This window comes from Pseudophryne corroboree, chromosome 6 (genome assembly GCF_028390025.1).
Source record: "Pseudophryne corroboree isolate aPseCor3 chromosome 6, aPseCor3.hap2, whole genome shotgun sequence".
Classification (NCBI taxonomy): Eukaryota; Metazoa; Chordata; class Amphibia; order Anura; family Myobatrachidae; genus Pseudophryne; species Pseudophryne corroboree.
This window is the reverse complement of record NC_086449.1, coordinates 316,751,247-316,823,335: the sequence shown is the minus strand read 5'-3', so window position 1 is coordinate 316,823,335 and position 72,089 is coordinate 316,751,247. Positions and strand designations below refer to the sequence as shown.

Genomic DNA, 72,089 nt, shown 5'->3' with positions numbered 1-72,089 from the left:
AAGAAAAAAGTAAGCCCTTTTCCTGTGATAAACTCAGCTGTGTGTCTTCACAAACACTCGTCCTGAGGTTGTGGGATAATAAAATCAATAAAACATCGGAAACAATTACTTTATTATGCAGGTGAAATGTCGGAGCAAGCCATGCAATACCTAAAGTGTAAGGGGAATCTGGGGCTTGTAGGACCTTCCCCATTTGGAATAACAGTACTGTAGGTGACAAATAAATTGGAAAATAAGGAATGTGTGGAGGCATTTATATTTCAATAAAGGATTTTTTTCTAAGGTTGTCAAAGCCTAATGCTGGTAGTTGTTTTTTTCAGGAGGGACTATGTGTTGTTTGTCTCCACAATTTTGGTACTGCCAATCTTGGCTTTGAGTGCTAGTGCAACTTTTGAAGAGAAACAAGTTTTTCATTCTTTCTCACCAGCTAGAGGCACCTACTGTATATTGGCCCTCATTCCGAGTTGTTCGCTCGCAAGGCGATTTCAGCAGAGTTACACACGCTAAGCCGCCGCCTACTGGGAGTGAATCTAAACTTCTTAAATGTGCGACCGATGTATGCGCAATATTGCGATCAAAAACGAGTTAGCAGTTTTAGAGTAACTCCAGACTTACTCTGCCTGTGCGATCAGTTCAGTGCTTTTCGGTCCCGGCTGACGTCATAAACACACCCAGCGTTCGCCCAAGCACTCCCACCGTTTCTCCGGACACGCCTGCGTTTTTTCCGGAAACGGTAGCGTTTCCAGCCACACGCCCCTAAAACGCCGTACATCCGCCCAGTAACACCCATTTCCTGTCAATCACAATGCGATCGCCGGAGCGATGAAAAAGCCGTGAGTAAAAATACTTTCTTCTTAGTAAAGTTACTTGGCGCATGCGCAGTGCGAACATTACGCATGCGCACTAAGAGAATTCTCACTGCGATGCGATGAAAAATACCGAGCGAACAACTCGGAATGAGGGCCATTGTTTTGCAGTTATTTTTCTGGCTCATTTTCATTTCATTTGAAACATTCACCCTGTTATATCTGGCAATTTATACCTTGAACACTGTAGAAATCAGGATGGTGATGCAGTGATTTATGTATTAAAATGGTAGGTTTCTGGCCATGGTGATTTGGGAATTGCTAGAAAATAACCGGAAATGTGCTAAATGAGAGGCTATTACATCCCTGCCACAAAATTTACAGAAAAGTCATAAAGTGTGAATCATTTTACTATTATATTTCTAAACACCTCCTTTCTAAATTATTATAAATTACATATACAGTACATGTATCATTTCTTGCTTTCCTCAAGCATACAGTATCATGCTTTGTGCAGATATATTTTGTTTCTCCTTTCCATAAAATCCCAAAATTAAATCATTTCATAAGGAATCTAATTGACAAGAGTTCATGCCCTGCAATACATACATTAATGTAACTAATAGGGCTCATATCTGTAAGATCCACTTTTCAGGTCTGTGCACCAAAGATGCACAAACATTAGAAAAGGTCATGTTCATTTCCAATGAAAGTACCTATTTATCACTTCCCTCTAGATAGATAAATAGATACAGACAAAAAATAGGCTCATGTTGTTCTCTTACCTTTAGGATAAGCCAACTCTGACCCCATCCACTAAAAAAAAACCCCATAAGACACTGATAATTACTTATTTATGACTATTAACCATTTGCCTTCAGCAAAAATAAAAACATTTATTAAGCTTAAAAGGCTACAGCAGTCAAGAGGATTGAACAATGGATGGTGCTGGAGATGAGTGTTGGAAGGGATTTTAAACATCATCGTCATCATTTTGAATTGAATGGATGTCAATTATTTCAGCAAAAAAAAAAAAAAAAAATAATATATATATATATATATATATATATATATATGTATACTGCACATGTACACCAAAAATACATATGCATATATCCATACTGTACTGTATGTAGATTTTTATTTATAGTTTATTAGTATCACCTTATAACTGGAAAGGTGGACAGGGGCATTTGAGCACAAATAGAGTACAGAAAGTGCATGCTCATATAATGGTCACTCAATTAGATATGGGTTCTGTAGAGCTGAAGCAACAATACTGTACATGATGTACATGGTGATGACTAATATCAGCACAATCTAGCATCTTTTGTATGGCTAATTGCATATTAACTCCTACCGCTTGTAGGAACTCAGTTTTCCAGCATTTCAACTAAACTTTAAATCTTATATGATATATTATTATGTTGTATACAAATAGGGTATTATGACTAACATCTACTAAAGGCACTGTCAAGGCACATTTCTGCAATATGATAGGTAGTAAGTAGAGATGTGCAGTTAAGTTCTCCAGAAATACAAACCCACCCGAATTTTGTGGATCCAAACTGAACCAAAACCTTGTCTGTTTTTTTCAGAGATGATCTAAATCGAGTCCCGGTTTGGATCTTCCCATGGTTCAGAATTCAGATTTTGAATCCAAATTTTGGGTTTTGGATTCAGTTTGGATTGCAAAAATAACATGAACTTAGCTGGTTTGAGAAATTTTTAAAAACAAACAAACATCTGGATCCAAAACCAAAACCAGTGAGGCAGAACCCCCCAACTACACTAAACTGGTTCCGGTATGAATGGTCGACCATGTTATGGTCGACAGTCATTAGGTCGACCACTATTGGTCGACATTGACATGGTCGACATGGACACATGGTCGACACATGAAAATGGTCGACACATGAAAAGGTCGACATGTGTTTTTTAAACTTTTTTTGGTGTCGTTTTTTGCGTAAAGTGACTGGGAACACCAATTAGTGCACCGCTTCGCTCACCATGCTTCGGGCATGGTGCCTTCGCTCCGCTACCGCTTCGCTTGGCACAGATTACCGTTCCAATCGTAGTCCACATGGATCGTAAAGTATGGAAAAGTTCCCCAAAAGAAAAAAAACGAAAAAAACAACAACTCATGTCGACCTTTTCATGTGTCGACCTTTCATGTGGCGACCATTTTCATGCGTCGACCATGTGTCCATGTCGACCATGTCAATGTCGACCAATAGTGGTCCACCTAATGACTGTCGACCATAACATGGTCGACCATCTGAATGGATACCCACTAAACTACCTAACCCCACCATCCCCATCCCTGGAAAACAAAGACAACTACTTTAAAATAGTGATTTGCGCTGGCCCAAATCTCAAGTTTTGGGTTCTTGTTTTGGATCTGTATTTGTTTTGCCAAAACCTCTCTTGCGAGTTTTGGATCTGTATTTGTTTTGGAACTATTTTTTTATAAATCTTAAAATCAGCTAAACTCACAGAATTTTGGCCTGTTTTATTTCCTGTTGGCAGAGTGTTGCAGTGTTTGATAGTGAATGTCAATCCACACAATTGATAGTTAACCAGAATGCTGGTTTATTAACATACAAAGACAACTCTTGTTAACGCGGAAGATGTTCTGCAGCAGCAGTAACTCCCTCATATATATATAACATGTTGGTACAGTGAAAGCATGGTACTTATTGATATACGTCATGCAGATGTGGTAATGAGCACACCCCGCCCACTGCTCTCCATCCCGCTCAGGCAGTGCGACACACGCTACAGGAGGAACCGTCTCTCTCCACTGCAGGAGGAACTGTCATCTCACTCCACTGCAGGATGAACTGTCATCAGTCTCCGCCTCCCTGATGCTCCAGAACTAGTGGGTAAACACTAGAGGATGTGCACCCAGTGTAATGTATACACAGGAAGACAAGGTACTGAGTGCACTATACTCCAACAGTTCCTACAGTATTATTAACATCAATAACATTAATTTCCACTAATTTCTACTCAATTTTGACCACCTCACAGCTCATAATATTGTTTTCATCCAGTTTAGGCCATAAGGTTGCACTGAGGTAGCTGGATGACTAAACTAAATGATAGCAGTGTGCGGCACAAACATATGGCACTTAAACTTCCAACATGGCACATCTAGGGAACAGAATGGCACTGCAGTGGCAGACAGGGTAGCAGTTTAATAAACTATACAAATGTTTGTCATCTACACAAGTAGAGAGTCCGCAATGCTCCAAACAGCACATAATACAAGGAAAAGAGGTGCAAGATGGAATTGTCCTTGGGCCCTCCCACCTACCTTGAATTGTAATTAAACACTTTGGTTTAATTTCAACAACAGTGTCGCATAATACGTGTATGAGTAAGGAATAAAATATATTACTGTGGTACCACCTTCACCCACAGCATCACACAATACATGTGTATGTCAGAAATAGTAATCAAACATTGCTGTTGACCTTCACCATGAGTGTGGCACAATACATGTATGAGTATGAAATAATAATATACTGCAGTCTGACCCAGTACTTATGAAATGAAGATAAAATTTGTATAGTACACTGGGGTACAGCACAAACACATTTTTTTTTAAAATAATTATATTTTTAGGGTTTTTGTTTTTTGCTTTTTTAAATTTAATTTTCCACTTGTGCAGAGCCCCAGGATGGACGCACAGAGCACCCCTTTTAGATATAGCAGACAAAGCACCCCTTTTTCAGATACAGCAAACAAAGCACCCCTTTCAGATACAGCAGACAGAGCACCCCTTTCAGATACAGCAGACAGAGCACCCCTTTCAGATACAGCAGACAGAGCACCCCTTTCAGATACAGCAGACAGAGCACCCCTTTCAGATACAGCAGACAGAGCACCCCTTTCAGATACAACAGACAGAGCACCCCATCTGGACTGATACAGCAGAGCACCCCTTTCAGATACAGCAGACAGAGCACCCCATCTGGACTGATACAGCAGAGCACCCCTTTCGGATACAGCAGACAGATCTCCCCTTTATCAGATACAGCAGACAGAGCACCCCTTCCAGATACAACAGACAAAGCACAGATACAGCAGAAAGACAGACAGACAGACAGACAGACAGACAGAGCACCCTGCCTGGACTGATACAGTAGAGCACCCCTTTCAGATACAGTAGATAGAGCACCCCATTTTCAGATTCAGAAGACAGAACCCCTTTTTCAGATACAGCAGACACAGAGCACCCCTTTTTCAGATACAGCAGAGTGCACCCCTTTTTCAGATACAGAAGAGAGCGCCCCTTTTTTAGCTATAACAGACAGAGCACCCCTTTTTCAGATACAGCAGACACAGCACCCCTTTCAGATTAAGCAGACAGAGCACCCCGCCTGGACTGATACAGCAGAGCATCCCTTTCAGATACAGCAGACAGAGCACCCCTTTTTCAGATACAGCAGACAGAGCACCTGCCCCACACCAGACTACACAGTACTGAGATGGACACGTCCATCCTGTACACTCTCCACAGCCGGATGAAGATGGCACCAATCACCGGGGACCTTTATAGAATCCAAAACCCGTGAGAATACAAAAGTGGGATGATGACGTTTTGCCTCGCTTTGTGATCGGAGTAAGGCAGGAAGTCTCGAGCCGGACTTGAAATGCAAAGTTTGGGTGCATTCATCTCTACTTTAAAATAGTGTTCCCTAATGTCAAGGTTCAATAGGCCAAAGGAAAGACTACCAGAAATAATAAACAAAATGTTCTAACCATCTATAGAATGTAAAAAGAAAAATATTAAACAGGAAAACATGGAAGATAGTAACAGAGCAAACCCTTAAGGCAACTGAATGTCAACGGAGTAGAAAAATGTATATATGTGATATAATGGTAATAATACAATTAAAAATAACATAATGGGGTATATTTACTAAGGTCCCGATTTTGACAGAGATGCCGTTTTTTCTTCAAAGTGTCATCTCGGTAATTTACTAAGCCAAAAACACGGCAGTGATGAGGCAATTCGTATTTTTTTGGAAGTTCATGTGTAAAATTACTAGAGATGTGCACTTGAAATTTTTCGGGTTTTGTGTTTTGGTTTTGGGTTCGGTTCCGCGGCCGTGTTTTGGGTTCGACCGCGTTTTGGCAAAACCTCACCGAATTTTTTTTGTCGGATTCGGGTGTGTTTTGGATTCGGGTGTTTTTTTCAAAAAACCCTAAAAAACAGCTTAAATCATAGAATTTGGGGGTCATTTTGATCCCAAAGTATTATTAACCTCAAAAACCATCATTTCCACTCATTTTCAGTCTATTCTGAATACCTCACACCTCACAATATTATTTTTAGTCCTAAAATTTGCACCGAGGTAGCTGTGTGAATAAGATAAGCGACCCTAGTGGCCGACACAAACACCGGGACCATCTAGGAGTGGCACTGCAGTGTCACGCAGGATGGCCCTTCCAAAAAACACTCCCCAAACAGCACATGACGCAAAGAAAAAAAGAGGCGCAATGAGGTAGCTGTGTGAGTAAGATAAGCGACCCTAGTGGCCGACACAAACACCTGGCCCATCTAGGAGTGGCACTGCAGTGTCACGCAGGATGGCCCTTCCAAAAAACACTCCCCAAACAGCACATGACGCAAAGAAAAAAAGAGGCGCAATGAGGTAGCTGTGTGAGTAAGATAAGCGACCCTAGTGGCCGACACAAACACCGGGCCCATCTAGGAGTGGCACTGCAGTGTCACGCAGGATGGCCCTTCCAAAAAACACTCCCCAAACAGCACATGACGCAAAGAAAAAAAGAGGCGCAATGAGGTAGCTGTGTGAGTAAGATAAGCGACCCTAGTGGCCGACACAAACACCGGGCCCATCTAGGAGTGTCACTGCAGTGTCACGCAGGATGGCCCTTCCAAAAAACACTCCCCAAACAGCACATGACGCAAAGAAAAAAAGAGGCGCAATGAGGTAGCTGTGTGAGTAAGATAAGCGACCCTAGTGGCCGACACAAACACCTGGCCCATCTAGGAGTGGCACTGCAGTGTCACGCAGGATGGCCCTTCCAAAAAACACCCCCCAAACAGCACATGATGCAAAGAAAAATTTAAGAAAAAAGAGGTGCAAGATGGAATTGTCCTTGGGCCCTCCCACCCACCCTTATGTTGTATAAACAGGACATGCACACTTTAACCAACCCATCATTTCAGTGACAGGGTCTGCCACACGACTGTGACTGAAATGACGGGTTGGTTTGGACCCCCACCGAAAAAGAAGCAATTAATCTCTCCTTGCACAAACTGGCTCTACAGAGGCAAGATGTCCACCTCATCATCATCCTCCGATATATCACCGTGTACATCCCGCTCCTCACAGATTATCAATTCGTCCCCACTGGAATCCACCATCTCAGCTCCCTGTGTACTTTGTGGAGGCTGCTGGTCAATGTCTCCACGGAGGAATTGATTATAATTCATTTTAATGAACATCATCTTCTCCACATTTTCTGGAAGTAACCTCGTACGCCGATTGCTGACAAGGTGAGCGGCGGCACTAAACACTCTTTCGGAGTACACACTTGTGGGAGGGCAACTTAGGTAGAATAAAGCCAGTTTGTGCAAGGGCCTCCAAATTGCCTCTTTTTCCTGCCAGTATAAGTACGGACTGTCTGACGTGCCTACTTGGATGCGGTCACTCATATAATCCTCCACCATTCTTTCAATGGGGAGAGAATCATATGCAGTGACAGTAGACGACATGTCCGTAATCGTTGTCAGGTCCTTCAGTCTGGACCAGATGTCAGCATCAGCAGTCGCTCCAGACTGCCCTGCATCACCGCCAGCGGGTGGGCTCGGAATTCTGAGCCTTTTCCTCGCACCCCCAGTTGCGGGAGAATGTGAAGGAGGAGATGTTGACAGGTCGCGTTCCGCTTGACTTGACAATTTTGTCACCAGCAGGTCTTTGAACCCCAGCAGACTTGTGTCTGCCGGAAAGAGAGATCCAAGGTAGGTTTTAAATCTAGGATCGAGCACGGTGGCCAAAATGTAGTGCTCTGATTTCAACAGATTGACCACCCGTGAATCCTTGTTAAGCGAATTAAGGGCTCCATCCACAAGTCCCACATGCCTAGCGGAATCGCTCCCTTTTAGCTCCTCCTTCAATGCCTACAGCTTCTGCTGCAAAAGCCTGATGAGGGGAATGACCTGACTCAGGCAGGCAGTGTCTGAACTGACTTCACGTGTGGCAAGTTCAAAAGGTTGCAGAACCTTGCACAACGTTGAAATCATTCTCCACTGCGCTTGAGACAGGTACATTCCACCTCCTATATCGTGCTCAATTGTATAGGCTTGAATGGCCTTTTGCTGCTCCTCCAACCTCTGAAGCATATATAGGGTTGAATTCCACCTCGTTACCACTTCTTGCTTCAGATGATGGCAGGGCAGGTTCAGGCGTTTTTGGTGGTGCTCCAGTCTTCTGTACGTGGTGCCTGTCCTCCGAAAGTGTCCCGCAATTCTTCTGGCCACCGACAGCATCTCTTGCACGCCCCTGTCGTTTTTTTAAAAATTCTGCACCACCAAATTCAAGGTATGTGCAAAACATGGGACGTGCTGGAATTTGCCCATATTTAATGCACACACAATATTGCTGGCGTTGTCCGATGCCACAAATCCACAGGAGAGTCCAATTGGGGTAAGCCATTCCGCGATGATCTTCCTCAGTTGCCGTAAGAGGTTTTCAGCTGTGTGCGTATTCTGGAAACCGGTGATACAAAGCGTAGCCTGCCTAGGAAAGAGTTGGCGTTTGCGAGATGCTGCTACTGGTGCCGCCGCTGCTGTTCTTGCGGCGGGCGTCCATACATCTACCCAGTGGGCTGTCACAGTCATATAGTCCTGACCCTGCCCTGCTCCACATGTCCGTGGTTAAGTGGACATTGGGTACAACTGCATTTTTTAGGACACTGGCGAGTCTTTTTCTGACGTCCGTGTACATTCTCGGTATCGCCTGCCTAGAGAAGTGGAACCTAGATGGTATTTGGTAACGGGGGCACACTGCCTCAACAAATTGTCTAGTTCCCTGTGAACTAACGGAGGATACCGGATGCACGTCTAACACCAACATAGTTGTCAAGGCCTCAGTTATCCGCTTTGCAACAGGATGACTGCTGTGATATTTCATCTTCCTCGCAAAGGACTGTTGGACAGTCAATTGCTTGGTGGAAGTAGTAAAAGTGGGCTTACGACTTCCCCTCTGGGATGACCATCGACTCCCAGCAGCAACAACAGCAGCGCCAGCAGCAGTAGGCGTTACACGCAAGGATGCATCGGAGGAATCCCAGGCAGGAGAGGACTCGTCAGAATTGCCAGTGACATGGCCTGCAGGACTATTGGCATTCCTGGGGAAGGAGGAAATTGACACTGAGGGAGTTGGTGGGGTGGTTTGCGTGAGCTTGGTTACAAGAGGAAGGGATTTACTGGTCAGTGGACTGCTTCCGCTGTCGCCCAAAGTTTTTGAACTTGTCACTGACTTATTATGAATGCGCTGCAGGTGACGTATAAGGGAGGATGTTCCGAGGTGGTTAACGTCCTTACCCCTACTTATTACAGCTTGACAAAGGCAACACACGGCTTGACAAATGTTGTCCGCATTTCTGGTGAAATACTTCCACACCGAAGAGCTGATTTTTTTGGTATTTTCACCAGGCATGTCAACGGCCCTATTCCTCCCACGGACAACAGGTGTCTCCCCGGGTGCCTGACTTAAACAAACCACCTCACCATCAGAATCCTCCTTGTCAATTTCCTCCCAAGCGCCAGCAACACCCATATCCTCCTCATCCTGGTGTACTTCAACACTGACATCTTCAATCTGACTATCAGGAACTGGACTGCGGGTGCTCCTTCCAGCACTTGCAGGGGGCGTGCAAATGGTGGAAGGCGCATGCTCTTCACGTCCAGTGTTGGGAAGGTCAGGCATCGCAACCGACACAATTGGACTCTCCTTGTGGATTTGGGATTTCGAAGAACGCACAGTTCTTTGCGGTGCTTTTGCCAGCTTGAGTCTTTTCAGTTTTCTAGCGAGAGGCTGAGTGCTTCCATCCTCATGTGAAGCTGAACCACTAGCCATGAACATAGGCCAGGGCCTCAGCCGTTCCTTGCCACTCCGTGTGGTAAATGGCATATTGGCAAGTTTACGCTTCTCCTCCGACAATTTTATTTTAGATTTTGGAGTCCTTTTTTTACTGATATTTGGTGTTTTGGATTTTACATGCTCTGTACTATGACATTGGGCATCGGCCTTGGCAGACGACGTTGCTGGCATTTCATCGTCTCGGCCATGACTAGTGGCAGCAGCTTCAGCACGAGGTGGAAGTGGATCTTGATCTTTCCCTAATTTTGGAACCTCAACATTTTTGTTCTCCATATTTTAATAGGCACAACTAAAAGGCACCTCAGGTAAACAATGGAGATGGATGGATACTAGTATACTTATGGATGGACGAGCGACTGCCGACACAGAGGTAGCTACAGCCGTGGACTACCGTACTGTGTCTGCTGCTAATATAGACTGGATGATAATGAGATGAAATCAATATATATATATATAATATCACTAGTACTGCAGCCGGACAGGTATATATATTTATTATGTAATGACTGATGACGGAACTGCTGGACACTGTCAGCTCAGCAGCACCGCAGACTGCTACAGTAAGCTACTATAGTAGTATGTATAAAGTAGAAAGAAAAAAAAAACCCACGGGTAGGTGGTATACAATTATGGATGGACCAGCGACTGCCGACACAGAGGTAGCTACAGCCGTGGACTACCATACTGTGTCTGCTGCTAATATAGACTGGATGATAATGAGATGAAATCAATATATATATAATATCACTAGTACTGCAGCCGGACAGGTATATATATTTATTATGTAATGACTGATGACGGACCTGCTAGGACACTGTCAGCTCAGCAGCACCGCAGACTGCTACAGTAAGCTACTATAGTAGTATGTATAAAGAAGAAAGAAAAAAAAAAAAACCACGGGTAGGTGGTATACAATATTATATATATATTATATACAATTATATATATATATATATATTAAACTGGTGGTGACTGGTGGTCAGGTCACTGGTCACACTATCAGCAACTTGCAAGTAGTACTCCTAAGCAGACAATCACAATATATATTATACTGGTGGTCAGTGTGGTCACAATGGCAGTGTGGCACTCTGGCAGCAAAAGTGTGCACTGTACGTTATATGTACTCCTGAGTCCTGCTCTCAGACTCTAACTGCTCCCCACTGTCAGTGTCTCCCCCACAAGTCAGATAATATACAGTCACACTATCTATCACTTCAGCAAGTAACTAGTACTCCTCCTAATGCTCCCCAAAATTACTACTGTGTCTCTCTCTACTGTCTCACTCTCTTCTCTATAAACGGAGAGGACGCCAGCCACGTCCTCTCCCTATGAATCTCAATGCACGTGTGAAAATGGCGGCGACGCGCGGCTCCTTATATAGAATCCGAGTCTCGCGATAGAATCCGAGCCTCGAGAGAATACGACAGCGGGATGATGACGTTCGGGCGCGCTCGGGTTAACCGAGCAAGGCGGGAAGATCCGAGTCGCTCGGACCCGTGTAAAAAAACATTAAGTTCGGGCGGGTTCGGTTTCCGAGGAACCGAACCCGCTCATCTCTAAAAATTACGAATGAATACACCATCGGTCAAAACGCGGCTGTTTAGGTATGAATCACGGTCATTTACTAACCATTCGTATTTGTAATGTCTACCGTGATAATGCATTTGCGGTCGTGAAAAAATACCATTCGTACAAAAGTCCTAAAAAAAAGTAGACCTGCTTTTGAGAAGCGTGTTTACATGTGTATTCAATTATTCATTAGTCACACCTGAATGTTTGGCCCTATAAAAGGCTCCCAGGCACATTTTGAAGATCTCTCACTCTGAAATGGCGGCTGTTGTGTGTGTTTCAGATTTTTTGGTTGCTGGGGGATACCTGAGAGTGCTCCATGACTCTTCAATAAATCAGGGCCAGGTAAGTGCACATGGTCAGCAGGTTGAACAGGTGCCGCGGAGGCTGCGCCAGCCTCGTTTTATTAGGGGACGTTTAAACTTAAACGCATTGTCTGATGATAGGGTCATACAGATGTTTAGGCTAAATCGAAACAACATTTTCCATCTGGGACTAGACCCTGAGACAGCACGCTCTCGCTCTGTCTCAGGCCTGCACAAACTCCTGGCTGTGTTGCACTTTATGGCTACTGGGAGCTTCCAGGCTGTGACAGGCGACGTCATAGGTATCTCCCAGCCCACCTTTTCAAAATATTTGAATCAGGTGAGTTGAAATACAGTATACATACACGTCTATGTCTAAGTGTTGCTTCTATTAGGTCTTAGAACACAGTATTGTATTGAATACAGATCATGACACTCACCTTATATTTATTAATGTCCACTCAGGTTTTGGATGTCTTGGACCCCCATATAAATGCCTCTATCTGCTTCCCTACCCAGGAGTCGCAGTGGCATGCAGTCAGGGTAGCTTTCTATGAGCTTGCTGGCATGCCCAATGTGCTGGGGGCCATAGATTGCACACACGTTGAGCTGAGACCACCTAGGGGCCGACAATATATTTATACTAATAGACATATGGACAAATCCACTAATGTCCAGGTGGTTTGTGATGCAAATCTAAAAATTATGAGTGTGGTTGCAGGTTACCCTGGCGGCTGCCATGACTCCTTCATCCTCAGTCAGTCATCTCTCTTCGATAAATTTGAGGACGGACAAATGCCTGATGGCTGGCTGCTGGGTATGTTCCAAGTGTGTTGTGTGTTAACTTCAAACTCCTTTTTTTGGGGGGGTAATTATTCATCATACACATGTACTAATGTTGCCTATATCTGTTTTTCAGGTGATGGTGGTTATGGCTGCTACTCTTGGCTACTTACTCCATTGTCCTAACCTGATTCTCCTGCTGAACACAGTTACAATCATGCACATAAGTCTACGCGGAACGTGATAGAAAGATGTTTTGGAGTGCTGAAATCTAGGTTTCGGTGTCTGGATAAATCTGCTGGGCTTTTGTTGTATAATCCCTCTAAGGTGACTAGGATTGTGTTCTGCTGCTGTTTTCTCCATAATCTGTGTTTGCAACAACATCTGCCACATGATGAGGAAGAAAACAGTCAGCAAGCAGAGGAGTTAGAAACATCTGGTGACAGTGTGAGTACAGATGTAGGGAGGCAGGTAAGGCAAGAAGTTATTCAGCGATATTTTACCCGTAAGTATTATTTTGATTATAATCACCTTGCCTGACCACTTTTCTTACATGTATTGTAGGGGGGGAATGTTTGTTTTGTTCGTTAGTGTTTGTTCTTTATACTGGTGTGTATGTTTATTTTCCTTTTAATTAAATAAACATTGACAATCATTACCCCATTAAACCATACACACATAGCGTGCTTTAAAATGATTGACACGGACACGGGTTTTTTTAGGGAATACAATAGCCAAACATTTATTATGTTGCACAAATTTCCTGCCTTAATAATTTTTTTTTGGTGTGTGTGCTTGGTGCAGAAGTTTGTCCTGTTTCGCTGGCCCGTGTTCTGCTTGAGCGTCGAACAGGGGAGGTAACTGGGGTCTGGCTAGGGGTCGTGGTTCCAGAGCTGGAGCTGACTTGTTGTGCTGCCAGCACAGTAATGCTTTGGCTCAAGTTGTGAATACTGGCATTCAGCTGATTATTGGTGGCAGTGTGGCTGGCAACAATTCTGGACAAAGTTTCAGTCACTACTTGGTTGTGCTGGATGACTTGTATTAGGGCTTGTTGCTGCCGCTGTTGCTCATCGATTACTCTGGATAAATTTGTCAGCATTTGCATGTTGTCCGCCCTGATTTGCTCCATTGAAGTAGCTATTCTGCCTACCTGAACAATCAGTCTGCCCGAGTTCCTACTAAAGCGAGGTAGATGATGCGGCAGACTGGCAAGGTGTTGTGTGTGTGTGTTCAGGTAGGCAGTGTTTTGGACCTGTTGTGTGGCCCAACTGCTCCAAAAGTCTGCGGACATTTGTTGCTGTGGTGGAGTTGGGATCAATTGGGGACTTACGGAGGCTTGGGGCATATCCTGCTGCTGGGTTGGCTGGGTAGGAGCAACGGGCTGCAGGTGCAGTGTAAAGGTAGTCTGTTGGTCAGGTTCCTGCTGGTCGTCTTCACCCATGATGGTTGGTTCTGTATGGGGGTCACAACAGCCACTGATTAATTTCTAATATATTTATTTGCTTGCCCTAAACATGGCATACTTAATAATACTCATGAAAATGTTAAAGATTGTGTGTTGTCCAAAAAACTGGGAATATTGCCTTAAGAAACACATATGTGCCTTCACAGGCGTGCGCAGACACTGACTGGCGGGTTCACCACCAAACTTACCCCCCTACACAACATTATAGTGTTCTCTATCCTCCCCTGTCCTGGATATAGACTGCTCACCTGGTCGACCCAGAGGAGCGGACCAGGTAAGCAGGGGAGGTGTGAGAACACTATAATGCCGTGGAGGGGTTGGGGGGGGGTGGAAGTCCTGTGCCAAACCCGCAATTCAGTTTCTGTGCACACCTGTGTGTGGCTTCTAATTTTCCCAACACAATTTTATTTTATTTGTTTTGTTCAGAGACTCTAAGACATAATGATATGTGAAACACAAAGATATGTCCCCATTTAACATTAATGCCTGTAAAAATTGAGTATGGCCCTTCCTTTACATAAACACTAACAAGGCAGTAAATGTTGTTTCTAACAAACTCATTAATTTGTAAAGGCAGTCATTTTTAAAACCTTAAAAAAATTTTAATTTTTTTTTGTGTTTTTTTCACAAAACATGCAAATGTGTTAAGTAGGACTATGTTTATAACTGGTGATGTGGGCCATGTGAAACATTTGTATTAACCAATGTTTTTTTCAAAATTATTTAAACAAAATGTTATAACAAAAACAAAATGGATGTTAGGCAAAACATGACATCTGAAAATGGGTGCAGTAATTTATGCAAAAATAAACATGTGCTTGGTAATTGACATTATGGCCATGACTAATAATATGCACAAATATAATTGTCCAGACAATACACAAACAGTGGTGCAGCTGAATTAACCATGAGAAGACCTAAGGATTAGAACAGACAATGATATGTGCAAGGTGATAAAGGCACAAGGAAGACAGATTATTTTGAACATTTATAAACACAAATAAAAACATTTTCACCATATAACACCTTGAACATATCAGTGTTTAGTAGAGATGAGTGGGTTCGGTTCCTCGGAATCCGAACCCCCCCGAACTTCAGCATTTTTACACGGGTCCGAGGCAGACTCGGATCTTCCCGCCTTGCTCGGCTAACCCGAGCGCGCCCGAACGTCATCATCCCGCTGTCAGATTCTCGCGAGGCTCGTATTCTATCGCGAGACTCGGATTCTATATAAGGAGCCGCGCGTCGCCGCCATTTTCACACGTGCATTGAGATTGATAGGGAGAGGACGTGGCTTGCGTCCTCTCCGTTTAGATAGAGAGTGAGACACTTGATTTACTAGTAATTTAATTTTTGTAATTTTGGGGAGCATTAGGAGTACTCAGAGAGTGCAGAGTTTTGCTGATAGTTATACTAGTGACCACCAGTTTTATTTATTACTTAAAATCCGTTCTCTGCCTGAAAAAAAACGATACACAGTCACATACCATATCTGTGCTCAGCCTCAGTGTGCTGCATGATAATATCATCTATGTATATCTGACTGTGCTGAGTGCTCACTGCTCACACAGCTTAATTGTGGGGGAGACTGGGGAGCAGTTATAGCAGGAGTACATAACAGTGCACACTTTTGCTGCCAGTGTGACTGACCAGTGACCACCAGTATATTGTCTGCCTGAAAAAGTTAAATACTCGTGTGGTGTTTTTTTTTTAATTCTATAAACGCATTCTGCTGACAGACAGTGTCCAGCAGGTCCGTCATTCATTATATTATAATATATACCTGCAGTAGTGATATATAATATATATATTTTTTATATCATTATCATCCAGTCTATACTAGCAGACACAGTACGGTAGTCCACGGCTGTAGCTACCTCTGTGTCGGCAGTGCTCGTCCATAATTGTATACCTACCTGTGGTGGTTTTTTTTTTCTATCTTCTTCATACTAGTAGTTTAGGAGTCTGCTGCTGACAGTGTCCAGCAGGTCCGTCATTATATAATATATACCTGTCCTGCAGTAGTGATATATATATATATTTTTTATATCATTATCATCCAGTCTATACTAGCAGACGCAGTACGGTAGTCCACGGCTGTAGCTACCTCTGTGTCGGCAGTACTCGTCCATAATTGTATACCTACCTGTGGTGGGTTTTTTTTTTCTATCTTCTTCATACTAGTAGTTTAGGAGTCTGCTGCTGACAGTGTCCAGCAGGTCCGTCATTATATAATATATACCTGTCCTGCAGTAGTGATATATATATATATTTTTTATATCATTATCATCCAGTCTATACTAGCAGACGCAGTACGGTAGTCCACGGCTGTAGCTACCTCTGTGTCGGCAGTACTCGTCCATAATTGTATACCTACCTGTGGTGGTTTTTTTTTTTTCTATCTTCTTCATACTAGTAGTTTAGGAGTCTGCTGCTGACAGTGTCCAGCAGGTCCATCATTATATAATATATACCTGTCCTGCAGTAGTGATATATATATATTTTTTATATCATTATCATCCAGTCTATACTAGCAGACACAGTAAGGTAGTCCACGGCTGTAGCTACCTCTGTGTCGGCAGTGCTCGTCCATAATTGTATACCTACCTGTGGTGGTTTTTTTTTTCCTATCTTCTTCATACTAGTAGTTTAGGAGTCTGCTGCTGACAGTGTCCAGCAGGTCCGTCATTATATAATTTATACCTGTCCTGCAGTAGAGATATATATATATATTTTATATCATTATCATCCAGTCTATACTAGCAGACGCAGTACGGTAGTCCACGGCTGTAGCTACCTCTGTGTCGGCAGTGCTCGTCCATAATTGTATACCTACCTGTGGTGGGTTTTTTCTTTCTATCTTCTTCATACTAGTAGTTTAGGAGTCTGCTGCTGACAGTGTCCAGCAGGTCCGTCATTATATAATATATACCTGTCCTGCAGTAGTGATATATATATATTTTTTATATCATTATCATCCAGTCTATACTAGCAGATGCAGTACGGTAGTCCACGGCTGTAGCTACCTCTGTGTCGGCAGTCACTCGTCATCCATAAGTATACTAGTATCCATCCATCTCCATTGTTTACCTGAGGTGCCTTTTAGTTGTGCCTATTAAAATACGGAGAACAAAAATGTTGAGGTTCCAAAAATAGGGAAAGATCAAGATCGACTTCCACCTCGTGCTGAAGCTGCTGCCACTAGTCATGGCCGAGACGATGAAATGCCATCAACGTCGTCTGCCAAGGCCGATGCCCAATGTCATAGTACAGAGCATGTAAAATCCAAAACACCAAATATCAGTAAAAAAAGGACTCAAATCTAAAATAAAATCGTCGGAGGAGAAGCGTAAACTTGCCAATATGCCATTTACCACACGGAGTGGCAAGGAACGGCTGAGGCCCTGGCCTATGTTCATGGCTAGTGGTTCAGCTTCACATGAGGATGGAAGCACTCAGCCTCTCGCTAGAAAAATGAAAAGACTTAAGCTGGCAAAAGCACAGCAAAGAACTGTGCGTTCTTCGAAATCACAAATCCACAAGGAGAGTCCAATTGTGTCGGTTGCGATGCCTGACCTTCCCAACACTGGACGTGAAGAGCATGCGCCTTCCACCATTTGCACGCCCCCTGCAAGTGCTGGAAGGAGCACCCGCAGTCCAGTTCCTGATAGTCAGATTGAAGATGTCAGTGTTGAAGTACACCAGGATGAGGAGGATATGGGTGTTGCTGGCGCTGGGGAGGAAATTGACCAGGAGGATTCTGATGGTGAGGTGGTTTGTTTAAGTCAGGCACCCGGGGAGACACCTGTTGTCCGTGGGAGGAATATGGCCATTGACATGCCTTGTGAAAATACCAAAAAAATCAGCTCTTCGGTGTGGAAGTATTTCAACAGAAATGCGGACAACATTTGTCAAGCCGTGTGTTCCCTTTGTCAAGCTGTAATAAGTAGGGGTAAGGACGTTAACCACCTCGGAACATCCTCCCTTATACGTCACCTGCAGCGCATTCATCATAAGTCAGTGACAAGTTCAAAAACTTTGGGCGACAGCGGAAGCAGTCCACTGACCAGTAAATCCCTTCCTCTTGTAACCAAGCTCACGCAAACCACCCCACCAACTCCCTCAGTGTCAATTTCCTCCTTCCCCAGGAATGCCAATAGTCCTGCAGGCCATGTCACTGGCAATTCTGACGAGTCCTCTCCTGCCTGGGACTCCTCCGATGCATCCTTGCGTGTAACGCCTACTGCTGCTGGCGCTGCTGTTGTTGCTGCTGGGAGTCGATGGTCATCCCAGAGGGGAAGTCGTAAGACCACTTTTACTACTTCCACCAAGCAATTGACTGTCCAACAGTCCTTTGCGAGGAAGATGAAATATCACAGCAGTCATCCTGCTGCAAAGCGGATAACTGAGGCTTTGGCATCCTGGGCGGTGAGAACCGTGGTTCCGGTATCCATCATTACTGCAGAGCCAACTATAGACTTGTTTGAGGTACTGTGTCCCCGGTACCAAATACCATCTAGGTTCCATTTCTCTAGGCAGGCGATACCGAAAATGTACACAGACCTCAGAAAAAGACTCACCAGTGTCCTAAAAAATGCAGTTGTACCCAATGTCCACTTAACCACGGACATGTGGACAAGTGGAGCAGGGCAGGCTCAGGACTATATGACTGTGACAGCCCACTGGGTAGATGTATGGACTCCCGCCGCAAGAACAGCAGCGGCGGCACCAGTAGCAGCATCTCGCAAACGCCAACACTTTCCTAGGCAGGCTACGCTTTGTATCACCGCTTTCCAGAATACGCACACAGCTAAAAACCTCTTACGGCAACTGAGGAAGATCATCGCAGAATGGCTTACCCCAATTGGACTCTCCTGTGGATTTGTGGCATCGGACAACGCCAGCAATATTGTGTGTGCATTAAATATGGGCAAATTCCAGCACGTCCCATGTTTTGCACATACCTTGAATTTGGTGGTGCAGAATTATTTAAAAAACGAGAGGGGCGTGCAAGAGATGCTGTCGGTGGCCAGAAGAATTGCGGGACACTTTCGGCGTACAGGCACCACGTACAGAAGACTGGAGCACCACCAAAAACGCCTGAACCTGCCCTGCCATCATCTGAAGCAAGAAGTGGTAACGAGGTGGAATTCAACCCTCTATATGCTTCAGAGGTTGGAGGAGCAGCAAAAGGCCATTCAAGCCTATACAACTGAGCACGATATAGGAGGTGGAATGCACCTGTCTCAAGCGCAGTGGAGAATGATTTCAACGTTGTGCAAGGTTCTGCAACCTTTTGAACTTGCCACACGTGAAGTCAGTTCAGACACTGCCAGCCTGAGTCAGGTCATTCCCCTCATCAGGCTTTTGCAGAAGAAGCTGGAGACATTGAAGGAGGAGCTAAAACAGAGCGATTCCGCTAGGCATGTGGGACTTGTGGATGGAGCCCTTAATTCGCTTAACAAGGATTCACGGGCGGTCAATCTGTTGAAATCAGAGCACTGCATTTTGGCCACCGTGCTCGATCCTAGATTTAAAACCTACCTTGGATCTCTCTTTCCGGCAGACACAAGTCTGCAGGGGTTCAAAGACCTGCTGGTGAGAAAATTGTCAAGTCAAGCGGAACGCGACCAGTCAACATCTCCTCCTTCACATTCTCCCGCAACTGGGGGTGCGAGGAAAAGGCTCAGAATTCCGAGCCCACCCGCTGGCGGTGATGCAGGGCAGTCTGGAGCGACTGCTGATGCTGACATCTGGTCCGGACTGAAGGACCTGCCAACGATTACGGACAAGTCGTCTACTGTCACTGCATATGATTCTCTCCCCATTGAAAGAATGGTGGAGGATTATATGAGTGACCGCATCCAAGTAGGCACGTCAGACAGTCCGTACGTATACTGGCAGGAAAAAGAGGCAATTTGGAGGCCCTTGCACAAACTGGCTTTATTCTACCTAAGTTGCCCTCCCACAAGTGTGTACTCCGAAAGAGTGTTTAGTGCCGCCGCTCACCTTGTCAGCAATCGGCGTACGAGGTTACTTCCAGAAAATGTGGAGAAGATGATGTTCATTAAAATGAATTATAATCAATTCCTCCATGGAGACATTCACCAGCAGCAATTGCCTCCACAAAGTACACAGGGAGCTGTGATGGTGGATTCCAGTGGGGACGAATTGATAATCTGTGAGGAGGGGGATGTACACGGTGATGAATCGGAGGATGATGAGGAGGAGGACATCTTGCCTCTGTAGAGCCAGTTTGTGCAAGGAGAGATTAATTGCTTCTTTTTTGGTGGGAATCCAAACCAACCCGTCATTTCAGTCACAGTCGTGTGGCAGACCCTGTCACTGAAATGATGGGTTGGTTAAAGTGTGCATGTCCTGTTTATACAACATAAGGGTGGGTGGGAGGGCCCAAGGACAATTCCATCTTGCACCTCTTTTTTCTTTCATTTTTCTTTGCGTCATGTGCTGTTTGGGGAGTGTTTTTTGGAAGGGCCAGCCTGCGTGACACTGCAGTGCCACTCCTAGATGGGCCAGGTGTTTGTGTCGGCCACTAGGGTCGCTTAGCTTACTCACACAGCTACCTCATTGCGCCTCTTTTTTTCTTTGCGTCATGTGCTGTTTGGGGAGTATTTTTTGGAAGGGCCAGCCTGCGTGACACTGCAGTGCCACTCCTAGATGGGCCAGGTGTTTGTGTCGGCCACTAGGGTCGCTGAGCTTAGTCATCCAGCGACCTCGGTGCAAATTTTAGGACTAAAAATAATATTGTGAGGTGTGAGGTGTTCAGAATAGACTGAAAATTAGTGGAAATTATGGTTATTGAGGTTAATAATACTTTGGGATCAAAATGACCCCCAAATTCTATGATTTAAGCTGTTTTTTAGGGTTTTTTGAAAAAAACACCCGAATCCAAAACACATCCGAATCCGTCAAAAAAAATTCGGTGAGGTTTTGCCAAAACGCGTTCGAACCCAAAACACGGCCGCGGAACCGAACCCAAAACCAAAACCCGAAAAATTTCCGGTGCACATCTCTAGTGTTTAGTAAAATTAATCTGACTTAGCCATGTTCATTCATAGTCCACACTGTGAAAAACTGTTATTAATTTTTGCCTAACATTTATTACTCACCAGACAGCTGAGGTGATCGTGGCTCATCACTTTGAGGACTTGCCAAAATGTCCAGAGGTGGCTGGGGCAACACTGCGGAGATGCGCCGCCTGGGTGGTGAAGATGGAGCCGCTGACTCAGACTCCACACGACGTGACTTACTGGGCCTCGTAGGCAAACTCACAGAGCCCTGTGATGTCCGCCTTAGAGGAGGGCGGCTTGCAGAAGAAGAACCTATGTGAAGAGAAAAACATTAATATTTGTTGGCTTCTATGTGTTTGCAGAATATGTGAATATAGTAAATTCTTACCTGCATTCCCACCATCATCAGTTGGCTGTGGCCTGTCTGTGGTTCTTCTCTGGCGTACTGTTGATACATTTGAAAAAACATTATGACCATACTTTAAAGACTCCTTGTTATCTGAACTTCCTTATTGTGATGTAAACATCTGGAACCTAATGTTAAGTAAATTTATTTTGGTTTAAGCTATTCAGTATTCATTATTTGGGTGTGTTTTAAAAAAATAAGATGGTGTGGCACGAAATAATCCTTATACAAAGGTTTATTCTGCGCATTTTTTTTAGTAAAAATTACACCTACAAATTGCCACAAACAGCATCAAACAAACAATTTAAAAATAAAACACATCAATAAACACAAAACACCAAAAAAAAAAAAAAAAAATTAGGGACAAGCAAGATCTCTGATTATGTATTAGAACTACACATACCAGCATGCACTGCAACAGATGTAACATTCACTAATAACCAAACTCAGGCAATGCATGCTGGGACTTGTAGTTTGGAAACACCTTTACAGCTACAGGTTGCACAGGCCTGCACTACAATACCAACACAATGATTATAATTTTAAAAACACAGTAACAATTAGCAGCATAATTATTTTACAAAATGCAATATCACAAAATAATTTCAAAATAACTCACCATCCTGCCTTGGACGGTCAGAATCCCTGTCATGAGTCTCAACAACCACTTCTGAAGGAATAAGGGACCGCATAGGCTCCTCCCAATCACGATAAGTCGCACGGAAGGGGTGTCCACCCCCGGTTTGGCGGGCTGATTTTGCCTCCTTGGCCATCTTGGCCTTGACACGGCGCTTGATGTCATAAAAGCGCTTCCGGCACGTGTCCTCAGTCCGCCTCACCACACCCTCACTATTCACTGCCGCTATAACTTTACCCCACAGGACAGCTTTCCTACGTGAGGACACCTTGGCAGCATCCTGCCCAAACAATTGGCGATGATGCCTCATCAGCTCCCGCACCAAAGCCATGTTTTCAGCATAGCTGAACTTAACATTGCACCCAGTCTTGGTAGTGGTGCGTGGCTGCGGAGCCACAGCACCATCACTATCACTGGATAACGCAGCAACAGGCACCCCCTCCTCCTCCTCCTCACTAACCTCCTCCCTCTCACTAACCTCCTCCACCTCACTCACCTCCTCCACCTCACTCACCTCCTCCACCTCACTCACCTCCTCCACCTCACTCACCTCCTCCACCTCACTCACCTCCTCCACCTCACTCACCTCCTCCACCTCACTCACCTCCTCCCTCTCACTCACCTCCTCCCTCTCACCTCCTCCACCACACTGACCTCTGACTGAGACATAATCCCTACAAACTACAAGAAACAAAGAGAAAATAAAACACAAAACACACTCCTCCACTACCACTACACACCACACAACCCACACACACACACACACACACACACACACACACTCACAAACAATGACAATAGACTTTAAAAAAAAAAAAACAAGGACAAAAAAGTAAACAAACTTTGAAAAAACAACACAACAAGTAAGACAATGCTACTTACACACACAGTACAGCACTCAACAAATCGATAAACTCCGCAACAAATCCACCAACAACTCCAACAAACTCACCAACTCCTAATACACCTTCCTCTCTCCTCTCCACTAGCTAAACCCACGAGGTGCGGACGGTTTGGGGCGTTTTTATAGTAATGTGCACAGACACTCCTCCATCACGAATACAACCAATCACGGACGAGTGACAAAATCGAAACTTAGAAAAAAAAACGCGGCCGGGAACGGACAAACACTGCCGGAACAGACATGTGACGCAGTCGTAATAAAAACCTAAAAACACGGCCGAAAAACAACAAAATCGGCCGCATTCTTACAAAAAAAACACGAATGACATCGACATCGGACAACACGAAAAATACAAATACGACAGCTTAGTAAATTAGGCGTAACCAATTCAAAAAGTTGCACAAACACACTTTCGATGTCATTCATGATGATTTTCACACCAAATCGGTAGTAATACGAATCTTAGTAAATTTACCCCAATGTGTACATAACAGAGTATCAATAAAAACAGAGTAAAGAGCAAATAAAGTGCTAATGCAAATACAGTAAAATCAGTCAAGGAAGGTTACTCTGCTTCTTGGTCTGCAGGTCAAGCCACCCCACAACATCTTCGGGAGAATCAGAGCAGTGAGCATGGCCACCCAGCATTGTCTCTGTACTTGGGCACATTTAGAACAAGACTTTTCGGCCTCCTCAGAAACATCTGGAAAGACTACCACTTCCCGGCCACTAAACTCCAATGGGCCTTTGATTTCTGCAAAGTAAGGAACAGTATCAGGATCCTTGTAATATGGAATTTTTTCAATAAATATTCTGAGAGGAGTTCCTGGAAAAAAATACAGCGTAGGCACTTTTTATGGGTATCTGGATGATAGGTCAACAGTCAGAAGGTCGACACCAAATGGTTGACATACATATGGTCGACATGGTCAAAAAGCCAACAGGTTCAAATGGTCAACATGACACTTGTCGACACTGCATATGGTCAGCATGAGTTTTTTGTATTTTTTTTCAACTTTTTCATACTTTACCATCCAAGTGGACTACAACTGGGAATGGTAACCTGTGCTGAGGGAAGCAAGGCACCTTTGAGCCATGTGAGGGGGTGCGGTACACTAAATGGGGTTCCATGAGCTAGCAGGTAAAATTTGACACTAAAAAAACATGAAAACACATGAAATGGCCAACATGAGGTTAACAATGTCCATGTCGTCCTTTTCATTGTGTTGACCTTTTTCACATATCAAACTTGTGCATGTCGACCATTTGGCTGTCTATGTATTATACCGTAACCCTTTTGATGGGTGCACATAGTAGTACAATTAGCACAGAATTTATATACTTGCAGCCAGTTATTAAAACTCAAGATTTCCTAGTCTCCAACCCTCAATAACCTGCATCCAGTCCAAACAGCAAACACTGTGCTAAGCTCTCTTGTTCTCATGGTAAAGGCCCATACACACTGGACGATTTTGAGTTCATAGTAGCTCACTTTTGGCATATCAAGCTACTTTGAGCTCAAACTTGGGCAGTGTGTATGGGCGGGCGATGACCACTGATGCGCGCTCCCGCATCATCGCTGGCCGCCGACATCCTTCGGCTTGTTTTACAAGCTGAGTGAACCACTTTCCACAGTCTCCTACTGTGGAAAGTGGTTCAGCTCCGTGAACATTGCAGGGCTGGGGTGAAAATCTCTCAGTGTGTATGCACTGAGCGATTTTCCACCCAGCGATGTTCACATTATCGCTGTGCATACACGCTGGGCAAAAACAGCCAGTGTGTATGCACCTTTAGTCACTTCATCTGTACTGTCCCTAAAATACCCCAGGTATAACCTTTTTTATACACTCTACTGCATTATTGAGAACTTATATATGCTTTAAACAGAAACTGCTGACTCTTTGGATACCTGCCATATAAGAAAAAGGGCTATACTAATGCCCTCCTTGTGCTTGATCAGTGTTTCCACAATAACTTTGGGCCTGCTATTAGCTGTGTGAACTCATTGGTGTAGTTTAAATGTAAGCACACATTTAGTAAAACAATATCCATTGACCTCAGGTCATATTGCATGCTATTAAGAACCACCCTTTGTGAGTTCCAAGAAGGAGGTCTTATCATGACAGCCCACCCTTGTTTCTAAATAACTTACTGCATGGTCCAAGGCACAATCTGTTTGAAATATGCGTTTACAGGCTTGAGGATGTAGAAGAGTTTCTGTACACACCAGCGGACACCTTACAACTATGAACAGCCCGGTCACTTAACCACTGGAGTGGTTTTATTGAAGTCAAAGTAGGTACAGCTGTACTCACTGTTATACACACTGGTAGATGGAGTGAAGCTTGAGTGGAGTGGGGTGTTGTACAGCTAATCAGCTAGTGAGTGTATGTAGGCATCCAATTTAGGGTTCTGGAACAGCGTCTATACTGCATGTAAACACAGGTCTCACTGGAGCTAAAGAGAGATCTGTATTGTTACCTGTGGCATTCACACGCAGTCCCAAGATGGCTCTGCAGTAGTGTTAAGTAGTAGCCTTGGTACAGGGAATGATGCTTCCCTACAGGAGTAGCAAGACTGAGTCTTTGCAGAAGTGTACTTCATTTTCAACACCATCATCATGCCCCGTCCCACCTTCTTAATAAATTTAATGGATGGGATCCTACAGGATCATCTGGTACCATGAGAGTCATTGGGAGAGAACTCCACTGAATTCAGAACTCTCCCACACATTCTGAGAGATTACTCAAGTACTGTATGCCTAAAGCTGCCCATACGTCTTAAGATTTAGAGGGGGTCATTCCGAGTTGATCGCTCGCTAGCTAGTTTTAGCAGCCGTGCAAACGCTATGCCACTGCCCACTGTGGAGTGTATTTTAGCTTAGTAGAAGTATGAACACATGTGCAGCCGAGCTCTGCAAAAACAGCTTGAGCAGTTTCAGAGTACCTCTGAACCTACTCAGCACTTGCGATCACTTCAGCCTATTCGTGTCCGGATTTGACGTCATACACCCGCCCAGCAAACGCACAGCCATGCCTGCATTTTTTCAGATACGCCTGCATTTTTGCAAACACTCCTTGAAAACGGTCAGTTGACACCCAGAAACGCCCTCTTCCTGTCAATCTTCTTGCGGCCATCAGTGCGACTGAAAACTTCGCTAGAACCTGTTCACAACCACAACGGCCTTTGTACCCGTACGATGCGCGTGAGCATTGCAGTGCATACGCATGCGCAGAAATGCAGATTTTTAGCCTGATCGCTGCGCTGCGAACAACGGCAGCTAGCGATCAACTCGGAATGACCCCCATTGTCCGATCTGGCTGATTGGAAACAAAATCTGGTAATGTATGGGAGCAAATGACAATTGACCATTTGCTCCGAAATGCTGGAAAACTGACAAAAACTGTCCTTCAGACAAATTGGTTAAATCAAATGGGTTTAACCAATCTGTCTGATTGGTAATTTTTGTCCTTTTTTTCAGTGTTTGGGAGCAAATGGGCAATTGTCATTTGCTCCCATACATAACCAGATTTTGGTTCCAACCAGCCAGATCGAACAATACATTTTTAGGTGTATGGACAGATTTAGGTACAAATGGCTAAAACTTTTGTCTTTAACAATATCATTTACTGTATCTGTACTGTAAACACAACTTTGCACTAAGTGCAGGATGCACTTCAGTGATTATGGTGGTGTATACCATATTACTGATCGCTGCAATGGCTGGGTTCCAGCTGTGTTGTCCATGCTTTGGATCACACTAGAAGTCAAGCCTGATTATTATAATAATTATTATTATTTATTAGGCTTACCATAATACCCCTTTAAATTGGGACACAGATTCTGTGCCTAGCTGACTACAAGCTGGCATTTCACCTAATTTTAATCAGCGACAGAACCTGTGTAATGCATGAGTGTCCCGGTTTAAAAGTATAGTATGGTAAGCCAATTATTATTTTAAACCAAGACTTTAGGTGCCTTAAAATTAGTGATGAGCGGGTTCGGTTTCTCGGAAACCGAACCCCCCCGAACTTCACGCTTTTTACACGGGTCCGAGGCAGACTCGGATCTTCCCGCCTTGCTCGGTTAACCCGAGCGCGCCCGAACGTCATCATCCCGCTGACGGATTCTCGCGAGACTCGGATTCTATATAAGGAGCCGCGCGTCGCCGCCATTTTCACACGTGCATTGAGATTGATAGGGAGAGGACGTGGCTGGCGTCCTCTCCGTTTAGAGTAGACTAGAGAGTAGTAGAGACACTTGATTTACTAATTTTGGGGAGCATATTAGGAGTACTACTTGCTGATAGTGTGACCAGTGACCACCAGTTTAATTAATCCGTTCTCTGCCCGAAAAAAAACGATACACAGTGTGACACAGTCACATGCCATATCTGTGCTCAGCATCAGTGTGCTGCATCATCTATGTAATACTGTATATCTGACTGTGCTGAGTGCTCACTGCTCACACAGCTTAATTGTGGGGGAGACTGGGGAGCAGTTATAGCAGGAGTACATATTTTAACAGTGCACACTTTTGCTGCCAGAGTGCCACTGCCAGTGTGACTGACCAGTGACCACTGACCACCAGTATATTGTGATTGTCTGCCTGAAAAAGTTAAACACTCGTCGTGTGGTGTTTTTATTCTATAAACGCATTCTGCTGACAGTGTCCAGCAGGTCCGTCATTATATAATATATACCTGTCCGGCTGCAGTAGTGATATATATATATTTTTTATATCATTATCATCCAGTCTATATTAGCACTGCAGCAGACGCAGTACGGTAGTCCACGGCTGTAGCTACCTCTGTGTCGGCAGTCGCTCGTCCATCCATAATTGTATACCACCTACCCGTGGTGTTTTTTTTTTCTCCTATCTTCTTGATACTAGTAGCTTACTTTAGGAGTCTGCAGTGCTAAGCTGACAGTGTCCAGCAGGTCCGTCATTATATAATATATACCTGTCCGGCTGCAGTAGTGATATATATATATTTTTTATATCATTATCATCCAGTCTATATTAGCAGCAGACGCAGTACGGTAGTCCACGGCTGTAGCTACCTCTGTGTCGGCAGTCGCTCGTCCATCCATAATTGTATACCACCTACCTGTGGTGTTTTTTTTTTTTTTCTATCTTCTTGATACTACTAGTAGCTTACTTTAGGAGTCTGCAGTGCTGAGCTGACAGTGTCCAGCAGGTCCGTCATTATATAATATATACCTGTCCGGCTGCAGTAGTGATATATATATATTTTATATCTCATTATCATCCAGTCTATATTAGCAGCAGACGCAGTACGGTAGTCCACGGCTGTAGCTACCTCTGTGTCGGCAGTCGCTCGTCCATCCATAATTGTATACCACCTACCTGTGGTGTTTTTTTTTCTATCTTCTTGATACTAGTAGCTTACTTTAGGAGTCTGCAGTGCTGACAGTGTCCAGCAGGTCCGTCATTATATAATATATACCTGTCCGGCTGCAGTAGTGATATATATATATTTTTTATATCATTATCATCCAGTCTACATTAGCAGCAGACGCAGTACGGTAGTCCACGGCTGTAGCTACCTCTGTGTCGGCAGTCGCTCGTCCATCCATAAGTATACTAGTATCCATCCATCTCCATTGTTTACCTGAGGTGCCTTTTAGTTGTGCCTATTAAAATATGGAGAACAAAAATGTTGAGGTTCCAAAAATAGGGAAAGATCAAGATCGACTTCCACCTCGTGCTGAAGCTGCTGCCACTAGTCATGGCCGAGACGATGAAATTCCAGCAACGTCGTCTGCCAAGGCCGATGCCCAATGTCATAGTACAGAGCATGTAAAATCCAAAACACCAAATATCAGTAAAAAAAGGACTCAAAAATCTAAAATAAAATTGTCAGAGGAGAAGCGTAAACTTGCCAATATGCCATTTACCACACGGAGTGGCAAGGAACGGCTGAGGCCCTGGCCTATGTTCATGGCTAGTGGTTCAGCTTCACATGAGGATGGAAGCACTCAGCCTCTCGCTAGAAAAATGAAAAGACTCAAGCTGGCAAAAGCACAGCAAAGAACTGTGCGTTCTTCGAAATCACAAATCCACAAGGAGAGTCCAATTGTGTCGTTTGCGATGCCTGACCTTCCCAACACTGGACGTGAAGAGCATGCGCCTTCCACCATTTGCACGCCCCCTGCAAGTGCTGGAAGGAGCACCCGCAGTCCAGTTCCTGATAGTCAGATTGAAGATGTCAGTGTTGAAGTACACCAGGATGAGGAGGATATGGGTGTTGCTGGCGCTGGGGAGGAAATTGACCAGGAGGATTCTGATGGTGAGGTGGTTTGTTTAAGTCAGGCACCCGGGGAGACACCTGTTGTCCGTGGGAGGAATAGGGCCATTGACATGCCTGGTGAAAATACCAAAAAAATCAGCTCTTCGGTGTGGAAGTATTTCAACAGAAATGCGGACAACATTTGTCAAGCCGTGTGTTGCCTTTGTCAAGCTGTAATAAGTAGGGGTAAGGACGTTAACCACCTCGGAACATCCTCCCTTATACGTCACCTGCAGCGCATTCATCATAAGTCAGTGACAAGTTCAAAAACTTTGGGCGACAGCGGAAGCAGTCCACTGACCAGTAAATCCCTTCCTCTTGTAACCAAGCTCACGCAAACCACCCCACCAACTCCCTCAGTGTCAATTTCCTCCTTCCCCAGGAATGCCAATAGTCCTGCAGGCCATGTCACTGGCAATTCTGACGAGTCCTCTCCTGCCTGGGATTCCTCCGATGCATCCTTGCGTGTAACGCCTACTGCTGCTGGCGCTGCTGTTGTTGCTGCTGGGAGTCGATGGTCATCCCAGAGGGGAAGTCGTACTCGTAAGACCACTTTTACTACTTCCACCAAGCAATTGACTGTCCAACAGTCCTTTGCGAGGAAGATGAAATATCACAGCAGTCATCCTGCTGCAAAGCGGATAACTGAGGCCTTGGCATCCTGGGCGGTGAGAAACGTGGTTCCGGTATCCATCATTACTGCAGAGCCAACTAGAGACTTGTTGGAGGTACTGTGTCCCCGGTACCAAATACCATCTAGGTTCCATTTCTCTAGGCAGGCGATACCGAAAATGTACACAGACCTCAGAAAAAGACTCACCAGTATCCTAAAAAATGCAGTTGTACCCAATGTCCACTTAACCACGGACATGTGGACAAGTGGAGCAGGGCTGGCTCAGTACTATATGACTGTGACAGCCCACTGGGTAGATGTATGGACTCCCGCCGCAAGAACAGCAGCGGCGGCACCAGTAGCAGCATCTCGCAAACGCCAACTCTTTCCTAGGCAGGCTACGCTTTGTATCACCGCTTTCCAGAATACGCACACAGCTAAAAACCTCTTACGGCAACTGAGGAAGATCATCGCAGAATGGCTTACCCCAATTGGACTCTCCTGTGGATTTGTGGCATCGGACAACGCCAGCAATATTGTGTGTGCATTAAATCTGGGCAAATTCCAGCACGTCCCATGTTTTGCACATACCTTGAATTTGGTGGTGCAGAATTATTTAAAAAACGAGAGGGGCGTGCAAGAGATGCTGTCGGTGGCCAGAAGAATTGCGGGACACTTTCGGCGTACAGGCACCACGTACAGAAGACTGGAGCACCACCAAAAACGCCTGAACCTGCCCTGCCATCATCTGAAGCAAGAAGTGGTAACGAGGTGGAATTCAACCCTCTATATGCTTCAGAGGTTGGAGGAGCAGCAAAAGGCCATTCAAGCCTATACAACTGAGCACGATATAGGAGGTGGAATGCACCTGTCTCAAGCGCAGGGGAGAATGATTTCAACGTTGTGCAAGGTTCTGCAACCTTTTGAACTTGCCACACGTGAAGTCAGTTCAGACACTGCCAGCCTGAGTCAGGTCATTCCCCTCATCAGGCTTTTGCAGAAGAAGCTGGAGACATTGAAGGAGGAGCTAACACAGAGCGATTCCGCTAGGCATGTGGGACTTGTGGATGGAGCCCTTAATTTGCTTAACAAGGATTCACGGGTGGTCAATCTGTTGAAATCAGAGCACTACATTTTGGCCACCGTGCTCGATCCTAGATTTAAAACCTACCTTGGATCTCTCTTTCCGGCAGACACAAGTCTGCTGGGGTTCAAAGAACTGCTGGTGGCAAAATTGTCAAGTCAAGCGGAACGCGACCTGTCAACATCTCCTCCTTCATATTCTCCCGCAACTGGGGGTGCGAGGAAAAGGCTCAGAATTCCGAGCCCACCCGCTGGCGGTGATGCAGGGCAGTCTGGAGCGACTGCTGATGCTGACATCTGGTCCGGACTGAAGGACCTGACAACGATTACGGACATGTCGTCTACTGTCACTGCATATGATTCTCTCCCCATTGAAAGAATGGTGGAGGATTATATGAGTGACCGCATCCAAGTAGGCACGTCAGACAGTCCGTACTTATACTGGCAGGAAAAAGAGGCAATTTGGAGGCCCTTGCACAAACTGGCTTTATTCTACCTAAGTTGCCCTCCCACAAGTGTGTACTCCGAAAGAGTGTTTAGTCCCGCCGCTCACCTTGTCAGCAATCGGCGTACGAGGTTACATCCATAAAATGTGGAGAAGATGATGTTCATTAAAATGAATTATAATCAATTCCTCCGTGGAGACATTGACCAGCAGCAATTGCCTCCACAAAGTACACAGGGAGCTGAGATGGTGGATTCCAGTGGGGACGAATTGATAATCTGTGAGGAGGGGGATGTACACGGTGATATAACGGAGGATGATGATGAGGTGGACATCTTGCCTCTGTAGAGCCAGTTTGTGCAAGGAGAAATTAATTGCTTCTTTTTTGGTGGGGGTCCAAACCAACCCGTCATTTCAGTCACAGTCGTGTGGCAGACCCTGTCACTGAAATGATGGGTTGGTTAAAGTGTGCATGTCCTGTTTATACAACATAAGGGTGGGTGGGAGGGCCCAAAGACAATTCCATCTTGCACCTCTTTTTTCTTTCATTTTTCTTTGCGTCATGTGCTGTTTGGGGGGTATTTTTTGGAAGGGCCATCCTGCGTGACACTGCAGTGCCACTCCTAGATGGGCCAGGTGTTTGTGTCGGCCACTAGGGTCGCTTAGCTTACTCACACAGCTACCTCATTGCGCCTCTTTTTTTCTTTGCGTCATGTGCTGTTTGGGGAGTGTTTTTTGGAAGGGCCATCCTGCGTGACACTGCAGTGCCACTCCTAGATGGGCCAGGTGTTTGTGTCGGCCACTAGGGTCGCTTAGCTTACTCACACAGCTACCTCATTGCGCCTCTTTTTTTCTTTGCGTCATGTGCTGTTTGGGGAGTGTTTTTTGGAAGGGCCATCCTGCGTGACACTGCAGTGCCACTCCTAGATGGGCCAGGTGTTTGTGTCGGCCACTAGGGTCGCTTAGCTTACTCACACAGCTACCTCATTGCGCCTCTTTTTTTCTTTGCGTCATGTGCTGTTTGGGGAGTGTTTTTTGGAAGGGCCATCCTGCGTGACACTGCAGTGCCACTCCTAGATGGGCCAGGTGTTTGTGTCGGCCACTTGGGTCGCTTAGCTTAGCCATCCAGCGACCTCGGTGTAAATTTTAGGACTAAAAATAATATTGTGAGGTGTGAGGTGTTCAGAATAGACTGAAAATGAATGGAAATTGTGGTTGTTGAGGTTAATAATACTTTGGGATCAAAATGACCCCCAAATTATATGATTTAAGCTGTTTTTTAGGGTTTTTTGAAAAAAAACACCCGAATCCAAAACACACCCGAATCCGACAAAAAAAATTTGGTGAGGTTTTGCCAAAACGCGTTCGAACCCAAAAACACGGCTGCGGAACCGAACCCAAAACCCGAAAATTTTCCGGTGCTCATCACTACTTAAAATGCATTAAGATACCTAACATACATACTATATATATCTTATGGTACTTGCATATAGTTGCAGTAAGTGTGTTTGTGAATTTAAACAAAAAGTTCACTGAGCGATTAGTTTAACAATTCTGTGGGTCCAACTCGGTAGCCTGTCATAAATAACTTTATTTCTAATCTTCCAAGAAAGATAACATTCACTAGGTTGAAATAACAGTGTTGTTCCTTCCTTCCTAGATGATCTCAGAGGCACAAATGTGCAGACTTTCCAGCTCATTAGAGGCATTGTGCATGCACCTGAAGTATGACTGTAAACCAAGCTAGAAATCTATTTGGAAGGTGCAATATAAATGCAAATTGGGATAGTAACATTGTATTCTATTGCCTTCCCAGGGGAACTGATAGAACATCCTTAGCTGCTTCATATTTGCAACAGCTTATTGAACTTTTAATGTATTCAAGCACCTTGATACCATTTCATTTGTGCGCTTTTGCTTCCATGCTTAGTGTCTTCCATTTAGTGCTAAATGAAGGAAAACCGCTACAAAGCCAAATTATGTAATTAGCTCTTTCAGTTATTACAGCTGGCTCGCAGCTGCAGCCATACAATGAGACTGAGATGTGCTTGGATTTATATGGAGGGATCAGATAAAATATCTAATATACCCACATTGTGTAATATTATGGGTAGTGTTACTTGACTGTTGAATAAATGCTTAATTCTTGAAAACCTCATCCACACTTAATCATTGTATTTAAACAGTATTACTATACTCAAAGAATTATTGATTAATTAAATAATATAATTATTTCAATAACTACCATCATGTAGTAGCATGATGTTAGATGCAGGTTGTTTTAGCCTTCATAACTATATTACCAGATTTTTCTGTGCACTGTTTTTTTAACTAATTAAGTAAATGTTATAATTAGAGATGTGTGTCGGACCATTTTTGCTCGATTTGGTTTTGGCTGTGATTTGTTGTCCGGTTTTGAATTTACATTTGCCAAACCACCGTGACTGGTTTGGATTTGCATTTTTTTTTTAAATTAAAAATTGACAAATTTGTTCATTTTTCTGTTCCTAGAGTGCTATTAACCTCAATAAAATAAATTTCCAGTCAAGTTTGACCACCTCACAGCTCACAATATTGTTTTCACCAATATTGTCTAAAGTCTGCATCAAGAGGGCTGGTTACTAAGCGACAGAGCAGCGGCACAAACACATTGCCACAGCGTATTGGGGTACAGTGTACAGAACATTACAGTACGAACAATAGATCTATTTAAATATATATTTTTTCTTTATTTGAACTCACAGCTTGGTTCAAACTGTGTGGAATCACAGGGCTTTGAATGAAAGGTGCTAGGGTAAAGCGTACCAACCAGTATATGCAATAAAACAATCTACCTATTTTTTTTCTGTTTTTGATCTTGCAGCTCAGTTGCATGGAGTCACAGGGCTTATAGATGCTCTTGAACAAAGTGCCCTAGGGAAAAGCACACCAAACAGTACAATTTACAGAAGCGTGCAGCCCCTAGACACAGTCACTATACACAGCACAGCCAATACAGCTAAATAGAGCACAGCATATAGTAGCATGCAGCATGTCCCTATACACAGTGACTGGGATCCGGTCTGAAGATCGACAGTGTCTAGGTCGACAATGTTTAGGTCGACCACTATAGGTCAACAGTCACTAGGTCGACATGGATGGAAGGTCGACAGGGTTTCTAGGTCGACATGTGCTAGGTCGACAGGTCTAAAGGTCGACATGAGTTTTTCACAATTTTTTTCTTTTTTTTAATTTTTTCATACTTAACGATCCACGTGGACTACGATTGGAACGGTAAAGTGTGCCGAGCGAATCGGTAGCGGAGCAAAGGCACCATGCCCGAAGCATGGCGAGTGAAGCGAGCCATGCGAGGGTACGCGGTGCACTAATTTGGGATCCCGGTCACTCTACGAAGAAAACGACACACAAAAAAATCCTCATGTCGACCTTTAGACCTGTCGACCTAGCACATGTTGACCTAGAAACTAGAGATGAGCGGGTTCGGTTTCTTTGAATCCGAACCCGCACGAACTTCACTTTTTTTTTCACGGGTCCGAGCGACTCGGATCTTCCCGCCTTGCTCGGTTAACCCGAGCGCGCCCGAACGTCATCATGACGCTGTCGGATTCTCGCGAGGCTCGGATTCTATATTAGGAGCCGCGCGTCGCCGCCATTTTCACACGTGCATTGAGATTGATAGGGAGAGGACGTGGCTGGCGTCCTCTCCATTTAGATTAGATTTAGAAGAGAGAGAGAGAGAGAGAGAGATTGCTGTGATACTGTAGATTAGAAGAGAGTGCAGACAGAGTTTAGTGACTGACGACCACAGTGACCAGTGACCACCAGAGACAGTGCAGTTGTTTGTTTTATTTAATATATCCGTTCTCTGCCTGAAAAAAACGATACACAGTCACACAGTGACTCAGTCTGTGTGCACTGCTCAGCCCAGTGTGCTGCACATCAATGTATTGTATATAAAGCTTATAATTGTGGGGGAGACTGGGGAGCACTGCAGGTTGTTATAGCAGGAGCCAGGAGTACATGATAAATAATATTATATTAAAATTAAACAGTGCACACTTTTGCTGCAGGAGTGCCACTGCCAGTGTGACTAGTGGTGACCAGTGCCTGACCACCAGTATATTAGTAGTATTGTATACTATCTCTTTATCAACCAGTCTATATTAGCAGCAGACACAGTACAGTGCGGTAGTTCACGGCTGTGGCTACCTCTGTGTCGGCACTCGGCAGGCAGTCCGTCCATCCATAATTGTATTATAATATATACCACCTAACCGTGGTTTTTTTTTCATTCTTTATACCGTCATACTAGTTGTTACGAGTATACTACTATCTCTTTATCAACCAGTGTACAGTGCGGTAGTTCACGGCTGTGGCTACCTCTGTGTCGGCACTCGGCAGGCAGTCCGTCCAACCATAATTGTATTATATACCACCTAACCGTGGTTTTTTTTTCATTCTTTATACCGTCGTCATACTAGTTGTTACGAGTATACTACTATCTCTTTATCAACCAGTGTACAGTGCGGTAGTTCACGGCTGTGGCTACCTCTGTGTCAGCACTCGGCAGGCAGTCCGTCCATCCATAATTGTATTATAATATATACCACCTAACCGTGGTTTTTTTTTCATTCTTTATACCGTCGTCATACTAGTTGTTACGAGTATACTACTATCTCTTTATCAACCAGTGTACAGTGCGGTAGTTCACGGCTGTGGCTACCTCTGTGTCGGCACTCGGCAGGCAGTCCGTCCAACCATAATTGTATTATAATATATACCACCTAACCGTGGTTTTTTTTTCATTCTTTATACCGTCGTCATACTAGTTGTTACGAGTATACTACTATCTCTTTATCAACCAGTGTACAGTGCGGTAGTTCACGGCTGTGGCTACCTCTGTGTCGGCACTCGGCAGGCAGTCCGTCCAACCATAATTGTATTATATACCACCTAACCGTGGTTTTTTTTTCATTCTTTATACCGTCGTCATACTAGTTGTTACGAGTATACTACTATCTCTTTATCAACCAGTGTACAGTGCGGTAGTTCACGGCTGTGGCTACCTCTGTGTCGGCACTCGGCAGGCAGTCCGTCCAACCATAATTGTATTATATACCACCTAACCGTGGTTTTTTTTTCATTCTTTATACCGTCGTCATACTAGTTGTTACGAGTATACTACTATCTCTTTATCAACCAGTGTACAGTGCGGTAGTTCACGGCTGTGGCTACCTCTGTGTCGGCACTCGGCAGGCAGTCCGTCCAACCATAATTGTATTATAATATATACCACCTAACCGTGGTTTTTTTTTCATTCTTTATACCGTCGTCATACTAGTTGTTACGAGTATACTACTATCTCTTTATCAACCAGTGTACAGTGCGGTAGTTCACGGCTGTGGCTACCTCTGTGTCGGCACTCGGCAGGCAGTCCGTCCATCCATAATTGTATTATAATATATACCACCTAACCGTGGTTTTTTTTTCATTCTTTATACCGTCGTCATACTAGTTGTTACGAGTATACTACTATCTCTTTATCAACCAGTGTACAGTGCGGTAGTTCACGGCTGTGGCTACCTCTGTGTCGGCACTCGGCAGGCAGTCCGTCCAACCATAATTGTATTATAATATATACCACCTAACCGTGGTTTTTTTTTCATTCTTTATACCGTCGTCATACTAGTTGTTACGAGTATACTACTATCTCTTTATCAACCAGTGTACAGTGCGGTAGTTCACGGCTGTGGCTACCTCTGTGTCGGCACTCGGCAGGCAGTCCGTCCATCCATAATTGTATTATATACCACCTAACCGTGGTTTTTTTTATACCACCTAACCGTGGCAGTCCGTCCATAATTGTATACTAGTATCCAATCCATCCATCTCCATTGTTTACCTGAGGTGCCTTTTAGTTCTGCCTATAAAATATGGAGAACAAAAAAGTTGAGGTTCCAAAATTAGGGAAAGATCAAGATCCACTTCCACCTCGTGCTGAAGCTGCTGCCACTAGTCATGGCCGAGACGATGAAATGCCAGCAACGTCGTCTGCCAAGGCCGATGCCCAATGTCATAGTACAGAGCATGTCAAATCCAAAACACCCAATATCAGAAAAAAAAGGACTCCAAAACCTAAAATAAAATTGTCGGAGGAGAAGCGTAAACTTGCCAATATGCCATTTACCACACGGAGTGGCAAGGAACGGCTGAGGCCCTGGCCTATGTTCATGGCTAGTGGTTCAGCTTCACATGAGGATGGAAGCACTCAGCCTCTCGCTAGAAAACTGAAAAGACTCAAGCTGGCAAAAGCACCGCAAAGAACTGTGCGTTCTTTGAAATCCCAAATCCACAAGGAGAGTCCAATTGTGTCGGTTGCGATGCCTGACCTTCCCAACACTGGACGTGAAGAGCATGCGCCTTCCACCATTTGCACGCCCCCTGCAAGTGCTGGAAGGAGCACCCGCAGTCCAGTTCCTGATAGTCAGATTGAAGATGTCAGTGTTGAAGTACACCAGGATGAGGAGGATATGGGTGTTGCTGGCGCTGGGGAGGAAATTGACCAGGAGGATTCTGATGGTGAGGTGGTTTGTTTAAGTCAGGCACCCGGGGAGACACCTGTTGTCCGTGGGAGGAATATGGCCGTTGACATGCCAGGTGAAAATACCAAAAAAATCAGCTCTTCGGTGTGGAGGTATTTCACCAGAAATGCGGACAACAGGTGTCAAGCCGTGTGTTCCCTTTGTCAAGCTGTAATAAGTAGGGGTAAGGACGTTAACCACCTCGGAACATCCTCCCTTATACGTCACCTGCAGCGCATTCATAATAAGTCAGTGACAAGTTCAAAAACTTTGGGTGACAGCGGAAGCAGTCCACTGACCAGTAAATCCCTTCCTCTTGTAACCAAGCTCACGCAAACCACCCCACCAACTCCCTCAGTGTCAATTTCCTCCTTCCCCAGGAATGCCAATAGTCCTGCAGGCCATGTCACTGGCAATTCTGACGAGTCCTCTCCTGCCTGGGATTCCTCCGATGCATCCTTGCGTGTAACGCCTACTGCTGCTGGCGCTGCTGTTGTTGCCGCTGGGAGTCGATGGTCATCCCAGAGGGGAAGTCGTAAGCCCACTTGTACTACTTCCAGTAAGCAATTGACTGTTCAACAGTCCTTTGCGAGGAAGATGAAATATCACAGCAGTCATCCTACTGCAAAGCGGATAACTGAGGCCTTGGCATCCTGGGTGGTGAGAAACGTGGTTCCGGTATCCATCATTACTGCAGAGCCAACTAGAGACTTGTTGGAGGTACTGTGTCCCCGGTACCAAATACCATCTAGGTTCCATTTCTCTAGGCAGGCGATACCGAAAATGTACACAGACCTCAGAAAAAGAGTCACCAGTGTCCTAAAAAATGCAGCTGTACCCAATGTCCACTTAACCACGGACATGTGGACAAGTGGAGCAGGGCAGGGTCAGGACTATATGACTGTGACAGCCCACTGGGTAGATGTATGGACTCCCGCCGCAAGAACAGCAGCGGCGGCACCAGTAGCAGCATCTCGCAAACGCCAACTCTTTCCTAGGCAGGCTACGCTTTGTATCACCGCTTTCCAGAATACGCACACAGCTGAAAACCTCTTACGGCAACTGAGGAAGATCATCGCGGAATGGCTTACCCCAATTGGACTCTCCTGTGGATTTGTGGCATCGGACAACGCCAGCAATATTGTGTGTGCATTAAATCTGGGCCAATTCCAGCACGTCCCATGTTTTGCACATACCTTGAATTTGGTGGTGCAGAATTTTTTAAAAAACGACAGGGGCGTGCAAGAGATGCTGTCGGTGGCCAGAAGAATTGCGGGACACTTTCGGCGTACAGGCACCACGTACAGAAAACTGGAGCACCACCAAAAACTACTGAACCTGCCCTGCCATCATCTGAAGCAAGAAGTGGTAACGAGGTGGAATTCAACCCTCTATATGCTTCAGAGGTTGGAGGAGCAGCAAAAGGCCATTCAAGCCTATACAATTGAGCACGATATAGTAGGTGGAATGCACCTGTCTCAAGTGCAGTGGAGAATGATTTCAACGTTGTGCAAGGTTCTGATGCCCTTTGAACTTGCCACACGTGAAGTCAGTTCAGACACTGCCAGCCTGAGTCAGGTCATTCCCCTCATCAGGCTTTTGCAGAAGAAGCTGGAGGCATTGAAGGAGGAGCTAACACGGAGCGATTCCGCTAGGCATGTGGGACTTGTGGATGCAGCCCTTAATTCGCTTAACAAGGATTCACGGGTGGTCAATCTGTTGAAATCAGAGCACTACATTTTGGCCACCGTGCTCGATCCTAGATTTAAAGCCTACCTTGGATCTCTTTCCGGCAGACACAGGTCTGCTGGGGTTGAAAGACCTGCTGGTGACAAAATTGTCAAGTCAAGCGGAACGCGACCTGTCAACATCTCCTCCTTCACATTCTCCCGCAACTGGGGGTGCGAGGAAAAGGCTCAGAATTCCGAGCCCACCCGCTGGCGGTGATGCAGGGCAGTCTGGAGTGACTGCTGATGCTGACATCTGGTCCGGACTGAAGGACCTGACAACGATTACGGACATGTCGTCTACTGTCACTGCATATGATTCTCTCAACATTGATAGAATGGTGGAGGATTATATGAGTGACCGCATCCAAGTAGGCACGTCACACAGTCCGTACTTATACTGGCAGGAAAAAGAGGCAATTTGGAGGCCCTTGCACAAACTGGCTTTATTCTACCTAAGTTGCCCTCCCACAAGTGTGTACTCCGAAAGAGTGTTTAGTGCCGCCGCTCACCTTGTCAGCAATCGGCGTACGAGGTTACATCCAGAAAATGTGGAGAAGATGATGTTCATTAAAATGAATTATAATCAATTCCTCCGCGGAGACATTGACCAGCAGCAATTGCCTCCACAAAGTACACAGGGAGCTGAGATGGTGGATTCCAGTGGGGACGAATTGATAATCTGTGAGGAGGGGGATGTACACGGTGATATATCGGAGGGTGAAGATGAGGTGGACATCTTGCCTCTGTAGAGCCAGTTTGTGCAAGGAGAGATTAATTGCTTCTTTTTTGGGGGGGGTCCAAACCAACCCGTCATATCAGTCACAGTCGTGTGGCAGACCCTGTCACTGAAATGATGGGTTGGTTAAAGTGTGCATGTCCTGTTTTGTTTATACAACATAAGGGTGGGTGGGAGGGCCCAAGGATAATTCCATCTTGCACCTCTTTTTTCTTTTCTTTTTCTTTGCATCATGTGCTGATTGGGGAGGGTTTTTTGGAAGGGACATCCTGCGTGACACTGCAGTGCCACTCCTAGATGTGCCCGGTGTTTGTGTCGGCCACTAGGGTCGCTAATCTTACTCACACAGCTACCTCATTGCGCCTCTTTTTTTCTTTGCGTCATGTGCTGTTTGGGGAGGGTTTTTTGGAAGGGACATCCTGCGTGACACTGCAGTGCCACTCCTAGATGTGCCCGGTGTTTGTGTCGGCCTCTAGGGTCGCTTATCTTACTCACACAGCGACCTCGGTGCAAATTTTAGGACTAAAAATAATATTGTGAGGTGTGAGGTATTCAGAATAGACTGAAAATGAGTGTAAATTATGGTTTTTGAGGTTAATAATACTTTGGGATCAAAATGACCCCCAAATTCTATGATTTAAGCTGTTTTTTAGTGTTTTTGGAAAAAAACACCCGAATCCAAAACACACCCGAATCCGACAAAAATAATTCGGTGAGGTTTTGCCAAAACGCGTTCGAACCCAAAACACGGCCGCGGAACCGAACCCAAAACACAAAACCCGAAAAATTTCAGGCGCTCATCTCTACTAGAAACCCTGTCGACCTTCCATCCATGTCGACCTAGTGACTGTCGACCTATAGTGGTCGACATAAACATTGTCGACCTAGACACTGTCGATTTGATGAACCACACCCACAGTGACTATATAGAGCACAGACACTTGTGAGTCTGGACACAGCACAGCCAATACAGTAGAGTACAGTGCAGCATACAGCACTCCCCTATACACAGTCACTATACAGAGCACAGACACTTGTGAATCTGGACACAGCACAGCCAGTACAGCAGAGAACAGTGCAGCATACAGCAGCATGTAGCATGCCCCCATACACAGTCACTTTAGATAGCACAGATGCTGGCACCCAAAATGCCTGCCTCACCTTTTGCATGCTCCTGATCATCTCCATAAAACAGCTTAAATTCACCACAACTGACCTATGAATCATCATAAATATCCAAGGACTTACCTTTAACTTGTACTACTCTACGCGGACATCTCATCAAAACCAACAGATTGCATTCCTGCGCTGAGATACACACTGGATTGAATCCTGGATTGAATCCTCGGCATACCTCCACTGAGAAATCCTTCAGTTTGACAGCTACTTTACTCTGCATTGGACATCCCAGATAAGGTACTGTGGTGTGGACTACAACCTATCTTTGGTTCCATCCAGCCCCTCACCTAGACATCATCCACCTCTGTTCTCTGAGCAACAAATAACGGATTTATTGCATGAATCAACTAATATCAGTATATTCAGGCTCTGAATTGCTGAAGGTTCACTGTTTTCAAACTGCAGGATCCATTCTCTAGGACACGTTATCACTACCCCCACAAGAAATCTACTTCAAAGGCCTCTCACACTGAGACCTTTCACACCTACACAATAGGAATTGGCTTCTAACACCTTTCCACAAGGCTGCCTCTCCTAGGATAATTGACTAAATCAGCAGTTATTTTATTTATCACTTGCTTCAAATATACCCAATAGGTTATAGCAATAACTCTGTTCATAAACCCGTTATAATTTTGGATCACATACCGAATTGGGGGAAAACAAAACACAAAAAGGGAAAAAAACAAAAACAAAATACACTGCTTTCTCTCCCTCTCTCATTATCATATGCAGCTCATACTTATAGTAATCTGTCATTGATGACCCAATCTATACGTATTCCTCCAGCTTCATTCTTTCACTCCGCCCACCACGTTCCGCAGTTCCTATCATACCATCACAGGCTTCTATTCTCCAATCTCTTGGCATTTTAAAAAGAAAACAGGCGCATTCATGGGAAGTGAGCAGGCCGGAAATTTATTTCCCACGGTAACCACCCAAGTCCTTTGCCCACCTGCTCACCCCCATATTCAAAGAACAATCAAATAGAAGTGATACCCAAAAGATGGCCCTGTGTTTGGAAGAACAGAACTGTCAACTCTCGCTTTATGACCCCCATTCCCAGAGCTCCTGCGTGTTGCAGCTATCGCCCTCCTGGGCAACCTAAACAACAATATCTAGAAGATTTTTCTGCCTGACTCCCACACTTCTTATCCTCTGACATCTCCACCATCATTATGGGCGATTTCAATATAGCTCGACAGTCCACAATCTGTTCATGCATCCAAACTCCTCTCTCTAACCTCTTCTCTTGGCCTAACCCAATCGTCTGACTCCTCTACTCACCAGGAGAGCCACTGCCTTGATCTTGTATTCACCAGGCTCTGCTCAATTTCCGAATTCATTAACACTCCTTTCCCTCTCTCTGATCACAACCTGATCACCTTCACAATCTCTTCTATTACTTTAAATTCTAGGACACTAAAACCAAGCAAGCCTCCTCATACCCGCAGAAATACTAACAATATAAATTTTCAACAACTTTCCACTTCTCTGCAACAACTCCTCTCACCAATCTCTACATTCACCACACCTGACACTGCTGTATCCCACCTGCACCAGACCCTAGAGTGCCCTTGATGAAGTGGCTCCAGCTACCCATCACACTCCACGTAGGCTTAGATGCCAACCATGGCACTCTAAATCAACAAGACACTTACAAAAACTGTCATGTAAAGTAGAACGTCAGTGGCGGAAATCTCAGAATCCAAGTGACTTTCTCACATATAAGAATACCTACCACTCCTCTCGTCAGGCCCTGAACACTGCCAAACAAACATATTTCCAATCTCTCATCTCTTATCATGCCACCAACCCAAGTGACTTTTTAATATATTTAAATCACTTCTTTACCCTCCCTCACCTACCCCACTAGCTACTATCAGTGCACAAGAACTTGCTTCCTACTTCAAGAATAAGATTGATAAAATCCGAGATGAAATGGTATGCTCTATAATGGTATGCTCTAACTCAGCCAGTGACCTGCTCAATTTCCTACCTGAACCCTCTGGCACTTTCTCTTCATTTGATCCCACAAGTGAAGATGAAGTATCAACACTCTTTTCATCATCCTACTCCTCTACCTCTCCTCTTCATCCTATACCCTCACAGGTCAGTAAAACTTTGTCACCTGTGCTTATCCCAACCTTAACTGAAATCTGCAATCTCTCTCTCTCTACTGGTATCTTTCCCTCTCTGTTTAAACATGCAGTGATTACTCCCATTCTAAAAAAACACAACTCTGACCCAAACACACTCTCTAACTACCATCCCATTTCTCAGCTACCCAGTCCTTCCAAGCTACTTGAGAGACTTGCCTACACTCGCCTTACACACTTTCTTAACTCCCACAACTTATTGGACCCACTTCAGTCAGGCTTTCATGCCCAACACTCCACAGAGACGGCACTGACCAAAGAAGCGAATGATCTAGCCACTGCTAGATCAAAAGGCCATTACACACTACTTATTCTTCTAGATCTCTCTGCTGCTTTTGACACTGTTGACCACTCTCTTCTCATACAAACACTACAATTCCTAGGTCTTCAGGACACAGCCCTTACTTGGTTCTCATCCTACCTATCTAATCGCTCTTTCAATGTTCACTTCTCTGATTCTATCTCCTCTTCTCTACCTCTATCAGTTGGAGTACCGCAAGGCTCAGTCTTAGGTCCTCTGCTTTTCTCAATCTATACCTCCTCTCTTGGTAAACTAATCAGCTCCTTTGGATTTCAGTATCATTTGTATGCTGATGATACTCAAATCTACCTATCCTCCCCAGATTTGTCACCATCTGTATTGTCTCGTGTCACTGGATGCCTGTCTGCCATTTCATCTTGGATGTCATCTCGCCACCTCAAACTCAACATTTCCAAAACAGAATTAATTATTTTCCCACCAGCTAAGAGTAGTTACCAACCTGATATCTCCTTAACTGTTGACAATGCAACTATCCACCCTACCCCACAAGCTCGCTGCCTAGGTGTCACACTTGACTCTGAACTGTCCTATGTTCCACACATTCAATCTGTCTCTAAATCATGTTACATGCACCTTAAAAACATATCCAAAATACGCCCATATCTTACACAAAACACTGCAAAAACTCTAATCCATGCACTCATCATCTCCCGCATTGATTATTGTAATAGTCTCCTTACTGGTCTTCCCAAACATAGGCTTTCACCACTTCAATATATTTTAAATGCAGCTGCGAGGCTAATCTTCCTTACCAGACGTTCTTCATCTGCTGATCTGCTCTGTCAGTCCCTCCATTAGTTACCGGTATTCTACCGTGTCAAATATAAAATACTTTTACTTACATACAAAGCTATTAACCAAACTGCACCATCATACATCTCCTCACTCATCTCAAAATATCTCCCTACCAGACCACTCCGCTCTGCACAAGATCTGCGTCTCTCATCCACATGTATTACCTTTTCCCACTCAAAATTACAGGACTTTACCCGGGCTTCACCCACTCTGTGGAATGCCCTCCCATGCACAATACGACTTTCCTCTAGTCTCCAAACCTTTAAACGTTCCCTGAAAACTCATCTCTTCAGACATGCCTACCAAATTCCAGACCCACACACATAACCTTCAATGCTTCCCTATCCAGTTACATCCCCTCTGTACAGTCCACATAACCTCACATTTTGTCTTCCAACATTGCTGGGTGATGATATCATACAACCCATTAAGAACCTAGCAATCTGGGGAACCATTATGTAACAGGTAGCATCTATCCTTGTGTATCAATGCCTATTTCCCTATAGATTGTAAGCTTGCAAGCAGGGCCTTCCTACCTCTATGTCTGTCTGTCTTTGCCCAGTTTTGTTCTATAACTGTTGTTCTAATTGTAAAGCGCAATGGAATATGCTGCGCTATATAAGAAACTGCTAATAAATATGTAAATAACATAAAGAAAACTGAAGGCCCTCTGGTATGCCCAATCAGGTCAGTCCTTTGTAATGCCAGATCTATAAGAAACTAGACTGCAATAATTGCTGACCTTATTGAATCTGCAGATCTAGCTTGTATTACAGAGACCTGGCTAGATGAAAATGCAGCACCTATATTGGAGGCTGTGATCCCAACAAACTACTCTGTCATCCACAACCCAAGACTGGACCGCAGGGATGGCAGGGTGGCTATCTGCTTCAAAAAAGAATTTAAACTTAGGGTCCACCCTATTGAATTTTCTTGCTCATTCGAGTGCATTGCTGCCCGGAGTTTAACAGGATTAGGTTTCAGAGTACTTCTCATTTACCGGTCCCGTGGAGATGGAAAGATATTTCTACAAGAAATTGCAGACACTGTTGCTGGCCTGGTTCTGGAACATCAAAGATGGCTCATCCTCGGGGATTTCAATGCATGGGTGGATGATGAGCTCTCACGCCTTGGCCAAGACCTCCTGTGCACAATGAATGGTCTGGGCTTCACACAGGTCATTCCTTCTGCCACACATAAAAGTGGTCACACTCTCGATCTTGTCTTTCAGATTGGTTTAGAAGTCACTGACCTTAAAATAAACCCAGTCATCTGGTCAGATCACCACTCCCTTTGGTTCTCAGTTGCAACCCCTCAATTAAGATCTCTGCCTGTGGAGTTGACCAGGTATCGTCCAAGGAGGGGTTTGACTCCCCAGGCTCTTGCAGAAAATCTGGATCTCTCTGCAATACTGAGTGCCTGTGAAGATACGTGTTCCCTAGTCCGTTATTATAATAGGGATGTTATGGCTGCAATTGATATTACCGCCCCTGTGCGTATAAGACCTTGTAAACCACAACGTCAAGCTCCATGGTTCGACAACAGTGTTAGTGAGCTCAAGAAAAGGGGGCGTAGACTGGAAAGATGATGGAGGAAGACTAACCTAGTGGATGACAAAATAAAACTAATAAAGCATAACGAAGAATATCAATTGACAATCACTCGTAAGAAATCACAGTTCCTATCAAATGAGATCACGGCAGCAAACAATAGGCCAGCTCAACTTTTCCGCACAGTGGAGATGCTTTGCAAGCCAGCATGCCTGTAGACTGATGAAACCCTCTCCCAGGCAAGATGCAACAAGTTTGCAAACTTCTTTGCAGATAAAATATCCACCATCCGGGCTGGAATCTCCACAGTGCCATCAAAGGAGTGCCAAACTACAAAGCCTGCCAATATAAGCCACCTGCCTTCATGGACCAGCTTTGACCCAGTTGATGTAAAGGACACTGCTGAAATTGCTTGGATTTTGCGTCCCACCACCTGTGATCTGGACCCTGCCTCAACCAAGCTTCTAATAGGTTGTATGGATATAATTGGTCCTGTCTTTGCAAAAATTGTTCAATGCTCTTTCCAGACAGCATTTTTCCTGGACCCCTAAAGGAAGCAATTGTTAGACCGCTTCTTAAAAAACCTGATTTAGATCCCGACAGCATGACCAACTACAGACCGGTATCAAACCTTCCTTTCCTAGGAAAGGTTATTGAGAAAGTGGTTGCAAATCAACTGGAAACCCGCCTGACAACCCATGATATTTATGATCCATTCCAATCAGAATTCAGGAGAAGACATAGCACTGAAACAGCCCTGGTGTGTGTGTTAAATGATCTTCTGATGGCAAGAGACAGAGGTGACTGTTCAACATTAATCCTTCTGGATCTCTCTGCAGCATTTGATACCGTGGACCATGGGCTTCTAATTGAGCGACTAATACATTTCTGTGGTCCGGATGGCACACTCCTAAGCTGGTTCAAATCATTTCTCACATGCAGGTCACAGGGACCTGCATGTGAGACTCATCACCATCAGTGCCATTGCCATGTGGTGTCCCACAAGGTTCTATACTATCCCCCATGCTTTTTGCAGTATACATGCTCCTGTTGGGTGAAATAATCAAGCGCCATGGCCTGGTCTACCACTGCTATGCAGATGATACACAACTATACTTGTCCTTTGCTCCGGGCACTGATAACCCAATAGCAACCCTAAATGGCTGTCTACCTGAGCTCCAGGAGTGGATGAGTGCCAGTTGGCTGCGACTGAACCCGGATAAAACAGAGGTCCTTATAATACAACTGCAACATCAAAGGACAAGACTGCAGCATAGCCAACCAACTGGACTTACACTCGGGGATTCAGAATTGCAGACAACTGATCATGTGCAGAATCTTGGCGTTGTCCTGGATGGTGGCTTGACACTTAAACATCAGATATCAGCCACAATCAAATCATCATTCTTTCACCTGAGGAACATAGCCAGAATCAAGCACTTAATTCACTCAGATGATCTGCCAAAAGTCATACAAGCATTTGGATCATCTCGATTAGACTACTGTAATGCCCTCTACCTTGGTCTCCCAGCAAGAGAATTGCAACGCTTACCGCTGGAGCAAAACACAGCTGCCAGGCTGTTAACCAACCAGCCCCATTCTAGCCACATAACACGCATCCTCTACTCCCTTCACTGGCTGCCTGTAAGATGGTGAATCATCTTCAAGATTGGCTTCTGAGTTTCAAAGTATTACATGACCAGGGCCAACGGTACCTGAAGCGGCTTCTGACCCCATACTGCCCCACTCGATTACTGCGATCTGTAGATGAAGGACTTTTAGCAGTACCTAGAATCTCCCGTAATTCATCTGGGGATCAAGCTTTTAGTCATGCAGCTCCGATTCTATGGAACTGACTTCCCTGCACAGTGCGAGAGGCCCCAACTATAGAATACTTCAAAAGTAGACTCAAGACTTTCCTGTTTACTCAAGCATTTCCATAATGTCCCTTTTAGTATCTTCATGCTTCTGTATTTTATGAAAATGTACTTCATTATTTTCTGTACTATAGTATGCTATGTATCTGTTAAGCACCTTCAGTCCTATTGGAGAAAGAGCGCTGTATAAATAAAATTATTATTATTATTATTACTTGTGAGTCTGGACACAGCATAGCCAATACAGCAGAGTACAATGCAGCATATTGCAGCATGCGTGAGAATGAAATGGCACTGAGTCCCAGCCTTGGCGCCTTATATAGAATACAAATCCTGCAAGAATCCGGGGGGGGGGGGGGGGATGCAGGGCATACTGTACCCCGGGCCCCCCTTTGTTAGGGGGCCCCCCGGCAAGAGCACACTGACATCACTAGCTTTCCCTCTTAAGCAGCAGCAGGACCAGTAGCCAGAATGTGAGTAGGACAGTGTGCAGAGTAGGCAGACACACAAGAATATCATGTTTCATGAGCTACTGACAGAGCTTTCTGACCAGAGGAGAGATAGAAGGGTGGAGAGAGCTGTAAGTTACACAGAGATCCCAGATACCCCTCCTCCCTGCCTGGATGTCTGAGTCCTGTGTAAACAGTTATTCAACTAAACCATTTGGGTCTAGAGATAGAGGCACACACAGAGTCCTCCTGAGACCTGTCCCAGTGTGTAAGGAGTACAGAGGTTACTGCTATTCTTGCATGTGACAAGATATTTTTTTTTATTTTTCTGTGTCTTTTAAGCTTAAGTTGTCTTTGTTCTACTACAAGAAAAGTTTATAAAATAGTTATCTTTCAATTAGGTGGCACTATAAAGAGTAGCCAGGCATTATTAAACGATTAGTTAAAACTATTATACACCATTGCTTTAAATTGAATATACACAATTGATATCTCCCACCATGACCCATTCCAGGAGGGACAATATGCTCTCTACCTGCAGTTACTTCTTAATTTAGGATTTCAATCACCATTCTTATCAATTAAATAGTTTAACACAGATGACACCACTTTGCCCTGCCCCCTACTTGGACTCCACCCTCTCTTTCTCTAACTTGATTACAGCTCTCCTGTAATGTAACAGTCTGCTGCCATTTAATCTGACATTGGTAAATCTTCTATTTATTCTATGTAAGCCATTAGGTAACAAGCATATTATGACTGTAATTTATTTGTCTTTCCACACACACCACTGAGACACAGTTTAGACACACACCTATCACTTATCCACTTTTGCCTGTCATCTTTACTAAATCCACACAGGCTCATCAGGCATGACTGGTGCAGGCTAGGTTCTAAAGTTTAACATTGCTTTCGGTGTCCATCCATCCAACAAATCTCTGCTCTGTGCCAATTTGAAATCAGGTTATGTGTGATGAAATAACTGCTGTCACTGCAGCTTCAATATATAATGGCAAACTGCTCTAATCAAACTGGTAACATTTCTCAGGTGCTGCGGGAGGGGGTTCTAGACGAGAAAAAACAAAAGGGTTTTTCCCATGCACCCCAAGGGCTATTAGTAACAGGACCTGTACACTATAATGGGTTGGTATCGATATACCAGTGCCCATCATCCCAGCAGTCAGAATCCCGACTGCGGGTTGCCAGAATGCCGGTACGGCAGCAGGACAAGCACAAAAGATCCTTTTGCGGGCACGGTGCACTCGCTTTGCTGCAGGCATGGTCGCATGCTATGCTTTTTGTGCCACGTTATTTATTCTTCCTCCAGGGGTGTCGTGGACACCCCAAGAGGGCGAATAGGTGTTAGAATCCCGGTGGTCGGGATCCTGGCACCGGTATGCTGAGCGCCTGGATCCCGACAACCGGGATATTGAATGTATTCCCACTACAGTATATGGTAAGAGAAAATTTAGAGATCTTGGTTACATATATTTTGCAAAACATATGATAAGCCTCCATGCCACTTCAAGTCATCTCTATTATTAGAGGTCCCTAATACTATTAAATCTGACATCCTTATTTTTGAATCACTTTTTAATATATAGCCCCTGCCTCTTTCCTATTAACACATTAGTATTTCAATGGTGTGGTGCCCTGGGGTGGTTGGTCCTGAGCCACCTTTCTGGGGTCCGCTCCCTGGCCTTTTACTTAGCATTAGTGACCACCAGTAATAAAGATGTCTTGAAGTGGCCTGGAGGCTTATCATATTTTTTTTGCAAAATATATGTAACCAAGATCTCTTTTGTTTTTTCTTATCACTGCAGCTTCAAGTCTCAAGTCACAAAGAAATTTGTTGCTGGCAGCTCCCAGTAACAAACAGTCACTAGACACCCGGTTACATACTCACAACCCCTTGCTGCACAGCAAAGAACTCCAGAGTAGTGACTTTCACAGATTGTACACATCCCAACACAGAAGGAGAATATGAGGGACAATATGAGATACAGAATGAGAGGAGGATGGAGGGAAGGGGAGGGATGGAGAGAGAGAGAGAGAGAGAGAGAGAGAGAGAGAGAGAGAGAGAGAGAGAGAGAGAGAGAGAGAGAGAGAGAGAGAGAGAGAGAGAGAGAGAGAGAGAGAGAGAGAGAGAGAGAGAGAGAGAGAGAGAGAGAGAGAGAGAGAGAGGTGCATGAAGAAAAATGAACGGAAACAGTGAAAGAAGCAGACAGAAAGAATGAGAGAGATGGGTTCGTTGGAACAGAGCAGTGACTAATACAAGAGATCAACTGTGAGCTCTTAGGATGGATGATATGAGAGAAAAAAACATGAATAATAAATACATATTTTCAAAAATGACATAACATAATACATTTGTCTTCTTCAGCGATGATAGGTCGACCCCATATGGTCAACATGCATTAGGTTTACAGGTACAAAAGGTCGACATGGTCAATAGGTTGACATGTAAAAGGCTGACAGTGCTTAAGGTCGACAGCTACAAAAGGTCAACAGGTTTAAATGGTTGACATGACAATTGTCGACATGCATATGATCGACACACTTTTTTAAAAAAATACCTTTTTTTCCCATCTTCATCTCACTTTAGCATTAATGTGGACTACGATTGGGAATAGTGTTGAGTGCAGCAGTAGTGGAGCAACGGCGAACAAAGTGGTTCACTGATTGGGGTTACATGTGGATTAAAATGGCAAATGGCAATTTCATGTCGACCTTGTGACTGTGTTGACCTTTTCAGATGTCTACCTTTTACATGTTTACCTACTGTATTAACCCTGTCGACCTGTTCCATGTTAATAATAATAATAACAATAATAATAATTAATAATTTTATTTATATTTCGCACTTTCTCCAATAGGACTCAAGGCGCTTAACAGATATTATGACCATAACATAGTACAGAAACAATAAAGTACAGAAAAGCTTTTTATAAAAAACAGAGAACAAGGTGATAGTAAAGGGACATTACGGAAATGCTTGTGTAAACAAGAAAAGCCTTGAGTTTGTTTTTGAAAGATTCTAGAGTGGGGGCCTCTCGAACTGTGTGGGGAAGTGAGTTCCATAGAGTCAGAGCCTCATGGCTAAAATCTCAACCTCAGAGATTCTAGGTACTGCATTTTCTACAGACCGCAGTAATCAAGTGGGGCAGTAAGGAATCAGAAGCTGCTTCAGGTACCTTGGGCCCTGGTCATATAGGTCTTTGAAAGTCAATGAGAAAATCTTGAAAACATTCGCCATCTTACTGGCAGCCAATGCAGAGAGCAGAGAATGGGTGTTATGTAGCTGGAAAGGGGCTGGTTGATTAACAGCCTGGCAGTTGCTTGTTGTGCAAGCTGTAAGCGGTGCAATTCTTTTGCAGGGAGGCCAAGGTAGAGGGCATTGCAATAGTCTAATCAAGATGATACATATTCATGGATGACTTTTGGCAGATCTACAGAGGGAATTAAGTGTTTGATTCTGGCTATGTTCCTCAGGTGAATAAATGAGCATTTGCTTGTCGCCGATATCTGATGTTTAAGTAAAACTTTAGGACTCTGAAATCACCCCCATTTTGTGTCATCTACTAGGGGTAGACTATTCCACCCTTGATAATCCTACGCTGTGCGCCCAAGATGGCTGCCACGCCTGGTACCTTGTGAGTGTGGAATACACCCTTGGAAGTTATTACCCAAAATGCCTACACCGATCCTGCATTATGCTTTCTGTGTGCTTAAGGTTTTCCTTTATGTCTGTGTGGCTAATCTATTGCTGTATTACTTAAATCTTCTGTATTATGTGCATTTTTTTATGTCTGTAAAGCGCCTTGAGTCCTGTTGGAGAAAGAGCGCTATATAAAAAAAAAATAATAATAATAATTTTAATTGTCAAGCCACCATCCAGGAAAACAGAATACAAAGATTACAACCAAGGTGCGCAATAGATTTCCCTTACAATGCAGCTTAATTCCTGTGTGTGAGTAAGCACCAAATTACTCAAAGTTACGAAATGTGGAGAAAGATACACAGAAACTAATTAGCGCTTAAAGAGAAAACCACGTCCACCAATTACAATGAGATAGGACACCACTTTACATAGCTCCTTAAATGTTGCCACTATTTATACTCATTTGGCAGTTACAGTTCTTATTCATCCTTAGGTGTCAAAAATTCATTTAAAGGACAAAAAAAACATACAATAATAGTGCAGATGGTTTTTAAAAGTGGAATGATGATTTTATTGCACGATGCACACTTACAAACAAGTGATTTTTTGAGGCGTATATAATCATCCACATAGGCACTACAGCAAAGGAACCTCTTTCAGGACGTCCACCGAATCATGTCCTGTTCCATATAAAACAAGAAAGGTGCAAAATAGTGCAGATTGATAAAAACAATGACAGCTTTAATAAATGGTTCCACTTACAAACATATGTTAATATAGGGCATTAACAAAAATCCGCAAAGCAGAACAGTTGGTCCCCACTCCTGATATTTCCCAGAAAGATGTCCACGGGTACACTGCAACTCACTTCCCGGATAGTGGGTTCAGTAAATCAGTTCGAGCACCAAGTTCAGCGTGAGCGGATCCACATAAACATACCGTCGCTAAACGCGTTTCAGACTAGATGTCCTTCCTCAGTAGCCTAGTGAGGAAGGACATCTAGTCTGAAACGCGTTTAGCGACATCTTTCTGGGAAATATCAGGAGTGGGGACCAACTGTTCTGCTTTGCGGATTTTTGTTAATGCCCTATATTAACATATGTTTGTAAGTGGAACCATTTATTAAAGCTGTCATTGTTTTTCTCAATCTGCACTATTTTGCACCTTTCTTGTTTTATATGGAACAGGACATGATTCGGTGGACGTCCTGAAAGAGGTTCCTTTGCTGTAGTGCCTATGTGGATGATTATATACGCCTCAAAAAATCACTTGTTTGTAAGTGTGCATCGTGCAATAAAATCATCATTCCACTTTTAAAAACCATCTGCACTATTATTGTATGTTTTTTTTGTCCTTTAGATGAAATTTTGACACCTAAGGATGAATAAGAACTGTAACTGCCAAATGAGTATAAATAGTGGCAACATTTAAGGAGCTATGTAAAGTGGTGTCCTATCTCATTGTAATTGGTGGACGGGGTTTTCTCTTTAAGCGCTAATTAGTTTCTGTGTATCTTTCTCCACCATCCAGGAAAACGCCAAGATTCCACACATGATGACCATATGGGGTCGATCTATTGACTGTCATCCTGACAATGGTTGACCCAATGATCCACACAATTTTATCATACTTTTCTTTTAATACTAATGGTAAATATAGATCATGAACACTGTAACAAGTATACATTTATGAGGATCAAAGGTGTATATTTGCTACTGTTATTCTGTATAAATCAAATTTGCTGTTTAAATTTGGCAACGTTGAATGAAATTTATTATAACATTTTCCCTTCATTTTTTACACAAAGTATGAGTTTAGACAGCTGCTTTGTATTTGGCATTACCAGGTTTAATAAGAATTGTAGTTTTGATGCCACCAGATTTGAACCTTGAGATTGTAATAAAAAACAAAAAAGCCATCAGTAAACAATGGGTAAGTGTATGCATGGAGTGTCTTTTTATGCTAACTATAATAACGTCAAGTGCCTATTTATGCACAGAAATAATAGAAACAAAATGAGGGTTAGTCATTAAAAAAAATAATAATGTGAAATGAATGATTGACAAGGGTAGCCATGGTAACAGAAAAAAGAAAAGTGTAAATGAAAATAGAATAATTTATTAAACCTGGTAAAATCCATGAACATCAATAACATAAAGCCAGTTGCAAATGTGTGTGGATATTTATTATTTGACTGTGCTTGTGCTTTATTCCAAAAATGTATTTTGCTTTATTTGGCCCTGTATACTCTGCCTGGAAATTTAATTTAATTTTTGTTCCAGTCAGACCTCATTGTCATTGGTTTTCCCAATCACACTCCACGTGGGGAAATGCGAGATGTGGAGCACACTATAAAACCTCAGGGGTATATGTACTGTTTGTTGGGTTTCAGAATGATAATAATTTCTTATAGCTGCTATTTGCGTAGAAAATAAATTATACATCACCTGAATGTACTATTCTTCACATGCACAGAGAGGGGCACTGAACGGAGCCCGTCCCTGTGCTGTGTAAAAGTGAAATAAACTCTGACACGATCATTTCATATATTCTATTGGTCTCCAAGAGCCTACAGAATGCACATTTAATGTCCTACAGTAGGTGTCATAGATTGTACACATAGTCATCATTACCAATCTCTCAATGCGTAGGTGATCTATAATGCTAACATGCATATTATGAGTATTGTTGCTGGCTTTCCTGACAAGTTTGAAAGCTTCCAGACACTATAAAACAGGCTACTAGGTACTATTCTTGGCCCATGGTAAGTTCAATACAGGTTTACTGATGTAAACTATCTGTCACTGAAGGTGATTCAAGATATGGGTGTTGTAACTGGTTAAGGATGCTTACATTGAATCCACAGACTCTTGTTCAGCAAAAATATGAGAGGCACAAAAGCACTATCAGTGTAATAGGACCAGGGGCATTTTTTAGAGAGGAGGAGGCCAGTGTGCAGGATCCGTCTGGGCTCCCTCCTCTCTAGCCATCAGCGCTGTACAGCTCTGGGCACTAGGGGACCCTAGCGCTGTAGAGTGCATGCACAAATCACCGGGTAAATGGCACGGCGGCCATTTTTCCAATGATTTTCCTACTGCGCATGAACGAATCACTGGGAAAATGGCGCTGCACCATTTTCCCAGTGATTTCTGCACAATGCTGCTGCGCCGCGGTATGCTGGAGGGTAAGTATTAAAATTAATGGGTGCAGGGTGTGCTGTGTGGGCCCCCCTGGACCCCCGGGGGCCCTTGTGCACTGCACCCATTATAAATACGCCAGTGAATAGGACATACCTATGGCTATTGAAGACCGGGTTCAGCTGCTTGGACCAATTTGTTGAGGTCATTCTCTTTGCACCTACAAAGATAACAGATATTGTGAATGCTTGCCTTTTGCTGAACAAAATACTGTATCTGTACACCAAGATAGGCTGTTACAGCAGACAGCAAGAAAACAAGGGTCCTAGTTCTGTCTTATAATATGCAGAATTAAAGAGTGAGGACAACTCAGGGAGGGGATACGGTCATTGGGTCGACACCACTTAGGTCAACAGTCATTAGGTCGAATACTATCAGTTGACATGCATTAGGTCAACAGGGTCATTAGGTCGACATGTACTAGGTCAACAGTTCAAAAGATCGACATGAGTTTCACATTTTTTTGGACTTTTTCATACTTTACGATCCACGTGGACTACAATTGGGAATGATAACCCGAAGCATGGCGAGGGAAGCAAGCCATACGAGTGCACATGGTGCACTAATTGAGGTTCCCCGTCACTTTACGAAGAAAGCGACACCAAAAAAGTAAAAAAACTCATGTCGACTTTTTGACCTGTCGTCTTAGTACATGTTGACTTAATGACCATGTCGACCTAATGGCCCTGTCGACAATAGTGGTCCACCTAATGACTGTCAACCTAATGGCTGTCGACCCAACGACCCATACCCTCATGGAGATGCTCCTTCAAAGCTTCTGTACTTGTACAAGTTTATTATTGATATAAAAAATTGCATTCAGTGTGTTAATTTTTTTAATCTCCTTTATAGTAGATATAAACAGATATTTTTTTATATTATTATATTATTATTATTATATACATTTCTGAAATTATATTACTGATTTTCTCTTGTTCTTGGAGCTAGTTATAATAATTAAAAATTAGACCAAAAAGAAAGTGCTGGTAATGCATACTTTTGGGCACAACCATAACAAAGCGCTTCATTTAACTTGCATTGTTTTTAATGTACTGTAAATTTGGAGCATTACCCTATATAAAGTTGGTGGACTGTCTGCTAAGTCATACGCTTAACCTGTTTTTTGTACTATATTTTATATTGTAATCTTTATACATACAAGGCAAAACCAACCTTATGGTATAGCACACTGATGCTTTAACATTCTGGAACTTATGCCTAATAGGCAATGCCATCTATGGATTTTGTTGCTGAGCCTATGAGCTTCTTTCAGCAAAGTGGCCTGTAGAGGACTACACATACACAATAAGACTCCGGGTTATAAGCAGTAAGTCAGTACTTTGCCGGGATACAGTACATCTACATCAGTAGAGCTGTCCAGAAGGTAAGTAATCATGCATACAGGCATTAATAAAGGGAAGCGGTTAAAATACAGCAGTCGGGATCCCGGCAGTCACAATACCGCTGCCAGAATCCCAACAGTCAGTGAAATGCCTTTCACTGGAATACCAGCGACACAGGCTATTCTCCCTCTGTGTGTGTCCACGATACCCATAGAGGGAGAATATAACCTGTAGTGAGCCATCATGCCAGCAACTACAAGCGCAGTGAGCCCACAAGGGGCTTTCTAGCGCTTGTTCCGCTGCCGGCATTCTGGTGGATGGGATCCCGCTGTCGGGACCATCACAGCTGACATCCCATCTGCCGGTAACTTGTACGTATCCCTTAATAAATGCCAGAATGTATTGCAAAGTTTCTGCAATACTTACTGGTATGGGTGCAAATTCATGTATTATTTTTGCATGCAGGGAAAATACTGGACAGAATGGCAGTTGATCAGATCAATTTATTGGCCCATCACAGGTGTAAGGGGTTTATCTAGTAACATAGTTGTGACATACATAGTAACTGTCATGACTGTAGTTTTGTGAACCCGGCGTATATGTGAGATCCATGTGGGTAACTGGAGGACTGTTTGTATATTGGCTTGTCTGTGGGAATCAGTGAGATAAAGAGCTCAATGAACACTGTGGATGATGAAGTCAGTAAAAAATTTAAGATTTAATGGAGTAATGATAATTCACAGAGGCTGAGGTTAGCCCAATGACTGAACTGAAGAATGGAGTTAATAATTGTAAAACAATGCTCTAGCACTCCGTATGAAGAACAATGACTGTGGCTGTGACTTTAAGCTTTAAGATGAGGCTGAAGAAGAACTGAAGACTGTGGCTGTGTCTTTAAGATGAGACTGAAGAATACTGTGACTGTGTCTTTAAGATGAGACTGATACTGGCTATAACTGGTAACACAACTGTAATCTGGACTGGGTAGCAAAAGAGCAGAGTTTTACAGGAACTAAGGTAATAGTGTTACCTCTTAATGAGCTCAGCAAATTAGCTCACACTGAGCTGTGCGACTCAAGAAACTTGCAGCTTCTGTAACACAGGTCTCTCTACTATACCTCTCATTCCTTGGTGATTGGAGTCAGGTGATTCATGGAGTCTCAGGCTGGCACAGGATTGAATAGCTCATGGTCAGGTGATCAGACCCTCTCACGTCATTATTCCAGGTTAGGCTCTGATGGGGAGTGAGGCCTTGCAGGTCGAAAAAACACTGAAACATGAACTTCTTCAAATAAACAGAGGATGCTGGCTTTTAGGCCTAAACTCCAGATTGATGAACACAGTGAATAATCAAATGCTACTCTCAGCTGATAACTAATTACTCAGAGGAATTCCTACTCAGGTGGCTTAATCAAGAAAGCATCACAGATTTGCAGTCTTCATGCTGAGCTGAAACAGATGCAGGTTACCGGATATGCTGAGGTAAGCTACAGAATATGAGAAATTCAGTCAGGATCATGACAGTAACATAGTAACATAGGGCCTAATTCAGACTTGGATGCTGCAGCAGTCGCAGACTGAAACCCAGTGAGGTGTGTGAAGGCATCTTACTTGTGCGATCAGTCAATAACACCTCCTCCCTGCATTTGCGATGTGATGACATATTAGATATCTGAGTAAACTTCAGCTTACTCAGCCTTGCCATCACAGTGGGCTTGTGGGGCCAAGGAACTGCATTTTACAATGCAGTCCTTAACCTCCCCACTCACGGAAAACAGGGCAACATGCCCCCATTTTCCCGAACGCCAGCCGTCCCCGCCCCTCCCCGCAAATGCTTCTGCCTGTCAATCAGAGTCCTGCGCATGTGTAGTTTCCCCACCATTGCATAAGCGATCCATAATGAATCAGGCCCCAAGTGCGTAAGAGATTTTAAAAACACACAACACACACATATATATATATATATCCAAGAAAGAAGGCACTCTGGAGTCATCAATAATGGCAAAGTAGCAAACGTGTATTAAAAGGTCAGGTCAGACCTGACCTTTTAATACACGTTTGCTACTTTGCCATTATTGATGACTCCAGAGTGCCTTCTTTCTTGGATTTGTGTTTAGCCTGATGTGGCACCAGAGCAAGCTGCATATTTAGTGGAGTGCCGGCAGTATGTATATATATATATATATATATATATATATATATATATATGTGTATATATATATATATATATATATATATATATATATATATATGTGTATATATATATATATATATATATATATATATATATATATATATATATATATATATATATATATATATGTGTATATATATATATATATATATATATATATATATATATATGTGTATATATATATATATATATATATATATATATATGTGTATATATATATATATATATATATATATATATATATATATATATATATATATATATAGATAGATAGATAATAGAGTAAAGTAATGAAACTGAATATTGTACAATGACATTTAATTACAAGAGCGATTGGCGTTGGATGCTGCAGCTGCATCCATCGTGGCACAAAATCACTTCCAAAATGTCCACAGCGCATGTGCAGTACATATTTTGCCTATGGAACATGGTGGGCGCCATGTTTCCGGAGACCTGCGCATGTGCAGTAGACTCTGGCACAATGCTGAAGCCTATGGCACCGTGGAGGGTAGGGAGTCCACCCAGAGTCTGCACACAGTCCCACTCCTCTCTTAAGACACCCCTGATCCCTTGGCAGGGTATGTCTAAGTGGTTGAGAGAGGTATCACAGCTGTTGGGTGGCTACAAGACTCACCTTTCCCCTGAAATGTTGTTCCCCGTACCTTGTCTCATAGTACCATGCTAAGAGAGGTAGAAAAGATTAATACGAACCAGAAGTGAGTCAACAATTCCAACAGGAAGTCTTTTTTATTAATCTGCAATAAACTCTGGAATTGGGATGATTGATTAATTTAAGAATGTTGCTTGAGTGGTAAATCACAAAAAGAAGACTTTGACATACAAGGAAAACAGGGCCGGTCTTCAGTTTGCCGGCTGTCAGGATCCCGGTGCACAGTATACCGGCGCCGGAATCCTGACACCCGCCATACTGACACCTTTTCTCCCTCTTGGGGGTCCTTGACCCCCCTGAAGGGAGAATAGATAGCGTGGCGCGCGTAGCACTCCACCGTGCCCGCAGCGCAGCGAGCACAGTTAGCCCGCAAGGGGCTCATTTGCGCTCGTCCAGCAGTCGGTATGCCGGCGGTCAGGATTCTGGCGACGGTATGCTGGCCGCCGGGAGCCCGGCCGCCGGCATACCGTACTACACTTGGAAAACAGGAATATGCAATTTTTCTACAGTTCACACCGCAAACTGTCATCCAATTTGCAAAAGATAAGTTATTAGAATCACGAAGAAGAAGAATTAGAATCAGGATGAGACACAATTGTATTCACAAAATTAACATAAATTCATTGAAATCAGGAAAATCAAATCAGACACTGTGCTTTCCATTCTATAATGTGATCAGAAAAAGAACAATGACAATACTTTTCATTAATCCTGAATACTGACTTTCTAACTTTCCTTAGCAAAGGTAACAAGTATCTTCATCTGCAATTTTCATTGGAGCTCTTATCAAAGTTTGTTGTGCCACAGCATGTCAATGGGTGAAATGGGCACACAGTAATTGAGGGGATCCTGGGATGGGAAATGTCAATGCAATTCAGTACTTTATTTCAAATAGGGTGTACCTAGCGAAGGAAAGGCAATGTCCCTTAGCCACAGCATTTATATTACAATAAAGGGCCTTTTGTATGGAAAAATCTGTCTCTTCAGTTGCAGGGCTTGATCAGCACTTGCATAATTAGCTCAGTTCTTCCAGCAATAACTATCTGTTTGCATTGCACAAACTTAGGGCCTAATTCAGACCTGATTGCTGGGCTGCTAAAATTGTTGTCCTGTGATCAGATAGATGCCGCCCAAGGGGAGTGTATATTCTCCGAGCAAGTATGCGATCATGTGTACACCAAGCAGCTAAAAAATCCTTCAGGCAGCAGACCGCTACAAATCCGTTCACACCTCACTCACCAGTGAATGGTTTGTACCAGTGTGTGCAGTCTATGCGCAGCCCAGGACTTACTCCTACAGTGCGATCTGAACGGGCTGATCGGGGCTGGAGCTGACTTCACACACCCTCCCTGAAAACGCTTGGGAATGCTTACATTTTCCCTGACACTCCCTGAAAATGGTCAGTTACCACCCACAAACGGCCTCCTCCTGTCAATCAGCATGCGAATGGCTGTGCGATTAGAATTTTCGCACCAGCCTGTCGCTGACTGGCATTGCCTGTTGGTGTTTGCTGACACGCGTGCGCATTGCGGTGCATACGCATGTGCAGTTAATCGCTGATCGCCCGCTGTGCAAAAAATGCACAGCAACGATCAGGTCTGAATCACTCCCTTAGTCCTTTAGCACAGATATGTCTCTTATCCTTGCCTATAAACTCTGCTCTGGAGCACAAACATTTCTCTTGACTTGTAATATACTCAGTCTTAGCTTAGCCCTCCTTCTATGGGTCTTACTTGGTACAATATGGTGCTGCTGGCTGCACCCTTCTTAATCAGTGGCTAGTTTGTAACACAGGTGGTGGAGGCAGAAATTACACTTACGGCTGGCTGCAGGGCCGCCATCAGGGGAGTGCTGGGGGCACAGCTGTCCCGGGCCCAGCCTCTCTGACAGAGAGAGGAGGGTCCGATATGCTCATGCAGCCACCTGCCTGCCCGCCGCCGCCCCCGCCATCATCCCCGCTGTTCTGCCACTGTCCTCCAACCCTCCTGCAGCTCTGTATTGAAAACGTCCCTCCCAAAATGGTGCCCTCTAGTAGCTTTAATAACTGTCTTCCTCTGTGGCAATGGCCATTTTGGGAGTGACGTTTTCAATACAGCTGCAGGAGGACAGAGGAGAGCAGCGGGGATGGAGGCTGGCAGACAGTGGCATCAGCAATCCGGGCCCTCTGAACAGCGGCACGTGTGTGTGTATAGTGTATATATATATATATATATATATATATATATATATATATATATATAACAAGGATCACACACACGGGGACTTAGATGAACACTTTCTGTGTTTATTTTGCACAGCAGGTCACCACATAGCAAGTTGATTCCATACAGTCGGTATTACAGGCTGTAGCATACAGGTACTCTCAGCATAGCAGACTCTTGATAGGCTCCAGTGGTCCCTAGTTTAACCCACACAACCCGGCCTATCACTCGGGTAGCTATTCCACCGTCGAGAGCAAGGTAACTCTGCCCTGGAAACCCTTATATGAGAAAATCCCAGGTGCTGCTGATTACACACCTGGGAGTCTGCTACTGCTTCCAAAACCTGGTCTGGATCCTCCACATTACTTTCACATGGAAAACTGCTGTCTCTGCCACATATATATATATATACATACATACATACATACATACACACACACACACACACACGTTACCTGGTGCGGGGTGGCCCTGCCTATTTTGTCAGTCCCGGGCCCTGCAATTTCTGATGGCAGGCCTGGCTGGCTGGCAGTTTCAAACAATACTCACTCAGTCTCAGGGAACGAAATTTCAAGCTGGCTGTTCCCATTGGATCCTCACTCTCTCTAAAGATGGCCGTGTCATCCACACCCATCACCAGGCCTGGCAGTATCTGGCTGCGACATCTCAACACCCGCTTTCCTGCTACACCCTCCAGCAACACCAGCTGCTCTCAGCGTCCTGTGGCTCTCTCCAAACTACAGCTACAGCACTGCTCCGCATTCCTCCTTCTCCAGCACACACCACGCTCTCCACCTTCTTCTTCCCAGCAGGCTCAGCTTCTCCCAGCAGCCTCTCGCCAATCACCTTTCTTTCCTCAGGCCACATGACCGGACCCAGGGCTGCAGTTAACTCTTCCTTCCCCAGTACTTCTCCTGCTGCTGCGGAGCTCTACAAAAGTTCTAAAAGGGGCACACACAGTTCAGGGGTGCCACGCTGTTATTCTTCTGGCATTGTGTAATCTAACAACAAATATTCTAAACAATTTATTGCATAAAATTCATATTAATATAACACCAATCTACAGATTTGAAAAAAGGCACACACTAAAACAGCAATAATACACTTCTGAAGAAACATATGAGCTCCATGAGATTCAGTGTAAAAATCCAAAAACCACCTTGTAAAAAAAAGGAGCAGTCTGTGGACTGTGGACCACTAAAGTTAATAGGCAGTCTATGTAAAATTACATTCTCACAGTTTTTGAAAGCACAGTTCACAGTATGAGTAATGAGCATAGAGCACAGTTTGTGTAACACTAGTACACAGATCATGCTTAAACTTATTCACACTAATTTATCCAACAAGACATCCTGAAGTAAATGTAATAGCCTGGAACTACAGGTGGGTTCCGTACAGGTGTGTCATACTTGCCTACCTGACCCTCTCCATGAGGGAGAAAATGCTCTGTTCCTGGACTTTCCTGGTAATGTATGATTGCCATCACCTGTGGTGAAACACCTTTCTTATCAATTAACTAGCTCACCACAGGTGATGGCAATCATACATTACCAGGAAAGTCCAGGAACAGAGTATTTTCTCCCTCATGGAGAGGGTCAGGTAGGCAAGTATGAGGTGTGTCCGATGCTTTAAAGTAGCAGTCATTAAAAAAACCAAAACCATGTTGGTTTGTGCAAGTGTCTCTATCTACCACCTATATGTGTACATGTTCATCTGAATGTGCCTGTGTCTCTGTATGTATATCTGTTTCTCTATCTTACCATTTGTGTGTATATAACACTGACCACCCACCCCATCTGCTTTGCCTAATTTTTCTCCAGTCTGCTCCTATATCCCTTTATCCACTTGTACCCAACCTATTAACCCCTTTTCTTCAACGTCTCTCTCTTCATGCCTTCCTTTCCCCCTCTTTTGCTCAATGCAGCAAGCAAAATACAGAAGCACAATTATATCCACGATCATGTAACCAAACCTAAAAATTGCAAGAAAGCACAATATTATTATTTGAAGATTTTATGGTGAGTACCATAAAATTGTGTGATTAGTTTGTGCACCATGGGCCAGACAATATTTGTCCTGACTTCTAGGTTGGTTCTGAGATAATGGGGTCTATGTACTACACCTGGGAGAGTGATAAAGTATTAACCTACCTTTATCCACCAAATACCGCCTGTAACATGGCAGTTAGGAGCTGATTTGCTGGTACTTTATCTCTGTCCACTTTATCTCTCTCCAAGACTTAGTACATAGATACTCTATACCTTCAAGAAAGTCACGTGAATGTAATGAAATGCGTTAGGACAACTCCCTTCATGATGTAAACCAATCTAGCACATCGGATCCCTAACATCACCCTCCGTTCCACACATCTGGTCCGCTTCGGGGAGCGATAGCTAGCACACGCAACAAGGCGGTAAACCCGGTAAGCGGCTAGCCGAGACTCACGACTAACAGCATTTCCATTGGAAGTCAGCAGCAGCCACATTTGAGGTGAGCACAGCCCTGCTCCGGCTCTCCCTCTGAACATGGACAGGTAACCAGCACCGTAGGATGCCACACGTTTACCTGGTCCGTCTACCGGCCTCCCATCATCTTCCTACAGTGAATGCTGCTCAGCCGCTCTCCATGAATATTGTCTCTTCAGCAGTTTAATATACTGCCCCAGCAAACCAGACCATACGGTGGATGGCTTAAGTGATGTACACATTTTAAACATACTTTTATAATTTAATAATTCACAAGCTTGTGAGAGACTGTTTCAACTATACAGACCCAGAATATTATACTAAGACTGGGAATTCCATGAACTCTTAAGGTCCATTTTAATATATCTTTGTAGCAGAGACACACAGCTCATGATCTATTGTTGCCTTTTTTAAACTTTGAAACATTGTATTTATTGAATGATATCTTGATACATGTTCTTTGAATACTGTGCCCAGTATCTTTTCAACGTTCTATCTGGTCTTATTAGAAAAATGATTCTATATAAAAAACTAGTGAGTATTTTTATCTGATACACAGTGGTATTTCTCTCTCTATATATATGTACCCAACCTATTAACCCCTTTTCTTCAACGTCTCTCTCTTCATGCCTTCCTTTCCCCCTCTTTTGCTCAATGCAGTAAGCAAAATACAGAAGCACAATTAAATCCACAATCATGTAACCAAACCTAAAAATTGCAAGAAAGCACAATATTATTATTTAAAGATTTTATGGTGAGTACCATAAAATTGTGTGATTAGTTTGTGCACCATGGACCAGACAATATTTATTCTGTCTTCTAGGTTGGTTCTGAGATAATGGGGTCTATGTACTACACCTGGGAGAGTGATAAAGTATCAAACAACCAGTATCCATCAAATGCCACCTGTAACATGGCAGTTAGGAGCTGATTTGCTGGTACTTTATCTCTCTCCAAGACTTAGTACATAGACCCTAATATTCGGCAGCATGCATCGGAGGAAGGAACCTCCTATGCATGTGGCAATTAAATTATGTTTCTTTTGCTACAGAGGATTTAGTCAGTGTCAGACTGGGGCATGAAGGGCCCACTGGGGGAATATAGTGGTAGGGGCCCATGTTTAGGGGTGTGACTGGTCTCCATAGGGGGTGTGTCCAGATACTGTATTGGTTTGTCTAAACAGTAGAGAGTGCATGGACACTGTAGAAAACACTTCCTAGTCTTGTACAGTATAAAGTAACATATGCATAATGTATAATTTAAGTGCACAGTCTGGAACCTGATCCCTAGATGAGGAGGAGGGGCCCCCAGGCAGTAGGGCCCACCGGAGGGGTTTCCCATGTACCTTTGTGGTCCAGTCCAACCCTGGATGTAGTCATGCCCAGTATGATAAGTTTATGAGTTATGTGGCCATGTCTTTCCATGACAGCACCTATTTTCACGCTTTGTTACCTTGCAAATCAAACCCGGCCATGCCACTACTCCTTTTCCTCAAAATCATTATTATTTTCAAACTTGCATAAACTCTTTAGAAGATGGTAAATGTATACATTATTTAGATATGTAAATACTACTGAATCTTCTGTACAGTAGTTTATTTGTTAACACATGCTTTTTTGTCTTCATTAAAGAAAAGACTCAACTTTTTGGGGGGTTTTGACTAAATTTTACTGTTGCTGCTTCCAAATTTGTGACAACAGGAACAATATAAAATTACATTATATGCTCCTGATATTGATGATCTGCCTCTGCTAACTGATAAAACAGAATGGTGATTGTTCTTCAATAATTTAACTACACTGGTGCATCTGTGACTACAGTGAGTCAATATATTTATCCACAGAACTTTTGAGGCTCAATTCTACATACATTTTCCTCCTCTTTACTAAATGGATTTCTTCTATTATTACTGCAAGAAAAATCATAGCATCTGCAGTTTTTTATACTCAGGAGGTATACTGAGTTCTAAGAATGTGTGTTCAGCATTTTACAATGTTGATACATCCTGTGGGGACTCTTTTGCCAAATGAGGCAATTTTATGCTATTTGGGCAAAGGTGTATGTAGACATAAGTGTACATGCACACCAAATTGTAATGATATTATAACTGTTTTTGGGTCAATATCAGTGTTCAGTAAGTTAAAAGGTGTGTAAACAGATAGGTGCACTAGACTAGGAATTTCCACAGGCACCCAAGTTTGTTTTCTTTAAGGTAGAATCTGTATCAAACAGAGAGATAAGGAGGAAGGTGGTTGTTAGATAGACAGATAAAAGTTTGACAGTTAATAGGTCGACACCATAGGGTCAACCGTCAAAAGGTTAACAGGGTCAAAAGGTTAACGGAGTCAAAAGGGCAACAGTCAAAATGGTGACACGTATATGGTCAACACATTTTTTGGGGCGTTTTTCATGTTTTTACAACTTTTGCTGCATTTACTATCCATGTCACAAACTATTACCTTTAGTAACCTCGTGTTGAGCGAAGCGAGCCCATGAAGGGATGCAGTTCCACAAATTTGGGTGAAATATGTTAAAAACACAAAATTACACAAAAAGTTGTCTTTTTTGTGTCAACATTATGACCATGTTGACCTTTTAATTCTGTTGATCTTGTGGCTGTCAACATTTCAACCCTGCCAACCTTGTGACTGTTGACTCTATGGTGTTGACCTAATGACTGTTGACCTTTATGGTGTCTATTTTCTATATCACACCCGTTGATGATGAGCTGGTCACATGACATGTGAAGTGAATGAGGTTAGAATAGGGAAGGAACAGCAGCAACTAGATTACTGAATTGGAGCACAATATTCTTTTAAGAGAGGAAGTGAAAGGGACTAGTTTATACAGGAAGTCATGGGATAGAGCTAGAATATGTTGGAACATCAAAGTTGCAGTAAGCACTGAGATGAATACAAGGCAAAGAGCTGTCCAGCAACTAGAATAGATCAGCCAGCAGAGCAGTACTGTGGCTTCCATAAGCAAAAACCTATAAATCAAATTGTGCCAGGTACTGTATTTTGGCTCATTATTCTCTACCTCCTCCACAGATTAGTGCTTCGTCTACTTCGTACTCCCATTGGCATATCTATAATGGGTGTAGGAATGCAGCAAACACGCGCCCCTGGGTCCAGGGGGACCAACACTGCACATTTTGCACCCATATAATTACGTATATTTACCCCTCCAGAATCCTGTGTCAGTTTCCCAATGATTTGTGCATGCACAGTAGATATATGGGAAATAAGATGCCATGTTCCCGGAGACTTGTGAATGCGCGGTAGACTCTGCCCCAAAACCAGTGTCTATTGTGCTGTGGCCACTACCAGTGAGGAGGGGGGGCCAGCATGGAGCCTGCACATGGGCCCTCTCCTCTCTTAATCCACCCCTGCCTACTCCATATACAAATAAATACTATTTTGGTTTAGTTGCTCTTCAAAATGTTTATATTCCGAGAAAGCAGAACTGAGTTCTGAAGCCATGTATGGTGTCCTTAAATTCCATATAACTTATCACAATTTCATTAAAAAGAATACTTCAATAACCTTATTCTAATGAACCTTTTTTTTATGAGTACAGTTTTATTTAGTTCCCTATAATACTGTATGTTTAAATATTTTACTTGTATAAAGTAGAACATGCTTAAAAATCCTGCACCTACCATTTTAAAAACATTTTTTTTTTGCAACCACATAGAGGTAGTCAGAGTATTAGCTCCACTGAAACAGGACCTTTCCCTTCACTGCAAAGCAGCATTATTGCATATTGAAGAAGGTCACGCCAAGCTAGACTTCAGTTGCTGTGCTGATCAAAGGGACACAGGTTGAGATCTATAGTGACCTGAATGTAGTTCACATGTTGTCATTTCTCTTGTGAAATACCACAAGTAAGACCTAGAGCTGATGCCAGAAATGTATAAAATGAGAGCAGAGCATTGGGAAAATTAAATACGGTAAATGAGCTGTGTAGAAGATATTGAGCTTCTGAACACTTTGATTTACACATGTTCAGGGCAACTCATGCAGAAAAAAAAAGTGTTAAAGCTTCTTGGCAAGATGGCCAGACACAGATAATGTCCAATGTTTTCTGCAGTGCAGCCATTTCCTCTAGCTCAGGACACAGAGCTCATTTACTGATACATGTTTCATTGCTTCTCTCTTGCACCTAAACAATACTGTAGGTAAATGATGCAGATGTTCTAATTCCATGATATTTCCATTCTGTCAGTACCAAGGGGACTTGAATTTCTATATCTATTGTATCGGCACTCTTCCAGATATTGGGCCTAATTTAGCATGCATCGCTATTCAAAGAAATTGCAGTTGTCTGTGAGTAGAAAGGCACCGCCCCGACAGGGAGAAAAAACACCCCGTGTAAAAATTGCAAATGCATTGCAGTTCTCTATCCACTCGCAGATGTACAATTTCCAGAACATCAAAGAATCTTTGCCGTCTGAGCAAATGTGAGTAGGTCTGAGGTTGCCACTAATCTGCGACTGAGATGGCCTGGAAGTGGTCTGCGCTGACGTCAGACACCCTCCCCAAAAAAACGCCTGGGCATGCCTGCATTTTTTCTGACCCACCCAGGAAACATCAGGTTCCACCCAGAAATGCCGGCATCCTGTCAAACAGCGGCTACATTGCGATTACGATCTATACGCCATTTCTGATGCTTTTATCCTCGTGTGTGCACAATCCGAATGCTACGCATGCACAGTCATTTGATAATCGCTCAATTTGCAAATTCTCTGAACAGTGATCCACGCTGAATTAGGCCCATTATACACTGGAGGTGTCCCAAGTGTCCCACTTACTACAATATGACTTTTTCTCTGTGTGTATTTTTTTGTACGTATGAGTGAATTCCATGCAAAGAGTCCAGGAATAACAAACGTGACTTCTGGAAATAAGTGAACTTTGTATATCACTCAATTGGACATTTCTCATTGCAGGTAATGTTGATCCTTGGGCTTTGCTCATAAGTGACATGAGGAGGATGTAATATGGGCATGCTCATGGAGTGATAGTGAATAATGCTTAATGGTCAAATGCTATCTGGGCTATGTCGGATGACAACCCCAGACAACCGCTAGAATAAAGGACTGGAATCCAAAACAGTCCTATCCAAGCCTAAGTAGGTACAGGACAGGTTGCACGGAAAATTCAGAATGGCATAGTACTAAACCTGGACTACTTCTCTTAGCACACACTACCAGTGAGAGAGAGAGGAATTTCAGGGCAGATAGCAAAGAGGCCAAGAAACCCTGAGACCTATACCTACAGCACCAGCAGAGAACACTGAATGGAGGTAGAGACTCAGAGCTGGACAAGGAACACAACTCCCAGAACATCAGCACTGTAGTCAAGAGGTCCTAAAAACTGGAAACTCGACCACCCTGGAATCAGATAGTAGAAGCTGGAACAGCCCTTAGTGGCATCCAAAGCAGAGGAACCACCCTAGAACAAAGATTTTCAAATCTAGTCCTCAAGGCACCCCAATGGTCTAGGTTTTAAGTATATCCATGTTTGGCCACAGGTGACTTAATTAGCACCTCAGTCAATTTGCTTTAACCAACTGTGCTGAGCCATGAATGTGCCTAAAACCCATACTGTTAGGGTGCCTTGAGGAACGAGTTTGAGAACCTCTGGCCTAGACACTGGCTTGTGGAAAAACAAAAGACAGCACTGCACAACATAAAACCATTACATGTTACACACAAATTGCAGATTCTGAGAAGATGACATGCACAGGCAGCAAAGACAATGGCACAGTTGGTGTGGAAGCAATGGCTGCATAAATAAACACATAGGGAAGTGATGACTTTGATATCAGATGACTGGTGTATAGGAATGAAACTGGTGCAGTAGAATGCAGTAAGCAAGATATCCAGATATGCTGGGAATGCTAGCAGATGTAGGATATGCAGATATTCTAAAGATAATTACAGGAACAGGATATGGAGATATACTGGAGATGTTGGCAGATGCAGGATAACCAGATATACTGGAGATAAATATTGATGAATGCCACTGGCTCTGTGTTTTATTGTTTTAATAAAATAGGTGTATTCACACTTACATTAGGGGTAATTCAGATCTGATCGTAGATGTGCTAAATTTAGCACATCTACGATCAGTTTCTCTGACATGTGGGGGACGCCCAGCACAGGGCTAGTTCACCCCGCATGTCAGGCCCTACTCCCTCCCCCCACAAGGGTGCAAAAGCATCACACAGCGGCAATGCTTTCGCACCCAGCGAGTAGCTCCCTGCGCTGCCCGAGTCGCATTGGCTGCATGTAATGTCACGCAGCCGCCGTGGCCTGCCCCCGCAGTGGTCCAGACACGCCTGCATAGAACTGCACCACCAATAGCGTTCTAACACCATTGGCACGCCACTTCCTGCCGGCAACCACCTCTGCCTGTCATTCAGGGAGAGGCGATCGTAGCCCTGAGATGCTGCTAGCATCTCACTGGGCCGCCCGGGGTGTGCACGTGCAGTGCACCCGCACACTACACAAAGGGCTTCAGACTGTGATCGCTGCCGCTGCAGTGGTCCAGTCTGAATTACCCCCATTGATTCATGCTTCATTTTGCCCTGCAACCTCTGTTGTGAGGATAAAAAGCAGATCCTAACTGTGAGGAGATATTAACTAGTATCACTAAGAAACTTTGATGTGATTGAATCCACTTGATGTTGTGTGAGTATGGTATGCTGTTCCTGCTAAGATGGCTGATGTTTTTATGGTGAATTACCTTTCTCCTGTTTCAAAGTGGCAAACTACAAGGCCTTTATAGAAACTTTGATTTTCACTTTAAACTCCATTCAGTTGTGAGTAGGGTATGCTACCTTGTTTCTTTCCATTCTGTCAGTAACAAGGGGACTTGGATTTCTAAATCTATTAGCATCTTCTGGATATTATACACTGGAGGTGTTCCATGTATAGAGACTTACTACACTCACTATGAATGTTTCAATGTGTTTCATATGAGAAAATACCATGACAAGAGTCCAGAAATAACAACCATGACTTCTGGAATTGACTGAACTCTATAACTCACTCACTTGGACATTTCTCATTGCTGGTAATGTTGATATTATGGGTGTGCACCGGCCCATTTTTAGGGTTTTGTGTTCTGGTTTTCGATCTGGATCTCCTTCGTGTTTTGGATCTGGATTGGTTTTGCCAAAACCACTCTTGCGGGTTTTGGTTTTAAATATTTTATTTTTTTTAAATCCTCAAAGCAGCTAAAATAACAGAATTTGGGGGTGTTTTTGCTCCTACAGTATTATTAACCTCAATAACATTAATTTCCACTCATTTCCTGTCTATTCTGCACACCTCACAGCTCACAATATTGTTTTGAGGCCAAAAGGTTGCACCGAGGTAGCTGGATGAGTAAGCTAAGCGACAGTAGTAGGCAGCAAAAAACACCTGGCACATATAGGAGTGGCACTGCAGTGGCAGACAGGATGGCAG

At 43.7% G+C, this 72,089-nt stretch overlaps 1 protein-coding gene across 3 annotated transcripts; it reads right to left on the bottom strand.

Moving 5' to 3' along the window:
* Positions 1-13,347: 13,347 nt before the first annotated feature.
* On the bottom strand, positions 13,348-62,975 carry LOC134932141 (uncharacterized). 3 transcript variants are annotated; one of them, XM_063926263.1, is made up of 7 exons: positions 62,697-62,975; positions 55,836-55,899; positions 34,338-34,416; positions 23,619-23,803; positions 21,491-21,547; positions 21,202-21,414; positions 13,348-14,058 (listed from the first exon to the last, which is right to left on the bottom strand). In XM_063926263.1, the coding sequence occupies exons 4-7, from the start codon at positions 23,716-23,718 to the stop codon at positions 13,352-13,354; spliced, it is 1,077 nt and encodes a 358-aa protein (XP_063782333.1). In that variant the 5' UTR covers positions 23,719-23,803; positions 34,338-34,416; positions 55,836-55,899; positions 62,697-62,975; the 3' UTR covers positions 13,348-13,351. The 3 variants fall into 3 exon arrangements, with proteins under 3 accessions (XP_063782333.1, XP_063782334.1, XP_063782332.1); XM_063926264.1 differs by lacking the exon at positions 55,836-55,899; XM_063926262.1 differs by lacking the exons at positions 23,619-23,803; positions 34,338-34,416; positions 55,836-55,899; positions 62,697-62,975 and adding an exon at positions 22,128-22,540.
* Positions 62,976-72,089: the final 9,114 nt, after the last annotated feature.

What these genes read in the sequence shown, in the direction of transcription:
- LOC134932141 (XM_063926262.1), bottom strand. Translation starts at nt 22,476, where the DNA reads ATGGCTTTGGTGCGGGAGCTGATGAGGCATCATCGCCAATTGTTTGGG. An exon ending in TGACCGTCCAAGGCAGGATG is followed by an intron (nt 21,548 to 22,127) that starts GTGAGTTATTTT and finishes ATGTATCAACAG; the next exon opens with TACGCCAGAGAAGAACCACA. An exon ending in TGATGATGGTGGGAATGCAG is followed by an intron (nt 21,415 to 21,490) that starts GTAAGAATTTAC and finishes CTCTTCACATAG; the next exon opens with GTTCTTCTTCTGCAAGCCGC.